Below are 63,935 nucleotides of genomic sequence, written 5' to 3'. Positions count from 1 at the left end.
TTGAATTCAAGAAGAAACTAGACATTACATTTCACAAGATCGTATGATTTGGAAGATACTACAATCAAAGAATTGTATAAGTTATAATGAAAATGTTTCATTAGATGATTGATATAGACCCAACCAAGAAGTAGTTCACTCGACTTCAGTGGAGGGTTGGATTTAAACCCAAAACAAGTAAAACAAGTAAAACAAGTATATATATATATATATATATATATATATATATATATATATATATATATATATATATATATATATATATATATATAAATTTACATGAAATTATACATATGCTGACCATACAGCTATTTTATCTCTGTTGGAGCCCTGCTTTTTCAACTAAGATTGTAGCTTAGCTAGTATTACCCATAACAATAATAATAATAATGATAATCATAATAATAATAATAACAAACCCGCTAGTAACATGATTTGACAGGGATGGTGACGTCACTATAATGTAACTGGCAAATCAGTTGTGGAAGCCTATGGGAAACGTCCCTGCCTGACGATCTTATAGACAAGGGTTCGAGACTCGTTCAAGTTTGATAGTTTCGTGTAGTGTGTGGAACCTCGACATCCTTGTGACCTAGGGATGGGAGTTTGGCGGAGCCTATAGGTCTACCAGCCGAGTCATCAGTAGTCATAGCCTGGCTCTCCGTGGCCCTAGCTTGATGGAGAGGAGGCTTGGGTGCTGATTATAAGTATATATGGCCAGTCTCAAGGGCACTGTCACTGTCCCTTACATCTGCTATTCATGAGAGACCTTTAGGCTGAAGGACTGCAGAGCCTATGTGATGGTCCTATGAAGTTGTCCAAGTAAATTTTTCTTCTTATAATTATTTTATTGTTTATTTTTTTCTGTTGTTGTATAGCTTACAAGCTAAAGTAAAAAAGTGAGACCTATGTCACTAGCATTAAGATTTACTTTTTGAGGATTTCAACTTGCTACCTTGAAGAAGAAACTGGATACTTTTTTTCTAAGTGCTTTGATAATGTGGATTTGATAACTAACACGATATATGCTATGTGATATTCTAAATACCTAAGTATGTATACGACAAACAGATCTTGTAGGTCATGTAGTGCACAGAGCTTCCCTGTGTGATAGGACCAGGAAAACAGCCCTTAAAGTAAGAGGGTCCCAATACGAGATACTACAGCGAGCTACTAGTTGTAAAACTGGCATATTGGATGGATTGTGAAAGGTGGCATAAAACTACCTTATAAACTTCAGCATTCTAGAAGTTCCATGTGTTATAAGAAAAAACGCATTTGATTTGTAAGAGAAGGAACAATTTACTTTTTCCCATTTATAGAATCTTTACGACCATTAAGAATCACCAATATGTTGCAGTCCGTTACTTTGCTGGCTGACTGGCCAATGCTATAATCATTTGTAGCTATCTCAGCTCAACCACTGGTGTCACAAACAAGACTTATATTTCAACCAATCCCCATTTCGGGATGCCCGGACAATAGCTAGTTAGCACTGAATCTTCTTTCCCACCATTATCCCTACATTAAGGGACCGGTTGCCAGATAAAAAAACGGATTTTGATGTAGGAAAAATCTATTTTTTGGGTGAGATAGCCATGTCGTCCTGATGGAAGTTCCCTTCGGCAGCTTCCTACTGTATAATATTTCTGCGAGGGATATTACAAGAGAATCACCACCAGGTATCACGGGGTTCTAACCCCTGGAACGACTATCCGAAGATATCGTGTATAATCAGGGACGTATCCGAAGATAACCATAGAACGGATTTTGACGTAGGAAAAAATCTATGATCATGAATGGCAGAGGCAAAGGACAGTGACAGTACCCTAGCTAGTTGGTCAATGCCCATGAGACTGATCATATCTCCATATGCTTAGTGACCAAGACCATCTCCAACTAAGCTAGGACCAGGGAGGGCCAGGCCATGGCTGCTGATGACTCAGCAGGTAGACCTATAGGTTCCCACAAACCGACACCCCCTCCTTAACTCACAACGATGGTGAGGTTGCAGACATTACAAAAAAACTATCAAGCTTGATCGGGACTCGAACCTCAGTCCAGCGGTCGCCACGGAGGGACGTTTCCAATAGGCCACATTAACCCTATGCGTCCTCTTCAATGCATTCTATCAAAGGCATCCTATTCTAGCTAGCACTGATTAAAGTGCTTTAAAGCTTGTATACGCTCTATGCCTCTTAATATTTATTTTACATTAAGTGGCCATTGAAATCTCTAGCTTGATTAAAGCCAAAACTTAAAAAGAAAATCATACTCTTCAAATGATAATATCCAAGATCAACTACCAACCTACTATAAACGATAAAGATACAAAAATTAAACTGAATATACTTACAAAATAATATTAATATATCTAGAAATATATCATCAAGGAATTATATAGTACATAAACATTCAAGGTCATAGCATTCAGTTGAAATTAGGAAAATGGAACGTATGAGAGAAATAGATAGGACTGTGAGCTAGAGGATCTAACAAACAAATTTAGAAAGATGACACAAACACACACCTAGGTTTGCACGGAAAAAACTAACGCCTCAATATATATATATATATATATATATATATATATATATATATATATATATATATATATATATATATATATATATACAGTATATGTATATATATATTTATATATATATATATAATATATATATATATATATATATATATATATATATATATATATATATATATATATATATATATATATATATATATATATATATATACACACATGTATATGTGTGTACATATGTGAGTATATATATATATATATATATATATATATATATATATATATATATATATATATATATATATATATATATATATATACATATATATATATATATATATATATATATATATATATATATATATATATATATATATATATATATATAATAGTCCCAAATAGTCGATGGGTGTGTATTAAATGCACAGAAACTTTAACAAAAGCAAGATATACCTAGGATAAGATACAAAATGTCCATTATATAATAAAGAAGAGCTGTCATTGGAATAAATAGATAAAATTTAACTGAACACCTTTGCCAAAAAGACAAAAATCTAATTGATTCTTCTATTCCTATTTTTCAAAAAGGAGACTAATGAAATATATAAAAACCATATCTCTAGTTACATAGACACGAGTAGAACATAAAGTGCACAGAACGAGGAATGATGTGGAGCCGTTGCAAAGGCAAGAGATTGCATTTACTACTATTACTACTGTTTTTGTTGTTCCAAGTTATGTCCGACACAAAAATACTTCTAAAATTATAGCCTGCCATTTCCAACTTGAACCAGGACTGGAATAGAGTAATTGAAATAACATTTACCTAAATATTAAGTGTTTCTAGAACAAATTTCATCTTCATTTAGGAGATACTGTAGTTGTTTGGGACGGACTGGGTTAGGAATCAAAACGTGAGGAAATACTTACTATAATACAATATTTCTGTTAAAGAAAATAAGAAATGTTTCTGGTGTATTCATAGTTACTTTGAACTGTTGTGATGCAAATAACTGGGGAACCCAATATTTTTTAAATGTTTAGGCATTATAGTATTCCAAAAGCTATGACTGAAAAAATAACTATAGAAGGGAAACAAACGAGAATACCACCTAACCTAACCTATCTGTATCCTTACCTACTCCTATGCCGGTACATGACCACACTTCCCCCTGCCCCAGGAGTGCCATATCCTCAGCTTACCTTATGACAAAGTTTCAACCCCGTGTTTACTTTCCAACTGGCTTCACTTCGGGCAAGATAACACTAAAATGACAATTTTTCCTGAATTGTTATTTTCATAGCTATACAAACCCATAATCATTTAATGTAGGAATTCGTTTCAGCTTCGCTGAAGCGAATTCCCATATTAAATGATTACGAGGTTTGTATATCGCATCGGAACAATCATATTTTGTAAGTAGTACAACTAGCTTCATAATATCATATTTCAGACAAAGCTAAACATTTTCCTCAAAAAGAAATTTGATTTGGCAAGTAAGAAAGCGGCTACCTGTATGTATTATTACGGCTAACTTAAAATACGGCAGTATAAGGGGGGTCCGTTAGGTAAGTAGATAAGGACACGGATTGTAAGTTAGGTTAGGGGGGAAAGTTTATGTTAGTGAATATCCATTTTTAATCCATGCGGTAGGAACTGATCGCTGATATATACAAAGGCTCCTAAGAAAGTTTGTGCCTTTCTCAACCATCTACATTTGTATTGGAAATGAGTAATTTTGAGAGATATGGGACCCGCTTGCAGAACATCTATTATGGGGTAAATGCAGTTCATTAGGACAGGGTAAGCTAAGAATACGGTAGTCTAAAAGGAGGAGTCTTAGGGGCAAAGCCCCCGGTAAGTAAGGATAAAGCTCCTAGGTTAGGAAGGGAACCTTAGGTTAGGTGGTATTCTTGTGTGTTTCCATTTTTAAAATGGGGTTTTTCAGTCTGTCCTAATGAACTACAAAGAATCTGGGGACACCAGTGGGTATTATCGTCAGTGCACCTCACATGCTGCACTGTACATATTAGTTAACAATCTTTGCAGCGTACCTGTACTTTTTATATATCATACTGGTACTTTATTTCAGTTCCTGTTCTCTCTCTTTCATTTTACTGTCCAACCACTTTCTTTCGTTACTAGTATGAAACCTAGAGTGAATAAAATACAGAAACATAACCTTACAGCCCCTAACCTTCAATAAACCACTTATTACCAAAATGCAATAAAAGAGAAGTCTGTTCACTTCCGGCCAAAATCTTGAGCAAGTGGTGCAATGATGTCATGCTGTCCACAAATGCTGGGTCCATCACATGTAACCGAGACACTCTTAATTATGCCAAATCATAATCAGTATGCTCGACATTCTTAATTCCTTGTACGACTGTACTCTTGTGTAATTGGAATATTTGCTAAAAAATTAAGCTTCCCTCTCTAAAACATGAGATAGGATGACTGTTAAACGACTCGGATTTGAATATTTGGAAAAAATGTAAATTACTTGAAAAATTTGTGATTTTGACTAAATTTTGCATAATATTAATTTGGTAACAGAGGTATAAGTTTTTATTTTATGTTTCTAGTCTTATGCAATTTCTGATTGTCATAAATTCCAAGGTATTTTTAGCTTTATTTTTTCTACTTTGAAATACAGTTTACTTGATGTCAATTAGTTTTGCTGTTTTGTAATGGCACGGATTTTTACTCTTGTCTTCTTGTTTCTCTTTTTTTTAAACTTTGAAGTCCACCAATTGTGAAGTAGGGTCTCATATATTCAAATCAACAATAAAAGCTTGTCTTTGATTAAGCAATAATTTATGTTTTTTATATTTATTAACAGGTATTTCTTTCAGCATCATGTCTTCTGATTCACAAATGATTTTAGAACTTACCAAAGAGTCACTTACACAACAAAACCTTAATTCGTTGGACGAATGCATCAGAAAACTGGAACTGGTCCGTGAGAAACTTGCAAATGTAGATAGGTAAGATATTTAACCTTTTATAATATGAAGGTATTGTACAATATACTACATTATTTTTTATTTGTTTATATGTGTATACACACCTTTTATCCTTTAAAATAGAGAACGTCTTCAGCGGAGCTGGAACTGTCACTAATTAATTAATGAGATACATTAGTTAACTACAGGTGGAGCAATTGGGCAATTATATATCCCTTTCCTGTTGAAGTCTTTTCAATCTTGTCTTCAGCACCAATACGTACATATGTACAACTGCGCCCTTTTCAAAGGCTGTTAATTATCTTTAATTTCAATAAATCTTATCTGGTAATCATCATACTAAAATCCTCAAAGCCATTGGCTTCCTGACCTCTATTCACAACAAGAAATTTTTCCTCCTTTTTGTGCCACTTACTTGTCTTAATAGATTTTGCCACAGAAGGAATATTAACCATATGCATAGTTATAACCAGTATTTCATATAATCCTTGTCAAGTGCTCAGTGCAGACCTGTCTACTCCATCTTGACTTAATTTAGTAATTTGTTTCGGGCCCTTACGATTCAGTCCTTGCTAGTTCTTTAGGTTATAGTTTCCAAGGAAATTTCCAACAGCACTGATTTCTTCTGTTCCTGCACCTTCAGCTGTGGCTGGACCTTCTGGTGCTCCAATGGTGTCTATTCTTTACGGTTCTAGGGTTTCAGCTGTTGACGAGCCTTCAGGTTCCCAGCTCCCACAGAAGAGTACTGGAGGAGTTTTTCCTTCCCTTCCAAGCGCTGAAGGCTTGAAAGATTCTTCTGGCATGGGTGTAGATGAAGGGGATTTAGTAAGTAACCCCTGGTAACTCTGTGATGGGTCTGCATTCTGGCCAGAGTCAAATGTTTTTTGGGACTAGTATAGAGATTTGCTGTTTGAGGACATTGAGTTTGAAAACCTGGCAGCATTTCTAGATTGGAGATAGAGATCCAAAGATCCCTCCCTGAGCGCATGCTCCCCGCTAACCCAAAAGGAGGTTGTTATTGTGCTTCTCAAGGTGGCTTTCAAAAATTTAGAAGCAGTATCCGACGCTGGGGGTTTTCTTGTTGACCACAGTTTACTTGATGCTTCGGTGGTTGGAATGGCAGAGCCTGGCCAGAAGACAACATTTTAGCAAAACAACAAAATTAGCATCCAAATCTATGAGGGAGGTACTACGTAAAAGTGATACCATGCCAAAAGAGTGTAGCCCCTTTTTTGGAGTACAGTCTACCCTAAAGAGTTTGAGGACTTCAGGGAACTACAATGATTTCATGAAGTCTTCTTGCCTAAGAATTGGGATGCTTAGGTTGGAACCAATCAATTGGGGGACTATTTCCCATCAGTCACAGATAATGGGTCACAGAGTTTAGTGCCCGCTGTTCAACTTAGGATATTGCTGTGGTGGATACAGGGGGTTTTCTTTGAATAAAATGAATTTTATTTCTAATTGTTCTTGATATGGAACTGGTTGAGTTCCAAAGAATACAAGTAATTTAACTTTTATCATATATAGAAAACTGTAGGGAGAATTTTGTTAATGCAAAAATAATAAAAGATTATTCAGTACACTTGTATAGATCATGAATTTCATGAAGGAATGTTTTGTCATATGCAGGAGTGAATTGGACTCAAATGTAATAAGGAATTTATGTACCATAATAAATAGCGAGATAAGTAAATGGACGGAAGAATGTATACCTTCTTCGGATAACCTGGAAGTATCTACACAAGCTTTGTTTTGTTTACGAAATGCATTCGTCAACTGTTCAACTACACAACTCTTGGTAGAGTAGAAAGTTTTATGCACTGTTTTTCACTATGAGAATACTGTATTCAATTATTTATGTAATGGCACACTGAAAGAATATTTATATACTTTAGCATTTAGTTTATTTGAATTAAATGTTAGATGTTGTAATATTTTAAATACTGTTCATTGATGTAAATGAAGACTTTTGTTGAAATCCCGATAGGTAGCCGAGACAGATGAACTACGAGATGTGATATTGGCGTCCATAAAGTGGGCGTTCCTTTCTAAGCATGGCAGTATCAAAGAAGTAAGTGACGTACAAGAGAGCCAGCAATCCGATTATGTTAATTGGGTTTCTCGGTTTGCCAAAGCCTCGATTACCTGTTTAGGCAATTTAGTTGCAGCTAACACTTCTACACGTAGGATCATGTGGCCTCATCTACTTCCATTATTACGGTTAGTGTTGTTTTGTATCATTTTATTATTATTATTATTCGCTAACCTACAACCCTATTTGCAAAAGCAAGATGCTATAAGACCAAGGGCTCCAACGGGGGAAAAATAGCCCAGCGAGGAAAAGAAATGAGGAATTAAAGAAACGATATGAGAAATAATGATCAATTGAAATAAAATGTTTTAAAAATACTAACAACATCAAAACAGATATTCCATATATAAACTATAAAAGACGTATGTTAGCCTATTCAACATAAAAACATTTGCTGAGAGTTTGAACTTTATTGTGTATGAAAACTTTTAAAAGTATTTGCTTCAGTATTCTAATTTTCTATTCTTGCAATATGGAAAGAGTAAAACTAAAAAAAAAAAAGGAATGTAAAATTAGAGATGCATTACGAGCAGACAATCCCAAGATTTACTTGGTCAACACTATACCTCCTCAGCCACAGATAATACTAGAGGGTTACTCAGTAGAGTACAGTATGTAGAGAGAAGGATACTACACATGGAGCTGCCAGATAGGATGATAGGAAGGTCTAAGAGGAGATTTATGTATTCACTAAGAGAAGGTATGAGGGCCGTTGGTGTGACGGAGTAGGATTCAATGGATAAAAGTAGATGGAGACAGATGATCTGCTGAATGGTACTAGAATCTGAAAGAAAAAGAATTATGATATTTGAGAGGTCCTTATTTTGAGTTTTGGGATAAGGTATCTTTTTAATCTTTTGACTGGGTGAATTACAGGTTATCTCTGTTCTAGTGGGTTTTAACTGTAAGTGTACTGTACACTGGTTTTACTTTTACTATGTTTTAGAGCTGTAAATTGTTTTAGAATGTAGAGGTTACCTCATACTTTTCTCATTCCTCCTTTCAATGAGGTTTTCAACAGTAATAGTAATTAGATTTATCTTTGTCCAGTTAGAGCATTGATATAATACTTGATAATAATTAAATATATCTGAGAGTTGGTGAAAAATTTGTGTTGCATGTAAACCATTAAGCCCTATTTAAAAAATGATAAGTCCTTTTAAAGAATCTTATTATGGATGCTCATAATGAGTTGAATGAAGCTTATCTACCAGGTTTGATAGGGATAAGGTGATCTAGATTTCTTTTTCAGACCATTATTGCAATATCATGAGGAGACCGTATCGTATTTGGCATGTATGGTGATTTTTAATTGCCTTTTAGAGGAAGATCTTAAGGAAAATTTATGCAGGTAAGGGGAATCTTTATTATGTAAATAATTGCTTGGTAAATGAACATTACAGAAGGTCCTCAACTTGCAAACACAAATCCAACTGAAATTACAAATCTCAGATACTGTATTAAAAGTTCATAATGAAATACTGTAATTAAACAGTATAATATAATTTAATGCAGTAAGCAAGACAACATTTGCAATACAAAACCGGGCTATTTGTTGACATTAACTGCTCAAAATTATAGTCATGAGAGTTAGGTGAAGCCAACCCTAGGCCAAAATTTAACAAATCTGAACTTACAAACAGCTTCTTGGAACCTATCAAGTTTGTAAGTTGAGGAATTTCTAGTAGTTTAAGAGACCCATCAAAAATGATGGCTAAATATTTAGATATGCACACACAGATTTAATACTTCCCACCCCTTCCCCTTTCCTAACTACCACACAGCAGTTTGGGGAATTTGTGGGAAATTGTTGTCTCAGAGTGGCTGCCATTCAGTGTGACAGGAAAGATATATTAATATACATAGCAAGAAACTTACTCTTTATTATATAGGGAAGATATTTGTTCTTGCATGTATATAAACCTTTTGTCCTTTCAAATAGGAAATGTATTCAGCACAGTTGGTATGGTGGTTGAAATTGTTAATACTGAACAGATGTTAACAACAGCTGGAGAGTGCAGACTACCAGCCCAGCCCTCTCTCCTGTCTAAAACTCTTCACTTTTATCTTCGGCTGCAAGGAGTACAGATGTACTGTTGCAACCTATCAAAGTCTGCTTAACATTTTTCTCATACTTTTTATTTTGAATGGTTGATTTGTGTTGAAAATCAAATGAAGCATGCATGTCAGAGGATGGATACTCATCGTTTTTGGCTAAACCGGCGATAAATTCACACTCATAAAGACAGGTATATTCTTTGAGGAGAAATAAGGCTAATTTGACGTCATTCTTGGAAATGCCCAAGACAATGCAAGAGAAACTGTTTTGTACTTTTCTCTGTGAAGGGAGTTTGCCTTTCGTTGAAGCTTCTGGGCATATGCCCCTGGCTTTGTCCCAGGGAATATGTTTCTAAAGCAGGGCAAACTTGGACCCAGCAAGGTTTTTCAGGGTTGGTGAGTGTGAGATGATCACTGCACTCAATCCAATATGTACAGGAAACTCTTCCTTGTATTTTGTACCAGTGATTGTAGCTTTAGTGAAGTTAACCTCCGTGCTTGACCATGGCTCCCACAGTCCCTGGATCAGTAACCCCAATCCCTAAGTTATGAGTACACATGCGAGTAGTTACCGATTCCCCAGTGCCCAGCGACTGTGACCCCTCAGCCTTGCGGTTCCTGTCAGAGCAACCCCTGTAGTTCTCCCCTTGGGGAAGCTCTGCTGTCGATGGTCACTCAAACCTTGACTTCTCTGCTTGTAAAACCTGAGAGGAAAGTTACTAAGAGAAAGATGAGAGGGGCTTGCTCCTGCTCCTATTCTTGGAAGCTTAGGAAGGATCAACAATTATCATTGTGCATCTAGGTTTAAATATTATGCTTGTTCATTTTATTCCTTCACTAGGGGAGAATTACACAACTTCCTTCCCTTCATAATTTCTTTTTTGTAAAGCCATATCCATTTATCATAACCTGAAAACCAACTATAAGGTACCACAACTACATTACTTATGTCTCTTTTTCTTGTACACTGTATTCTCTCTGACTAGGGAAATCCTTTCATTATTTTTAATGGATTTTCTTATCTAACTCTCTCATTGAACATTTCTAATTTTCATTATCTTTTTATCATTCATCTCCGTCAAATCTTTTATCAAAATTTTAGAATAATTAGTAAGAATTGCTGCTCACCGCATGGTCATCTGGATTTTTTAGTTACTATAATTACTTTCAACTTCTAGTTCAGTTTGAATCAGCAGTGTTGTAATCTTTTGCATTATATTCCTAGAAGCAAATTTTACAGTAAAATTAATTTTTAATTGGTAATTATAGATAAAGTAGTGTCAATTACGTGTGTACATTTGTGCTGATACAGGTAACAGACTGGTCTTTAGAACTTCAACAGAATACTTAATAGTAAACATCTAACATGACATCTGATAAAATGAAGACAAGAAATTTATCCTTATTTAGTTATTAATTACCAAGTAATAATAACTTGGCTTAAAAATAATTTTCTCTTTCCTTTCAATTCTCTTTTCAGCTGTGATGATGTAGACAATATTATTTGTGATATGTTACGCCTATATAAAGGCGGAGAATCTAGCAGCGAGAGCACACTGTGCTTCGTCTTGTACAATCTCGAATTGACGTTATGTTTTGACAATAGAGTGAGTGGTGTTTGGAATAGTTTATCTGTGAATGAGCAAATACTATTGCTGGATATTTTAAGCAATATTCTGGAGGGGAAGTCTGGCTCAAAGTGTGGATCTGTACCGCCTTCATCAGTTCAGTTTTTATTAACCACATTCAAGGTTAGTATTGTTTACTGTAACATTTGCTTTATCTTTTTGGTGAGCTTTTAATGTAGCTTAAGATCTAATTGACTTACCATAATAAAATCACTCTCACTTTTGAGGTGGAACTATCTACTGCTGAATGTTTTTCTGTTGTAATTTCTGTGTAAGTGTTGGAAAAAAAGGTACTGTACGTAATTTTATATTGACGACCTTTAATCCTATGTGCATCAAATATCTTTGTTCTTTTGATTTTTAAATTTTTTCCCTTAGTATTGATAAAAGTAATGAACATGGAATTTGAAGTCTTTGAATTTAAGTGTCACCAGTCTCTAGATAATTTAAAAACCTACCAGAACAATCAAAGCTTTTCCTCTTTTCCAGAACAGGGCAGATAAGATACTACGCACTCATACAAATGAGTCTGAGGATGATAGTGCCTTGGTAAGAACAATTATATAGAGCTTTCATTATGTATTTTGAAACCTCAAAGTAATGCATTTAATTCAAAGTTCCTGTAGTAGTCCATTACTCAAAAATATTTATGAAGTCGTATGATCTGAATAATTTTGTACTGTCCTATTTAATTATATATTACAATGACATTTGTCTCTATATTTTACTTTTTGGAAGAAGCTTGTGCAAGTATACAAGTTTTAAATAGGAAGAATATTTTTACTCATTTACACTAGCTTTTTTTGTCATTACAATTTATTATTGTGTTAAATAGTTTAATGACATGCCACCTATGAATATCTGGGTTTGGTGGTTCAAATAGAAGGACCAATTTTTTTATCTTTCTCTTTGAAATAGACAAGAAATCTTCTTTCTCATACTGTAGCTGTAAAGTACATGTAAATTAAGGTAACGCTTTTTTTTAATGGAATAATTTTTCTTTATAATTATAGTCCAAACTCTAGAAATACCGTGGTTCTTTTCAGGACAAAAGCTTAGCTGCTTATTTTGAGTGATATTGTTGTATCTCATTAGTACCTTACATGTCTGAAAAATTTATGTATCAGAACAAAGTGAATTTAACATTAGTTTGTTCCGTAACCGAAATACAAACCACGCTATTTACATTGGGTTTACCTTTTAGCGTAGCTGAAATGGCGAGCCATTAGAATTTAACGAGGGTGTAATACCCCCGCGCTAGTTAGCGGGGGGGGGGAGTGGTAGCTAGCTACCCCTCCCCCCCCTCACACACAGGTGAATGCTCCACTTTCACTTTCACTTTTGGCTCGGACATGGACAGACGTCTCTGTCTTTGTCCTCGCTTGGCAGCCATTGTTGTTTTGTCTTTACTTAATCACTTACTTTTCTTTTACTCAATATATATGTAAACATTTTCTCATGTTTATGTATATATTTGAGTATAGAAATCAATAAGTTTCCTTTTCAGAGTTTTGTGTGTGTAGTGTACGATATCTCCGTGGAGCCCTCGGCAGTTTAGGCCACCATGGTGTAATTTTATGGGTAGCGATCGAGTTTGACTTCGGTCTTTCTCTCTCTCTCTCTCTCTTGAGGTCGTTCACCCTTTTACTATGTTACTACGCCTTTTGTAGCTTCCTTCCCGTGTGGGGGGGTTGCTACGCCGTACGTTTTGTCTCAATTAGTTTATGAATCTAATTGTATTTGTTGATTTTTCAGCTTTGTAGAACGATTCCTTTTCGGGGTTTTCGTTCTTTCTTTAGTGTTCATTCATTTTTAAATTACATAATTACATAGTTACATAATTATAATTGTTATAATTCTGTGTTGGTTACAGCTCTCCTTCCGTGAGTGTAAGTGGTTGTGAGGGCACATGCCTGTTGTGTAATTCTTGTTTCCTTTCCCTCGGGATTCCTCTTCGAAGCCTTCCCGGGGGAATGAATGTGTACTAATGTTTTTTGTTTTATTTTTTTACAGTTACCGATCTAGTTTGTTTCTGTAATATGGCAACAGTGTGAGCTGTCTTGTTGAGGCCTGGGGTTTCAGCTGTTGCTGCCTCCCCTATGGATTTTCGTCAGGGGCGTGTCTCCTTCTTCTGGAAGTACTCCCGTGACGATTGACAGCTCTCCAGTTCATTTTAGAACTCTCAGGAGGCTCGCCTCCTTGGGTGGATAAATTTCCTTCCGAGGGAAGTTTTTCCTGTCCAGGCTTGAGTTTTTTTCCCTTTTGGGGGGTTCTTCTCTTGCCTTTTTTTCGTGCGACTATGCTCTTGGTGCTGAGCGGTCGCACCTGCAGTTTCGCTCAAGGGGCTGGGCAACTGCAGGAGCCCCTCTTCGGAGGATTGCTCCTTTTAGGTCACTGGCTGACCAGTCTCTTCTACGAAGTGTTTCTCTTTCGTTCGTGAGAGAGTACACTCATAGAGACTCCTCTTCGGAGGATTCTTCTGCTGTTGTTGCTGTTGGCCTCCTTTGCCGTAAGGCTCACCGTCCGCCTCGTCGTAAGGGCCTCCCATCTCCCTATAAGGGTGCTAAGAGGCGCCTTTTTGAATCTCCGTATGCAGCCTACAACTCCTTCTTCTTGATCTTCTGCCCCTGGTGCAGATGGACAGCAGTCTGACCTCGTATTCCGACGGGCAACGGTCTTCCCGACGGACAACGGTCTTCCGACGGACATCAGTCTCCCGGCGGACAGACAACGGTCTTCCGACGGACATCAGTCTCCCGACGGACAACGATCCCTTCGGGGCAAAGGGTTGCCTCCGACGGGGGTTCTTCCCTTGCGTGTCAGGGTTCCCCTGCGCGCCCTTCTGCTGTGTTCTCTCCTGCTCAGTGTTAGCGCACAGGCGCTCTCCTGCTCTTGCTCAGTGTTAGCGCACAGGCGCTCTCCTGCTCTTGCTCAGTGTTAGTGCACAGGCGCTCTCCTGCTCATCAGCGCTTTCCTGATCGCTAGCGCTCTCCTGTTCGCCAGCGCTCTCCTGTTCGTCAGCGCTCTCCTGTTCGTCAGCTCTCTCATGTTGATCATCTCTGCTGTTCCTGTTGGTTCCTGTTACGCGCCCTGTGCGCCCACATTCGCCCTCGCGATCTAGAACTTCGGTTCAGGTCTTGGACTCTTCTTCTACGCACAGGCTTCCACGCGTTGCCTTCTGCTCGCCAGCGACCACCAGCTCGCCAGCGACCACCAGCTCGCCAGCGACCACCAGCTCGCCAGCGACCACCAGCTCGCCAGCGACCATAGAAACGTCAACGTTCACCTGCTCGTCAGCGATCTCCTACGAGTCAACGATCGCCATCGATCTGCCACGCGTGTCAGTTCCCCTGGACACCATCAGTAGCGATCTAGCGCTCGCCTGCTGTGGACCACGATCTCCGGTAGCTGAGTCTTGTCGTAGATCTTCCTCCTGCTCGCCAGCGCTCACCTTTACTTCTGTCCTTCTGTGCGCCAGCTTTCTTCAATCGCCAGCGCACATCTGCGCGCCCTTTTTTGCCACGCACCAACGGTTTTCTGACTGTCTGGATCGCCTGATTAACAGCTTGCTTCAGCGCTCCACTTTCTGATGCACCTGCGCACCTTCTGTTAGCGCGATGCGCGCTAACCATCACTAGTCTCTCTCGCGTTGGCAATCGCCTATGCGCCCGCGCGATTCTTCGCCTGCACGTTAGCGTTTTGTTAACGCACCACCGCTCGCCAACGCGCCGTCGCTTGCTGACGCGCCATCGCTTGCCAACGCGCCTTCACTCTCCTACGGGCTATTGCTCGCCAGAACGCGCCATCGCTCGTCAACGCGCCATCGCCCGCCTACGCGTCATCGGTCTCCTGACCGCCTGCGCTCACCCGCGCGTCCACACACCCACATGCCCGCGCGACCGCACGCCCACGTGCCTGCACGCCTAAGCTCATGCGCGACCGCGCACATGCTCTCCAATGTTCGCCCACGCGCGAACCAACGGTATTCCATCGCGCAGACGGACGGTGTTCCGTCACGCGGACCGACGGTGTTCCGTCGCGCGGACCGACGGTGTTTCATCGCACGAACGTCGGCTTAATTCTTGCAGTATCCATTGCTCGCCTATGGGTTATCGCTCGCCGACCACCAGCTCTCGCCCTTCCTACCACGCTCGCCCTCCTTCTGCGCTCCTTCGCTCACCTTCGTTTGCGTTCCTGCGTGCCCGCGCATGGGCGCTTTCACGTTCGGCCACGCGCAAACCATTGATTTACCATCGCGCGAGCGCCAGGGCGATTGCGACCGCGATTCCCGTTGGGGTTTCGCAGCATGGCCAGCCTGGCGAGTCTTCTGGAGCGTATTTCCAGAACACGGCCTCACCCCGTAAACGCAGAGCATGGCACATGCAAGAGCAGGAAGAATCTTCAGGGAGGTCTGGGCAACCTTCTTCTTTCCAGAACCTGGGTTAGCCCTTCCCCGTCATTCCCTGGAAGGGTTTTGCCAGGGGGCTTTCCGTTCGAGATTTCTCCTTCGGCCAAGGGGTGACTGGTTTACCCCTTCCTCTTCTCCATCTCGTGAAAGGGGCTTACCAGGTCCTTTCCCTCCTTGGTTGCGACCCTAGGTTTTGTTCAAGGAAGCTACAGGAAGGTCATGGGTACTTTCCTCCTCTCGGGCTCAAGCACCTTGGCGTTTCGTCGTCAAGTTTCGAACTTGTGGGCAAGCTCGATGTTGGACCATCTGGACGCAATAACCGAGGGCTTCCTTTCGGGTGTCTCATCCGTGGATGTTGACAACCTCAGACACCCTTCCATCCTTGAGAAGAGTTTGTTTTTGCCCAAGGACAGAGATTTAATAAATTTATTACGCCCAAAGACGTCAAACAAGGTTACATATTGGCAATTACATACAGTACATCAAAAATCAACATAAAAAGAAAAATTACAGCATTGAATCATCAGTGTATCAGTTACAATAATAACATATATGAGTTTGTATTCCATTATCACAACAACTGCAACAGACAGTTTAGCAGCCACCAAAGTGTAGATGACGAGTCAAAATTACGTCTAGGTGGTCATCTTTGAGTAACTATTGACAGGTTTGAAATAAATTTTTGTCCTTGAGGTAACAGATTCCTGACAGTAGGGCAATGAAGGCAATAGTGTTTAAGGTTATTGGCATTAGCAAAGTTACAGAGTTTACATGAGGTGTAGTGTGGTATATCTGGTGTCTGTCCAACCTGCCACACAGGACGATATCCCACCCTTATCCTGGCACTTACGATTATTTAATAAATTCATTACGACCAACGACGTCAAACAAGGTTACATACAGTATATCAGAAATTACAAAAAAAAAAAAAAAAAAAAAAAAAAAAAAAAAAAAAAAAAATACGGCATTGAATCATCAGTAGGCCTATATCATTCACAAAAATAACATATATGAGTTCGTATTCCATTCTCACAACAACTGCAACAGACAGTTTAGCAGCCACCAAAGTGTGGATGACGAGTCAAAAAAAAAAATTACAGCATTGCATCATCAGTATATCATTCACAAAAATAACATATATGAGTTCGTATTCCATTATCACAACAACTGCAACAGACAGTTTAGCAGCCACCAAAGTGTGGATGACGAGTCAAAATTACATCTAGGTGGTCATCTTTGAGTAAATATTGACAGGTTTGAAGTAAATTTTGTCCTTGAGGTAACAGATTCCTGACAGTGGGGCAATGAAGACAGTAGTGTTCAAGGTTATTGGCATTAGCAAGGTTACACAGTTTACATGAGGTGTAGTGTGGTATATCTAGTGTCTGTCCAACCTGCCACACAGGACGATATCCCAACCTTATCCTGGCACTTACGACATTATGCCTACGCACCATGAGTCCAAGACGCCGGTACTTGTGACGGCTATGCAGAAAGTTATCATGATGTTGTATGGAAACACTAGTGCCCCTCTCTGCATCCCTGCGCTGTACTGTACAAGCAAAAGCTGCTGAAAATATTCTATGTTTAAGGCAGCGAAGTGAGGGCTCATCATTTCTGTCATCAAGGTCCAGTGTGCAGGCAGCTTTAGCAAGACTGTCCACCATGTCATTCCCAGCAAGCCCAATATGGGAGGGCATCCACATGAAAGACACGACAAGTGAGGCATTGTAAGCAGCAGCGAGTTGACACAGTATGTCTCGCACAACACGGCCACAGCTGGGCCTAGAAGATGTCAGTGCCTGGAGTGCAGATTTGGAGTCGCAGATCACCAATCCATTCACATTTCTTCTAACAAGTAGAGTTACTGCATCCCATATACCTTGAAGTTCGCAATAAGTGGAACTGGATGAGTTTGGCAGCCTGCGACCATGCCACCCACCCTCAGGAGGTTCTAAAGTTTGGGAGAATATAGCACATGCTGCACTTCCATCTGCCTGTACTGAGCCGTCAACGTAGATGTGGTGTCCTGCAGGAACTGAAATTGACACATTGGATATTGTTTCCAAAACCAGCTGTTTCTGTAGACTGGTATGGGCATCTTTAGAGGTTGGTGTGAAAGTGACAGCAGGAATAGGAACCCGCCATGGTGGCAAATCTTGGATGACAGCTTGCTCAGGTACACCAATATCAAGGTGTCGAAGATTTTCACATACTGTCCTAACTAGGTTATGGCCCCCTGGCCGGAGTTGAGGTCTTGGTGCATCTTCATCAAGTGATGCTCTGAGGACAGCAGAGAAGTTTGGAGTAAATTGTGGAGAGTGTAGACATTTAACAGAAAACAAAGTTACATTGGCATAAATTCTCTCTATTAATGGAGGTAACATGAGTTCGGTCTGCATGTTGACTATCCGAGTGGAAGGAGGGCAACCTAGGATAAACCTCATTACCCTATTTTGGAACAGTTCTAGTGGTTGTAATGCCTGTCTGGGTAATTGAATTAAAGCAGGAGATAAATAGTCAACAACTGACCTCAGGAAGAGGATATAGAGGGTTTTAGCCACGGGGATAGATATACCTGTGGCCCTGGTCGCAAGCCACTTGATGGGAGTGAAGCGAGGCTCCAGTCGATCAAGAAGGTTTTTCACCATGGGGTGGATTCGTTGTCGTGCGGGTATAGCAGGGGTGATCCTGACTGGTGCACCTAGATATGTATACTGTGTGCAGTGAGGTATAATATTCCCACCCGTAGTGAACACTGGCAGGTCTCGGAGATTCCGCGCAGAGAAGATTCTGCTTTTTTCTGGGGAGAGTATGAGGCCACAGGAGGTACAGGACCTGTAGAAGTCTTGAAGGACACGTTGAAGGTCTCGAGGGGTAGTGGAGTGGATGCAGACATCATCAGCATAGCAGGTTGCAGTGGTTCCAGGGATAGCAGGGAGGAGAGACAGTACACGGTGCATAAGTATATTAAAAAGAAATGGGCTCAATACACCGCCCTGAGGTGTGCCAAGCTCAAAATTTTCATAGGAGCTACATGCACCTTTGAAGAAAACACGCGATTTTCTGTTACTGAGATAACCGTTTATCCACTTCAGAAGGTTTCCTCTGACACCAAATTCGACAAGCTGATCAAGAATTATATCCCGGTTGGCTATATCAAAAGCACTTTTGAGGTCAAGGAAGGCAACTACACTGTTGGAGGACAATCGGGAGTAGAGTTCAGCTAAACAGTGATGAGTACTCCTCTGTGGAAGAAAGCCATACAAATGGGGAGAAAGTTTTTCTTGTAACCGGTACATTAGCCTGTTTAGTAATATACGCTCAAACACTTTACTAAAACATGAGGTGAGGGAGATAGGCCGGTATTTATCAGTTCCAGGCTTTGGGATAGGAATAATTGTGCTAATGATCCAGGCAGCAGGTACATATCCAAGTTGGTAGCAAAGATTATACAATTGTAGAAGAGGATTTCCAGGAACCTTCTGGAGAAGACGAAGCACTTGATAAGTAAGGCCATCATCTCCAGGAGCAGAATTTTTATTTCCCATAACAGCACGTCGCAGCTCATCCTCGGTGATCAGCTCTTTGTCCTCCTCGTCTGATTCCAACAATGCAGCCATCAGACGAAGGTTGCGTAAATTGCTCTGGGAAGAGAGTGCTTCTTGGATTTGTACAGGGAGATTACTGGACCGTGACTGGGTTGACCAAGTAGTGATGAGATCCTGGGCATATGCTTGTGGACTGTGATGAAGTGCACGTATGGTTTTTTTCTTGACAGTCCTTTTAATGAGATGCCACATGGTCCCAACGCTAGTCTGGTGGTTAATTAGGTCAGTGTATTTATACCACGACTCAGTGTAGACACACTTCTGGAGAGCAACTAAATCATCCCTCGCCTGCTGATATTGAAGTAGATGATTAGGTGTCGGTTGTGTCTGAAAGGCAAGGCCAGCATCGGCCGCAACTCTCTCTGCTTGCATAATGCGTTGATCCAAGGTCCAAGCATGGGCAACAAGATGACTTTTGATGTGAGGTCTGGCGATATATAGTTGATAGACGTCATGGGTAGCTTTTACCAAAGAATTATACAGGTGTTCTGGAGAGTGTTTATCAAAGGTAGGTAGGACAGAGGAGATGTATGAAACATATGTTGGGCAGTACTTGGGTGGAATGGTGATGCGGGTACGATGATAGGGGTCACTTGGATGAGTCTGTATTGCGTACTGTAGACATAAGGCAACATGGTCAGAAAAGAGCGAGGGAACAGAATGACAGGAGACATGTGATGCTACAAGCCCAGATGTAAGGATATGATCAAGAGTGCCCCCCCCCCCCCCCCCCCCCCCCCCCCGGATGTGTGGGGCACCACCCCTGTATCCCAACGGGTTAAATGGTAACGACGGATGTAGTTGAGCAGAGGAACTCCACTGCGGTTGGGAATCGGAGAGACATCACCTAGATCTGGGTGTCTGGCATTGAAATCCCCCATGTAGATCATGCCAAGGTTTGTAGGTGTAGGAAGTGCTGAGAGGTTAATTAGGCCAGGGGCAGAGTAAACATTGCATAATCGAATATGACCATCACCTATCTTAACCTGAAAAAGTTGGAAGGTCATGTTAATATCTGCTGATGAGCGAAGGCGTTGATGAGGGAGAGTAGAGTGGATGTAAGTAATAAGACCATTCCTGACATGATGTACATATGAAACATAGCCAGAGAGTTTTGGAGCTTCGTCACCTGGCTGAGCACCGCCAGGAAAGGCTTCTTGAATAAATATTACTTGTGGGTGATGGCGATAAACATATGTCCTGAGTGCAGTCAGTCTGGAGTATTGTCTAATTCCAAAGGCATTCCATGAAAGGACATGTAGTTGCATGAGTCTAGCGAAGTTTACCCTTAACACTGCGAGAGACAGGTCGAGCATGTACCGTAGAAGCAGCACTGTTAGATGGTGCACCAAGTGGAGGAGGCTGAGCTGGCAGGAGGCCACTGACCCTTTCAAGACAAGAGGCAACAGTGTCTAGCTTCTCAGTAAGTGAGGCAACAGAGGTTATAAGAACTTGTTGTGCCTTGACCAGTGTATCGAGGTTACTTGCAGTGGTAGCCTGTTGAACGATCAAGCTATCGAAGCGTGCATCAATAGCATCAAAACATGTCGTTAGTGCTGTACAGTGTGATTCCAAGGCAGCAACAGCCTTACGAAGTTTTGAAATTTCAGCTGATTCAGGAGAGTATGATGAGACGGTTGACACTGGTTGTGGTGGTGGTGGTGGTGGTGTCGTCAGTGGAAGTGACTGCGTGGCAGCGCGCGACCGTTTGGAACATCCATGCCAAACATTAACTCCTGCTTCACCACAACGAGGGCATTTCCAATGCACAGTCTCTGGAGTTGATGATGATTCTGACAATGAGGTGGAAGCATCAGTAACAGGTTTACGGTATGGACAGGTGCGTGTGGAATGGGCTGCAGCACACCAGGCACACTTAGGTGAGGCAGAGCAATATCGGGAGATATGGCCAGTACCCCAGCAGTTGAAACAGTTGGGCTGATCATCCTTCATCCTGCGTAATTCACAAGGAGGGAGGCAAGGGAGGAAGGAAAACTCATAGACAGATGGTGGTGGTTCTAGTAGACTCCATGTGATGACAATGCGATTAATAGGGTTCCCATTTTGAAGAAATCTTCGTGCACTGTATACACCAGGCAGTTCCTTAGCAAGGTTAGGGTAACGAGTAATAAGATATGTTAAATACTTACGGGGTCTGTCTATTGAATCTTGAATATCCAGGCTTATGGACAGAAATTCACCACCCTTCACCCTGCCAATGATGTCCTCACGACTCCTTGCGATATATACGAACTTAGATGTGATAGCAGACATCTTCACCTCTGCCAGCTCCTTATCAAGATTGAAGGTTTTGTTTACTTCAGTCAGCCATCGTAGTTTAGTGTCAGTGCTCAAATTTTCTTTGAAGACCAACCTAGCATACTCATCACGGGGAACAAAAGCTGGGGTAGCAGAGGAAGCATGTCGTGTAGGGGGGTGAGGCAGAGTGACATCACTCTTTTGTCTAGTGAAAGACTCATGACACTTGGATGTTTTAGCAGCAGGAGACTGTGGAGCACTGCTAGTATCTGACCCATAATCCACTGGGCGCTTCATGGGGGTATTAGCAACAGTACTGGAGGGCTTGTGAGGAAGAGAATGTGTGAGTATTGGCCAATGAGTCATATCTACATCCTCAGCATCAGACAGGTGAAGATCATTTTCAACCTCAGAAACAGAGGCTGGACCGGAGTAAGCCATTTTTGGTGAAGCAGCAGCCCTTCCACCTCACACATACACTGCGCATGCGCGAACTGAGGCGCCGCCGACCGAGTGGGTATGCCACGGGGTATGAGTTTTTATATCTTAACCACAGACTAGTATAAAAGTCCTATATACACACTGTTGTTACTAAAATGGTCACTGAGTCTTACTGTAACTTATATAGCACGGTGAAAGGTGTAGTATCGCTAGAACTTGCACAAAAACTCATTGTATAGAGAGCTCATACAATGCGTGTTTACAAACCGAGACAGTGTTACCAACCCCAAGGACAGAGACATAGACAGCGGTTGTGCGGAGGAAGTCGACTTCCGTTTTCACTCCTCCAAGGCGCTTTCTTCCAGACCCTGCAGGGCTCCAGCACCTCTTTCTTTCAGCCACGTCGGCCTAAGTTATCGGACCGGCTGCGACAACTGAGACAAGGTGTCCAATAGCAGTTCCCTCCTGTCAGGAACAGGTGGCACGGGAGGCTCTCCCGGGGGGGGGGCATAGTCCTAGAGGGACCGGCAGAGTTCACGAACTCTAGGATTACCCCCCCCCCCCCTTGCAGGTTTCACGCTGGGAGGATGCCTAAGGTTACTCATCCGGATGACAGCTTCCCGATGCCCATTCCTGCACGATCTCTGTGATCAGCCAAGGATATCGCGCCTCCCATCTCTGTCAGCGAATTCAGTGTCTCTGAACCTCTATGCCATAGGGTCGGCAAGAGTTTGCCCGTTTGGGCAGAATGATCCATGCCTTAGGAGAAGGTCCTCCATAGGATCGTCGACGGCTTCACCCCCCGGCTTCTTCAGTCGATCCTTTCTTGTAAGGAAGTATCTGAGACGGGAGTTCCGTAGTTGACCTCTCAGCTCTGATCAAGTTTGTCGAACAAACTTCGTCCAGCGTGGAACAGCAGAATCGATCAGACTGGTAATGAGGCGACAGGACTCCTTAGGCCCTGGATCGGAAGGACGGGTACTTTCAGTTTCCATTCCATCCATCTTCCAGGAAGCTCGTGGAATTCAGCCTAGACTACAGGAGACTGGTAACGAGGCGACAGGACTCCTTAGGCCCTGGATCGGAAGGACGGGTACTTTCAGTTTCCATTCCATCCATCTTCCAGGAAGCTCGTGGAATTCAGCCTAGACTACAGGTATTCTTGCTTATGGCGATCCCGCCGTGGCATCGCAGGTTTTTCCCCAGAGAACTCTCCCTGCTTTCCTCATGGCCGCTCAGGTGAAGGCTTCCGCCTCCTTCACCTTTTGGAGGTCTGGTCAACTCCGGTAGGCTCGGGTTCGACCTTCTTCAGCGTCGGGACAAGCTTCCGGATGCTTACCATGAGTGTGGGTTCATGGTATTTTGCTAGGAGCCTTCTCTTCTTCTGCCTCAACATCTGGAGTATCTAGCCATGATATTGAGTCAACGGCCTTACCACGTTGGAAACCCCGCTTCTCGTCCGTCCAGCGAGGTTAAGCAATGTCGGGTCTGGTCGGTACTTGGATGGGTGTCCGCCTGGGGACGCCAGATTCTGTTGCCGCCTCCTCCGAGCCTTCCCTTCAGTTGACTGTGGCAAGGCTGAGGAGAGTCGCAGTACCTGTTCTCAGTCAAGCAGAGCTTGCAGCCCTACCTTGGAACGTTTCCTAGTGCTCTTTTCCTCATTGTCCCGTCTAAGTTCCGAACGGTCGCCTCAGGATAAGTTCCCTGTGGGGCTGCCCAAGTTCCGGTGGTTTCAAAGCAACGATTAACCGGACTTTCTGGCCCTATGGGACCAGCGGAACGATTAGACCTGCAATGTGTGTTGACCTATGGAACCTCTTGATGGGAGTGGATATTCTCGTCCTTTCCCCACATTTTTGATGCTGTTCTCAGACTCGTCAAAGAAAAGGGGGGGGGGGGGGGCATGTTCTGGTCCAGGCCTATGGTCAGGACCTGAAGGATACCTCTCCATCATTCAGGCAGGCTTAGGGGCCGTAGTCTGGCCCCTCTACAGATCCTACAGCTCCTGCCGAGTCGCCCCGTGCGCGTCGACTTCATGGTACTGGCGTGTTCTAACCAACAGGGGACGCATTTTCTACCTTCGCATCTTGCAGTAGAGATACTGAGATGATTTGAGATCCTCTCAATACCATCATCGGCTCTCTCATTCCGGGCAGAGGAATGTTCTCTCTGACTATCCGAGCAGAGCCTCGTAGAGAGAGCGTACCTGGGGGTCTTTGGCCTTGAGTAACCAGCAAGTCCTGGCCTGGGGGACCTGATCGCGACAGCTTGGAACCTCAAGCTTCCGCTGTTCTTCCCCCCAGTCACAGACCCCGAGACTCTGGCAAGATGCATTCCGGTGATGGTGGGACAACATCGACGCCTGCGTCTTCCCTCCTTTGTTGTCTGTTGAGAATGGGTCTCAACAAGACCAGGTTGTCTGTCAACCTTTCAATGGCCCTGAGAGCTCCACTGGGACTATACGCAGAACGGTTTCCAGACCCTCTGCTTCCCCTGACGGAACTCCCGGGAGAGCTTCTCCCACAGCACAGGCTTCTCGAACAACCAAACTGCAACATCTTTCACGAGCCGGGGCGTCGCTTCGGTTTCATGTCTGGAGACACTACGCCTCCTCCTCAAGAAGAGACAACCCGCTACAGTCGAGGGACGGAGGTCGCGTCATCTGCGATAGTCATCCGCAGGGGTCTTCCAGACGAAGTGGAGAGTTTCGGTGGTTGGTGTCGTGGGAGATATACCTCTTCCCTTGAGGCCTCTTCTCCAGCAATAACGAACCTATTGCCTTTCGGCGGGGGGAAACTCCTTTCCGCTCTCGGCAATAAAGCCTGTCGCTCAGCCTTCAGGCTTAAAGGAATAACTTTTTCCTTCTCGCTGGACCTTTCCTTGCTCATGCGAAGCTGCGAACGTCCCTGCCCTAGTCGGAGTGAGACCTCCAACATGGAGCATGGCTCGGACTTTTTAGTCCCTTAAGAGATCTTCTCAAGACCCTTTACGTCAGGCCTCTGATCGTATTCCGTCTTGGGTCTCCTGCTCACTCTGGCCGCGGCCAGTGTGTAAGCAATCTTCTTGGTCTCCTATGACACCGCCCTTTCTAAGGAATGGGGGAAGGCAACATTCAGGTTCGCTCCTGAGTTGTTGGCTAGACTCAGAATCTTGGGGTCCCGGCCTTCGGTCCAATTCCTTCAAGATTTCGAGTCACCATTCTATATCTGATGACCCAAAACTTTCTCCTTCTTGCCAGTAAAGGAATCGAGAGGTTAGCTTTGGGAACAGCTGCAGTTTGTCCTCAGTTGCAGCCGGGTTGGGAGCACAAGAAGGACACGGGGGAGAGTTACCAGTATACCTCTTCAGCTCGGACTCAAGGACATTCATCTCTACCTGAATCCAGACCCTCCCCCGTCACGTCGCCCTACAACACGATGTCGGATACATCGCAACGTCCCTCGCCTTCGAGTAATACTACTCTGTGACGCAGGTGCTACAAGCTGGAGTCTGGAAGCGTCTAATGACCTTCGCAGCCCGCTTCCTGCAGGGCGTGACCCACAGGAGTTTCGATACATTTCTATCGCTCTGTGGTGGCTACACAACAGCTGGTCTAACCTCAGGCTCCTTTTTGGACAGGTAGCAGAAGGTTGAGGGCATTGTTATCAGGTTTTAGTCTGCATGAACGAAAGAAGTATGTCTGGCCCTTACTTCTTTCTTCATTTTCCCCTCTACTGGGAAGCAGCATCCTGGTCTCTGCATAGCTGACCTCGAACCTCTGCAGGTAAACCATGCTTCCTTGTGTTCCGAGTATTGAGTCAATACTGTTGCGTCCCCCATACCCTGACGAGGGGGTATTGGGAACGTCCTAACCCAGAGTTCCTTCTGGAACTCCAGGTCAACTGCCTAGGACGGGTCACACTTCTTCCTTCACACACAAGCTTATGTAGGCCACACGGTTCCTTGCGGAGCAAGGAACTTGTGAGGTGCAGGGACTCCTTTTCTCGAGTGCGACTCACTCGGATTCTGAGTCCCCGGGTAAAGCCAAAGCCAGTATGGCTGGGGACTTCCCACCCTTCCTAAGGGGTAAGTCACCCAATGTAAATAGCGTGGTTTGTATTTCGGTTACGGAACAAATGACAAATTCGAAGATAATTTGTATTTTTCCTAACCATACAAACCTTAGCTATTTACATATATTTGCCCGCCAGCCCTGTCCCCCAAGACAAGTCCTACCTCTAAGTGAAAGTGGAGCATTCACCTGTGTGTGAGGGGGGGGGGAGGGGTAGCTAGCTACCACTCCCCCCCCCCCCCCCCCCCCCGCTAGCTAGCACGGGGGTATTACACCCTCGTTAAATTCTAATGGCTCGCCATTTCAGCTACGCTAAAAGGTAAACCCAATGTAAATAGCTAAGGTTTGTATGGTTAGGAAAAATACAAATTATCTTCGAATTTGTCATTTTCAACTGTTCATATTAGTGCAAATAGCTTTGAATGTGATAAATATTTTTCAATTATTAATTTTTCTTTAATAAATGCGCATTCAGTTGTTTGATAAGCCTGGGATAGAACATGATTGTGAAGCTTTATATAAGCTTATTATTTGTATGAAACTCCCCTGATATTCATATCGTTTCAACCCGAAGCTGTTTTTCGATAAGCCTGGGATACATGATTGTGAGGCTTTATAAAGCTTGTTGTTTGTATGAAACTCCCCTGATGTTCATATTGTTTCAACCCGAAGCTGTGCCGATGTCTACCCTAAAATAAAAATATCCTGTTCTTCTTCTTACAAAATGTTTCCCCTCTGGGAACTACCATGCAATCTACAGTAGCTGTTGAGGGTTTGAGGGTAACTAACTAGTTGATGATAAAACATATCTCCTACAATATTTCAGTTTTCTTGTCAACTGGTGTCTAAATGTTTATTTTGCTGGTTATTAAAATGAAATTTCAGTAGTTTCGCGATGTTGTCGGGCCCTCAAGTGATCTCGCTCGAACTTGTGGGACACGTGGCAACGTGGCAGTTCGGGCTTCGCCTGTTGAGACTCCTCTGGTATCCTAGCCCTGATGAAATAAGTATGAAACAGCATAGCTTTCCATGTCTCAATTAATTCCGAAGTTTAGAAGATTTCCATCACCTTGGTTCAGGAGTTCATGGCTGGGATCTAGAACCTAGCCATCTGTAGTACAGTTTCAAGTCCTTCTTCATCTCTTAATCATATTACTTGAAGTGGCTAGTAGGGAGTAGGACCACGATGACTTGCCTTCCAGCTGTAGGAGGACGCTACGACTCTTCCTACTGCAACAGAAGGAGAGAAAAGACTTGTGAGGAGGAAACGTCATTTGATTCAGATTGTGCAAGCTCTATAAAGGAATGGCTTCAGTTGGAAGGAACAAGTTGATGGATCAAGAAAGAGAAGGAATAAGAGAAAAGATCCTAAAACACACTCTTTTTAGATTTGTGGAAATATTAGACATGCTTTTCCTATTGGCGAGGAGAAGAAATGACCATCTACGATTTGAACAAACAAGGTCAGACATATCGGATCTATCCTAGCTAAACTTTTTCCCAGATGAAAACGTCCAGCAATCAAAGGAAATTGTAGGCATGTAAATATAGTATTACATTAAAAAAACTGGCATTGAAGAATCTATCTACAAGTATTAAAAATCTCACAGCTGAAACTTTTCTATTGGGATTATCATCAACTAAACGCATTAGTGAGCTACAAGCTCTTTCCTGTAAGGTAGGTTTTGAAGAACATAGCAGAACCTTATTGCTTTTGTCTGCTTTCAGAGCTAAGAATAATTCTAAGATGAAAGGTTTAACAATATGAATAGTTTGCTTGGTCAGGTGGGGCTGTTAAGTATTATTTGGCCAACACTACATTAGGGTTAAAATTCCTAATTTGTGTTGTGGGGTTCAATTGTCAAACTATCCTTAGTCAAATGCTATACCGTATCTTTCTGATTTAAAGATTGGTCCTAGAGACTTGCAAGGAGTTGCATCTAAGTCGAGAAGAGGCTTGAAGGCTAAGAGTTGTTATTATCAAAATATTCAACCAAATAGCGCTTTCAACATCTTGCACGTCTGGTGTTTTGGTGGCTTTGTGTGTGGGAGTCAGAGGGGGAGAACTGAGAATGGTTGAAGATCGACACACCTACATCACACTTTTACAGAATGCTTTTTGTGTGATTTGAACAACATAGAAATACTTTGGACATCCTGGAAATAGACCCTAATGAGTGGATGGAGCTTTCGGAGGATAGGGTTCTCTGGAGGCAAACAGTCAAAGCGGCAATGGATCAGCCTGGTCCAAGGCCCTCAGAGTAAGAGTAAGAAATACTTTAAAATATCCCTTGCACAATCATGAATAAAGACGAGAATCACTAGTGTTTCTATTGGTGAGGTGTGAGATGTGAGGATCCCTACGTTCTCTAAGCTGGGTGGTGTCAGGGGGTTTGAGTGATGCCTCGGGTAGGGAATGTCCCCATTGGCTAGAGAGTGGTGTGATTCTACATGGTAACATAAAAACAGACTAAAATAGCACTTACACAATCAAGAATAAAAGCTAGAATCCCAAAGACTTCATTAGTTGGCTACAGATAGGAGGAAGAGGAAAAAAAAAAATAATATGATTTGATGTCTACCTCAAAGGATGCATTTCTTTACGTTACATTCCAACTTTACGTTACATTCCAAATGACCATCTTTGCGCTGATGACACGTTTGAATGGGTTGTATAAATTTTAGACACCCTGTACTAGGGTGGGGGTTGAGGCTATTAATGGGAGGGAAAACAGGAAATTTACTTTTTATCATAGATGTCAACACTAGCAACCTTCGAGTGAGTATAGAAATAAAATTGTCAAAATTCCATTATTTCTAATTCTATGTTTCCCTCTATTTTTGCCAGGTAGTGACAAGACTTCTGTCCTATATTTGTTTATTAGCAGCATCTGAAGACTGGGGTCCAAAGCTGAAGGAAGATAAGAGCCTCCTGATTACAACTGTTTGTATGTTTATTTGCTTAAGGTGTTATGTTGACAACTACACCTAAACTTGAGAAAATTCTTTTATCTAATAATCTATAATCTAAATGATTTAAAGTATAAGATTTTATCGGTTTTAAACAAAATTTCTTATATTAATACCAAAATTCATTTTGCATTAAGCTTTGAAATTGCACCGTTGGTTGATAAACTGAAAACTTAGAGGATTAGTAGTTTTTTTCTATGAATAACCCTCCCATTTCTTGATAACTAATACTTTTACTGTGAGTGGCTTTTTGTGACCTATATGCTGGAGATCTTATTGCTTTATCCCCACAAGATGGTTGAGTAATGAATACTGGATAAGTATTAAAATAAATTATATCTTTAGAAATCTGTTTACAGTTAGCCTCCTATCTTCATAGGGTTAGATAATAGAGACCACTGCGAAGATTGAAAAACTGTTTTATATGGCATGTCTTTTTTTTTTTTTTTCAGCACTTTTGCAATGCATGAATGAAATTGGAAACATTGAAGGCAATGAATTCTCTAGAATGAGCCTGGACCACATGGCTGGGGAACAGAGGATAAAAGTAGAGAACCATCCCGCCTATGGCTTTAAACGTGATCTCATAAGGCTTATTGCGAGCCTCGTATACAGACACAGGGAAAATCAAGATCAAGTAAGGTTTCTGGGTTAAACTTCTGAAAAATTTCAATAATGGCTCCTCCTCTTCTTTATCTGCAATCTTTACCCATCTCTAGATGGGGTCGCTGTTTTGTACAAGTTTTTTCCATTCTCTTCTTTCCTTGGCATCCTGTTCTCTTAATCCATTTTATCAAATGTGATTTGCTACTTCTCTCCATCTGAACTTTGACCTACCACCCCTCTGCCTCCCATCAACCTCCATCTCCATGACCCTTTGGCACGCATGATCTCCTTCTCTCCGCATGACATGCCCTAACTACTGTAGTCTTCTTTGCTGAATTGTTTTTAACACCTCTCCTACTTGGACTGTCCCTCTAATATAATAATTTTGATTAGAGCTATGGTAGATTTACTTAATGTATATAATCATAGCAGTTACTTTGCAGTTTAACTTGGGTTGACTAATAAATCTTGATAAATCACCCAAGCAACAAACTCAATTGCCTTAATCAATCACAGTCTTTAGATATGTATACAGCAACTTATGAATATACAGCAGTAAAGTTTCTCTCATTGTATAGTGCAATACTGTAATCAATCTTAGAGTTCAATCACTACTTAAATTCCCCCCATGAATTTGAAAATTGGTTTACATACAACACAATTCAGCATAGATCTTCAAGTCTTTTAAGTAACTTTCCATGGTCATTTTACCAGTATAAAATGAGACAAAATTTTTAAGTAAGAGTGAAAAATTTTGATAAGAGCCAAAATATTTAATAATTAGAACTTATGATTTATAAGAAATCATTTAAAAAAATAAAAATTGCCATCATAAAGAATTTTTACAAACGTAGTAGTGTGCAATTTTATTTCAGGATGGCATCAAGTGAAATAACTGTAGTGAATATATTTTTACTCATACCCTTCTATCCTTTACTAAGTCTTATTTTATCTTTACTGAATACATTTTTACCCATAACCTTCTACCCTTTACTAAGAGTCTTATTTTATTTCATGTTATCCTTTTTCATTTCATGCTTTGTATTTTCCCCAGGTTCGAGATCTGAACGGCATAATCTCAATACTAGAGAGTTCTCAGTTTGACGCCAGGAATCCAGGGATAAAAGAAGTGTCAATATATGCCATCAGAAACCTCTTGGAGGGGAATCTAGAAAATCAGGCGATAGTGAAAAATCTAGAATATAAAGGCACAGCAGAAAATCAGGAGATGCAGTTAACTCGTGTGGATGGCATGGTGGCTGTCCACAAGTCAAATTTTTCAAGTGATAAGTAGAACCTGATAATAAATTTGGTTTACCTTGAAGTGTTTTTATTCTACAAAATTTAACTGTTTATAAGGTACAGTAATGACTTGGCCTTAGCTAAGACTATCTTGTTATTCACAGTTCAGTACTTTTTTATATTAATGAACCATAATGAGGTTCATCTTCTATTTCTATGAAGGAAGAGATTCCAGCATCTATTATAAAAGTACATGAATTTTCCCTCTTAAGGTACTGTATGTTATTGCCCCAACACTCGCCTTTAGTCATGTGGGTGGGTATCACCTCTCCCCTGGCTAAACATAATGCTCTCATTGTTACTATTATTATTATTTTTAGCTAAGGTACAACCCTAGTTGGAAAAGCAGAATGCTATAAGACCAAGGGCTCCAACAGGGAAATATGTCCCTGTGAGGAAATAACTAAACTACTGTAAAAGAAACTTAATGAATGATTAAAATGAAATATTTTAAGAACAGTAACAACATTAAAATAGAATTTTCATATATAAACTATAAAAATTTAAAAAATACAAGAGGAAGAGAAATAGAATAGTTTGCCTTAGTGTACCCTCAAACAAGAGAACTCTAACCCAAGACAGTGGAAGATCATGGTACAGAGGCTATAGCACTACCCAAGAGTAGAGAACAATGATTTGATTTTGGAGTGTCCTTCTCCTAGAAGAGCAGCTTACCATAGCTAAAATCTCTCTTCTACCCTTACCAAGAGGAAAGTAGCCACTGAACAATTACAGTGCAGTAGTTAATCCCTTGAGAGAAGAATTACTTGGTAATCTCAGTGCTGTCAGGTGTATAAGGACAGAGGAAAATATGTAAAGAATAGGCCAGACTATTCACTGTATGTAGATGAAGGGAAAATGAACTGTAACCAGAGAGAGAGATCCAATGTAGTACTGTCTGGCCAGTCAAAGGACCCAATAACTCTCTAGCGGTAGTATCTCCACGGGTGGCTGGTGCCCTGGCCAATCTACTACCATGGCATCCAAAAGTTTTTGCTGCCGGTTGGTAAATGATTATCATCATGTACCCAAGGGGATTTTCACTGCCATATTTTACTGTATTTATATCTTTACTATAAGGAGCATACTGAAACAAGGGAATGTAATAGTGATGGATATTGTGCATTAGTGACATTCATTGTGATGATGAGGTGAATGGCAATGATATTTTTGGGCTCAAGCCATGTCGTCCTGATGGAAGTTCCTTAAAGGCAGTTTCCTAGGGTATATTACAACTACGGCGATATTCCCAGAGAATTTACCTTAAGGTACCCAGAATTCTAACTCCTGGAGCGAGTATCCCTAAAAAGACCTTAGGGATATCGTAAATATCAGCGGACGTATTCTTGACACGCCACATAGCAATCTATACCCCGAATAGAGTTAACACTTCGTAGGGGTCAAATGGCAAGAAAACGAAAACGATAAGAAAGGGGGGAGCCGTTCGTAAGGCATCTCTCCTCCCCGTTTCGTAAGCGTGCCCTGCGCCGCTCGCGGCGCCATCTGTATTCCTTTTTGCGTAGCTATACAACTCGGTGTTTTTCCCTGTGTTTCTACCAAAATCTTGGATTTACTCTCGTATTATGCTTTCTCCAACTTCTTCTGCTTCGGATAAGTTGAGTACTATTTCTTTTATGTATAAATGTAGGCTCTTGTTTAAAATTAAAGTAATTAAAAGAGTTATCTTTGATACAAGAGCTGTTGCCTGCTGGAGGCGTCATGGACGCTGTCGCTCGCTAGAATAGGATTTATTTGTTAGCAAGAGCGACGTTCCCAGCCCCCTGCGCTTTAATAATTAGCTGCTTAGCTTAATTAGGAATTCTGTTATGATGCGATAGTAGTGCGCCTGGCGAAAGTTTTGCCTAGGCTGACCAACACTAGTCTTCGTAGCCTAGTTGTTGGCCCTTGTACTTCCTGCATGATAATTAGTCTTCCAAGTGTGATTTTATATTGCTTAAAGCGTTAAGCAACGTTATACATATAAGCCCTTTTTCGAGTATTTTCCAAGATAGTATTGGAGTGAGTTTCGGTGATTTAGGTAATAGATTCTCTTAGTGCCTAGGCTAGGTTGTCTTAGGTCATTATAATATTATCTGTTTCCCCGTTTGCTCCCTTCTCTTCGGGGAAGGGGCAAACCCTTTCCCTCTGTTTAAGCCTTAGGCTTAACTCTAGTGGTTTGTTTGAATTAATTTTCAAATATAACTATGCTGGAGTAGTACTGTACCTTCCTGCTCCAACTGAATTGGTTCAGAGGGGGACAGTACAGCAGTGTATTAGTCTGAGTCCGTGTTGGTCTAGCGTGGGGCAGAGTCTCCCTTGCTGCCTGACACGGGCATAGGAGGTTTATCCTCCTTGGATCACCTTGGAGGGTTCCTGTAGTTGATCCCTTCGCTCGGTGACCCCTCAGACTTGTCCTCTTTGCTGTTCCGGGTTCGGGATATGTTCCCTTTCCGGAATAGCAATTCCTTCCTTGCCTTGGTTTTAGGGAGGCAGCCAGTAGTGCCGGCCTCCCTCCCTGGATTTCTCTGGCTGAGATGAGCTTTCTTAGTTGGGAATGATCCTTAACCAAGGCAAGGTTGGACAGGACCCTCTGTCCTTCCCTTCTATTTTTCCGTTTTCTTTTGTGTCAGTCGTCTCACATCCGTACCTAGCCTAGGTTAGGATGGGGAACTGACGTGGTCCCCTGTCGGCCGGCAGAGTGTGCCGACCGGCAGAGACCCTATCTTTTGAGTGCTGCCCGGTCCTTTCTTGGTCCCTCAACCGCTGCCGTCTGTAGATTCAGTAAGCAGTGGTTAGGAAGCCTGACTTAGTGTCTCCCCTTCCTCTCGGCACTCTTTCGGGTGCCGGGCGCAGAGGTTCATAGCCTCTTAGCCCGGCACTCATTCTGTTGTCTTCTTATGTGTTGTCCTAGCCGTCTGCCGGCCGTCGGTAGGGGGTGTTCTCTAGTTCTCTTGCTGTCGGTCGGCGGTGGTTATATGCCTTTGCCGGCCGGTCTCTTTGCTCATCTGCCGGCCGCTATGAGTGGCGGCCGGCAGCCGAGCGCTACCTGGTGTGGATGCCAGCCGGCAGGGTTTGCTTACCGCTGCCGGCCGGCCTGCTACATTGCTCGGTTAGCCGGCCACTAAGAGTGATGGCCGGCAACACGGTGCTACCCGGGTGGCTACGGACCGGCAACCACTGCCGGCCGGTTCAGGCATGGGAACTGGAGTTCTCCCCAATAGGGGTGATCTGAAGTTGTATACTTGAGACCTACCTTTGGAAAAAAGGGGGGGGGGGTACTGACCGGCAAGAGCCGGCCGGCACACCACCCTCATGTACTGTATCAGTTCTTTCTTGGGTGGTGTATTCTACCAAGGGAGACCATGATATAGTAGGTTACAACACTGTTTTTTCTAACTTACTTGTGTTGCCTTGTGCAATCACTTGGTGTCGCCTTACAAGGATAAAAAGAGAATTCTTTTCATCTCTAGCCAGAATGGTAAAATCTTACCTTAGGTGTGAGCTACACCTAATTTCCCTCGGGAAATATGATCTCTGGTTATTCTAGTAAAGACTAACTACGTGATTTTATGGCTGGTGGGCTTCTACAGGTGATTGTGTGGGTTTCACAAGTAGGTGTCTTTCCCTTATTCTTTGTGAATGCTCATATATACATGTGAATTGAAATTCACTTGATATTCATGGAAATTTTCTTCTTTTACAGGAGGAGCATCCGAAATGTGATAGTGTTTTCTGCAATGTCCGCAGCAAGAACTTTTGCGGACATGTCTCGTGTAGGAGGCACGCGGCTTGCGCAGCCTCCAATGATGATCATCGCTACTGGGATCCACAGGTATGTGCAGTGTGTACTAACCTGCTATCAGAGGCTTTTGAATCCCCTAGGTCGGCGGAGTCAAGGGATGCAGCGAGGGAGAAGCTCCGTTTATGGGTAAGGGGTTTCCAGAAGAACACCACTGGACCTTATCTTCCTAATGAGAAGATGAGGGCATACCTTTTTCCCAAGGCTTCTACTGACGCTGTTGTTCCCCAGCCTCGGCCGGAGATCCCTCTCGTCCAGATCCCAGTGGAGGAGGATGTTGCGGATGCCATGCAGGACATCCAGCTGGATGACAAGATGTCTGACTTGTCCGACCGTGCGGAACAGGACCTCCTCGCAGAGGGTGAGGAGGAGGATCAAGATCCGATTGCCGTGGAGGAAGAGGTTCCCATACCTTCAGACGTTCCGGTTCAGGCCCCTGAACCTATCCCCTCTACTTCGTCCGCTCTTCCAGCAGAGCTGGGACAGGCTCTCTCTTCCATCGTTGGTATGATACAACAGATGCAGAGGGAGAATAATCAGAAGGCCGCTGCAATGGAGCTCCAGATGCAGAAGATCACAGCATCACGTGGACCTCCAAAGAAGCTCAACGTGAAGGACCTTCCTCTGTGCTCGGATGCCAACCCGTGGAGATATGCCGAGCACATGCCGATGACGGTCGGGAAGATCGTCATGTCGGAGAGACTGGGCTCAGTTCCCCTTGAGGAGGTGGAATTCTGGCCCAGCAGAGGGGCCTACCCGGACTGTTATGTCCGTCTGAAGAAGGAGCCGGCCTCGAAGGAGGAGACGGAACCGAAGGAGGTGATCATCCTGGATCACTCCAAGGCTCAAGCTGCCTTAACATCTGCATTGAAGGAGAGGGGGTTCTCAAACTCTAAAGTTGCTGCTTTGAGTAAGAAGCACCCCTCCTTCGTATCCTCCCCGGCTAGGGCCTTCCCCTTTATGCAGAAAGGGTTCGCGGCCGTTTTGAAGGCGGTTGAAGCTGGCAAACCATGTCCATCTCTGGAGGAATGCAAGCCACTGTCGTTGGCCTTGCCGTTGGATAACAAGGACTGGAAGGAGGTACACCTCACCTTCTCGGTTGGGAAGTTGGACGCCGATATTGCAGGTCAACAGTTCGGCGAAAACCTTCCCAAGTTGTCGGAATTCCTCCTACGGAGGGAATTGGATACAAAGGAGCGTCTGGCAGCCTCGATGTCTCTCCAGACAAACATGGAGACAATGGCTAGCGACCCCAAGATGCCTGAGATGTTCATGGTAATGGCCAAGATCCATCTGGCCACGGTGACTAAGGACCTCTATTGCTTTGTCAAAGCGAGGAGGGCCTGCAGGGAGTTTGTGTTTGCCTCGGCCACAGTGAGGCATGAACCCAAGAGACTCATCTCATCTAGCATCTGGGGTAAAGATCTCTTTCCCAATGAGGTGGTGGACAAGGCAGCCACTGAGAACCGAAATCTTCTCCTTAAGTGGGGCCTGTCCCTTAAGAGGAAGTCTTCCCCTGATGAGGGCCCTCAGCCGAAAGGAAAGGCGAAGAAATCGAGGTTTTCTTCCCGTCCAGCCAAGCCTTTCAGACCACAACGACAGCAGCAGCAACAGCCAGCTTTGCCTCCGGTACCACAACTGGTAGCCCAGACCCCGACCACCTTCCAATGGGTACCCCAAGCCGTGTCATCAGCATCCCCGGCATTCAATCCAGTGTTCGAAGGGCAATCGACCACGTTTCGAGCAAAGCCCAGAGGTGCAGCCAGAGGTTCGGCGAGACGCCCCTCTAGGGGAAGAGGATTCAGAGGTGGTCGCGGCCAGGGAGGCAAGACTGCAGGGCAGTCAAAGTGAAGTGTCGCCGGTAGGAGGGAGACTACAGTATTTCCGGGATCGCTGGACCTTCGATCCCTGGGCCCACAGCCTACTCAAAAATGGACTGGGTTGGAGTTGGTACAGTACTCCGCCCCTGTGCCCTCAATTTTTCCAACACTCCACCCCCGTTTTGGAGGAGTACATTCAAGAACTGTTGGAGAAAAAGGTGATCCGGAGGGTAAAGTCCATCAAGTTCCAAGGGAGGCTGTTTTGTGTTCCCAAGAAAGACTCGGGGAAACTCAGAGTCATTCTGGACTTGTCACCACTCAACAAGTTCATAATGAACCACAAGTTCAAGATGTTAACATTACAACACATAAGGGCCTTACTGCCCAAGAGGGCATATACCGTCTCCATCGATTTGTCAGACGCCTATTGGCACGTTCCAATAAGTCGCCGTCTCTCCCCCTACCTAGGATTCAAGCTACAACAAAAACTTTATGCTTTCAGAGCGATGCCTTTCGGGCTAAACATAGCTCCAAGGATCTTTACGAAGCTTGCGAGCGCAGCGCTCAAACAGTTACGCCTAAAAGGGTTCCAGGTAGTAGCCTACCTGGACGATTGGTTGGTGTGGGCAGCATCCAGAGCGGAATGCTTGCAGGCTTCCCTACAGGTGATTCAGTTCCTGGAATATCTAGGTTTCATGATCAACAGAAAGAAGTCTCGTCTTTCTCCAGCTCAGAGGTTCCAGTGGTTGGGAATTCACTGGGATCTAGTGTCACACCGTTTTTCCATTCCAATGTCGAAAAGGAAGGAAATAGCAGGGTCTGTCAAGAGACTTCTAGGTTCCGAGAGGATATCAAGACGCGAACAAGAGAGGGTTTTGGGCTCTCTTCAGTTTGCATCAGTAACAGACCCAGTGCTAAGAGCACAGCTAAAAGATGCAGCGGGAGTTTGGAGAACCTTTGCATCAAGAGAGCGAAGGGACTTGAAGAGACCGGTCCCACTTTGGCTACGTTCTCTTCTCAGACCGTGGTCTCAAGCCAGTCGTCTAAAGAGGTCAGTACCTCTTCAGCCACCCCCCCCCGTCAGTGACAATCCACACAGACGCCTCAAAGGTAGGGTGGGGAGGTCACTCCCATCGGAAAAAAGTGCAAGGGACCTGGTCCAAGCTATTTGGGACTTTTCACATAAACTTTCTAGAAGCTATGGCAGTGCTTCTTACCCTGAAGAAAGTATCCCCATGTCACTCGATCCATGTAAGGTTGGTACTGGACAGCGAGGTGGTAGTGAAATGTCTGAATCGGCGGGGATCGAGATCTCCACCTCTCAACCAGGTAATGTTAGCTATATTCCGACTGGCGCAGAAGAAGAAGTGGCACCTGTCAGCAGTTCACCTTCAAGGAGTCCGGAATGTGACCGCGGACGCTCTATCCAGGGTTACACCGATAGAGTCGGAATGGTCCCTAGACGCAGGATCATTCTCCTTCATCTCGAGTCAAGTCCCAGAACTGCAGATAGACCTCTTCGCGACGAAGGACAACAAGAAGCTGCCGAGATATGTGTCCCCGTACGAGGACCCCTTGGCGGAAGCAGTAGATGCGATGTCCCTCGATTGGAACAGATGGTCCAGGATCTACCTGTTTCCCCCTCACAATCTGATGTTGAGGGTCCTCAACAAACTGAGATCCTTCAAGGGAGTAGCAGCGATAGTGGCCCACAAGTGGCCGAACAGTGTATGGTTCCCTCTAGCTCTGGAACTACGACTAGAGTTTCTACCACTCCCGGACCCAGTTCTGTCCCAGCAAGTCCAGAAGTCGACTGTCTACGCTTCATTACAGAAAACCCGGACCCTGCAGCTCATGATTTTCTCTCCCTAGCGGTGAAGAAACGGTTCGGAATCTCGAAAGATAGCATCGACTTCCTGGAAGAATATAAGTGCAAGTCTACTAGAAGGCAGTACGAATCAGCATGGAAGAAATGGGTAGCCTTTGTCAAAGACAAGAATCCGCACGAGATCTCTACGGAGTTCTGCCTATCCTTCTTCATCCACCTCCACGGACAGGGGCTGGCGGCTAACACGATTTCTACATGTAAGTCAGCTCTGACAAGACCCATTCTATATGCCTTCCAGGTAGACCTCGCTAACGAGATTTTTAACAAGATCCCGAAGGCCTGTGCTAGGCTTAGCCCTTCAGCTCCTCCAAAGCCTATTTCATGGTCTTTAGACAAAGTCCTTCATTTTGCCTCATTACTGGATAATGAGGAGTGTGCACTGAAGGACCTGACTCAAAAAGTGATCTTCCTTTTTGCCCTAGCTTCTGGGGCCAGAGTTAGTGAGATTGTAGCCCTCTCGAGAGAGGAGGGCCGGGTTCAGTTCCTGGATGGGGGAGAACTGAACCTGTTTCCGGACCCTACGTTTCTCGCTAAGAACGAGTTGCCCACCAACAGGTGGGGTCCCTGGAGAATCTGCCCTCTGAAAGAAGATGCATCTCTATGTCCCGTAGAATGCCTAAAGGTCTATCTTCGTAGAACTTCAGACTTCCATGGGGGCCAACTATTCAGAGGAGAAACATCGGGCTCGAATTTATCTTTAAATCAACTTAGGGCGAAAATTACATATTTTATTCGCAGAGCGGATCCTGATAGTTCACCCGCAGGTCATGATCCGAGGAAAGTTGCTTCATCCTTAAACTTCTTTAACTTTATGGATTTTGAACACCTTCGTTCATACACTGGCTGGAAGTCTTCCAGGGTATTCTTTCGCCACTATGCTAAGCAAGTGGAGCAGCTAAAGAGGTCTGTGGTAGCAGTTGGTTGCGTCGTTAACCCTGCTGTTTAACTCTGCGAGGAACAGTGGATTTAATTGGGACTTTGATTCTTGGGTGAGTGTATAGTTATATGCGTTGCTATAACTAGTAGTGAAGGCTCTGGGAGCCCACAATGACTGTTCCAGCGTTATGGTGATTGTAGCACAAGTACAGACAGGTGTGCCGAGCGTTTCTGACGCTAATGTCAGTGGATAGTAACATGGACGTTTAACTTTGATACCTTGGTATGTGACAAGTGACCTGATTGTTTTCTTTCAGATAACCATACATCCATGCACTACGGTACTTGTGTAAATTGTTGGTCATCCACCTATCATATGTATATAATTGTGGTAACCATGTCTATTTATTGTTAATCAATAAACTTGTTCTCGGGAACCTTGCGTCTCCTTCACCTACAGTGAACCCTCGCTACTTCACGGTTCGACAATCGCGGATTCACCACTTCGCGGGGTTTTCCCATAACCCATATATATATACATATCGCGGATTTTCCGGAAAATTCGAAAATACCGCGAAATCTGAAGACAACCAAATACGATATTTTGTTACCTGTAATTCCATTAATACTGTAATTAGTAATATCTGCTCTTACTGATTGTTCATTGCATTACTGTACATATGATATATAATTCAGCACAGAAAGAAATAAAACACGAAAAGAGAATGTGATCATACGATAATTCAGTACGTAGTAAAATTAAATCGAACATGAAACGCAAATCAGATGCAGTCATACCATATTAGAATGATGTGTACTGTAATGGATGTGCTTCTTTTCCATGAATCTTTTGTATGTATACGTACGTAGTACAGTACTGCATCCAATAATATTCTTTGTTGCAAAAATCACATTTCGAATACTGTAAGCGTACGAGAGAGAGAGAGAGAGAGAGAGAGAGAGAGAGAGAGAGAGAGAGAGAGAGAGAGAGAGAGAGAGAGAGAGGCGTAAAATAGCGTACGTAAATTTTTATTATTATTGTTATTATTATTATTATTGTTGTTGTTGTTAATAAAATTATTATTGTTATTATTAATCATTATTATTATTATTATTACTGTACAGTATTATTATCATTATTTATTATTATTACGGTATTGTACTTAATCTACGTACGTTCAGTATGCGCGGGGGCATCTTCTATGAGTAACCAACGCGCCATAGTACTGTAAGACGGGTTGTGATTGGTTCAAGCGCTGATAGATGACGAATCAAAACTCAAGTTTTGTTATCTAGCCTGTGATTGGTGTTTTGCCCGCATCTTCTACCCGCAGCATCAAAGTTCTCGCGGGGCTGCATCGTTCACTTTCTCTTTCCGCGTATTGCTGAGTAGACGTTCTTAAGTTTGTGAAGTTTAATCTGTGCTGTGTGCGACTGTTTTAAGTTGAACTTTTTGTTGAACTTTCTGTTACAATGCCTCCCAAGCGTTCTGCTTCTAGTAAGGCTGGTAGTGAGCCTAAACGCCACCGAAGGATGATGACGATAGCTGAGAAGGTTACGCTTCTCGACATGTTAAAAGATGGTAGAAGTTACGCGGCCGCCGGCCGCTATTTTGGCATCAACGAATCCACCGTTCGCTACATCAAGAAGGACGAGGCGAACATTAGAAAGACTGCTGCAATCACCTTTAGCAGATCAGCGAAGCGAGTCGTTACAACGCGTAATAAAACGATCGTACGCATGGAAGGTGCTTTAGCTGTGTGGATTGCCGACTGCCGGAAGAAGAACATAGCGTTGGATACGAACACCATCCAAACAAAGGCTTTGAGCTTATATGAGAATTTTGCTGCAAAGGAACCTAAAGACGACGACGGCAACCATGCTGAAGATGATGATGATGCAGATGATCCTCAACCAGGGACATCCACTGATTTCCCAGCCTCAGAAACGTTTTTCCGCAAGCAAAGGATGGTTCGCGAAGTTTCAGAAACGCTTCGCCCTGAAAAGCGTTTCCCTGCATGGGGAGTCTGCTTCCGCTGACACTGCCGCTGCTGAAACTTACGTGAACCAGACTTTCAAGAACATTATCGCTGAAGGTGGATACAAGCCGGAACAAGTCTTTAATATGGATGAAACCGGCTTGTTTTGGAAGAGAATGCCGTCGCGAACTTTCCTGTTCAAAGAGGAAGCTAAAGCCTCTGGCTTTAAGGCATTCAAGGATCGCGTTACCCTCGTGATGTGTGGCAATGCTGCTGGATTTTTGTTAAAGCCGGGGCTTATTTACAAGTCGAAAAATCCTCGCGCTTTGAAAAATAAAAATAAGAATCTCCTTCCCGTGTACTGGATGCATAATCAAAAAGCATGGATTACGAAGATGCTGACCTCCAACTGGTTCCACCAGTGTTTCATCCCGCAAGTCCATGAATATCTCTTAGAGAAGGGCTTGCCATTCAAGATCCTTCTCCTTATGGATAACGCTGGTAGACACGCAACTGACCTGTCGCGTGAGGGCGTTCAGGTTGAGTTCCTGCCACCCAACACCACGTCATTAATTCAACCAATGGACCAGGGGGTTATCAGGGCGTTCAAGGCCCTCTACACGAAGAATACCTTGGCGGACCTCGTTGCCTGTGTGGATGCTGCCCAAGATGACGAGGATGAAGACTTCAACTTGAAGGCGTACTGGCGGCAGTACACCATAGCCACGTGCCTGCAGAATATTCAAAAGGCACTTCAAGAGATGAAACCTGCAACCGTAAATGCGAGCTGGAAGAAGCTGTGGCCCGATATTGTTTACGACGACAAGGGATTTACTCCGTCGGAAATCCAACACTCTGCAATACGGAAATCTGTGCAGTTGGCTGCCATAATTGGAGGTGACGGGTTTGGTGACATGACGACTGAAGACGTCGACGAGTTGTTGGACTGCCATTCCCAGCCCCTAACTGACGCAGACCTCGAAGACCTGACGAAATCGGCAAGTGAGGAAGAGAGTGAGGGTACCCAGGAAGAGACCCAAGAAAATGTCGAAGAAACGGGCTTAACATTAGAACGGCTTGCCAAGTTCTGCAACCATATGAAGGAGGCGAAAGAAATGTTACAAGAGTGGGACGAGGATATGGTTCGCTCGATGCAATTCTCAAATAAGGTCGATGACATCATGACTCCCTACAGGATGCTCTTGGATCGAAAAAAGAAGCAGCGGCAACAACTTCCGATCACAATGTTCTTCCAGCCTCGCAAAAAAGAGCCAGTTCCTCCTGCTAGTACGCCTTCGGAAGAAATTGAAGAAGTTGAAGAGGTGTCCCAGGAAAAGACACCTCCGTCTGAAGAGACGTAAAATACTATCATTGACTGCACAGTAGAACACATCATCAGCTTCATCATCATCATTTTACTGTGCAGCAAATTCATCGCCATCGTCATTCAAGTTTTTCTTGAACTTCTTTCGTGGTGAGTACAGTAACAATCTTTATTTTTTACTTTAACCTGTTTTATAGTTTAGTAATGTACGTACTGTATGCATTAAGTTAAAGGGAAGGTTTTAAAAGTCTACATGTTGTAACCTATCATATTATTTTTGTTTAAAATTTACATTTACGTACGTAAAACAATCTCTCTCTCTCTCTCTCTCTCTCTCTCTCTCTCTCTCTCTCTCTCTCTCTCTCTCTCTCTCTCAAATTGTTTTCCTGCTTTGCTACGTACAAGTACTGTATAATTTATATTTGTAAGGTAACATATTTTGTAAATGCTTTTACTGTAAATACTGTATGTACTGTATCATTATTTATCACTATCATCATGCGCGTTAAATGCCTTGTTTGTTCTGAGCGTGGTTGTTTACTGAGCGTACACGCCGTCGTTTCAGGCGGCGTCATAAAGAAAAAGATTTCATTTGGAAGTCCTAAGAAAAATACGTAAACTAAAACATTGGTAATAAAAAAATCAACATACAGTACTGTATAATCAATATAATCGATGCAAAAACTAACCTATACGTACATATATGTGTACACTAAATGAGTTTGTTTCTTCATTATGATCAGAGATGAACGTAAACAAAACATTGGTTGCCATTTTTTATCGTGCTTTTTAGGTGTTTAGGAAACACATGATATAAAATCGCCTTTAATATTTGTGCCTGTTTTAGTTTAGGGTGCTGTAGTACATGCATTAAGTGTTCTGTACATTAAAGGGTGGTTTGTTAACAGTACTACGTACAAGGGAAGGTTTTAAAAGTCCGAATATACATGTTAAATAAATAGGTAAATATGCTGTCACTACTTCGCGGATTTTCACCTATCGCGCCCGCGTCTGGAACCTATCTACCGCGATAAACGAGGGTTCACTGTATATTGATTTCATTTTAATTATTGAGCATTCAGCCTATGTATATTAATCGGGGATATCTATAATAGCCTGTTCCTTAATGCAAGCCTTGTTGCACTGGTTTATACTTTCCTTAGCATAAAGGGCTCCACCCTTCTCTGAGGACGGTGGCGGCAGCAAGTTTAATCCTACGCAGATATAACCTTTTTGTCTATTTCTACTTCGACCAGGGTGCTGGTCGGGGTTTTTCCCTTGGATGCTGTAGTTCCGTAAGGACTATGCTTTACTTCATATAGAGTGAGACCACTATATTGTATTGGCTTGCGAGTGATTCATACATAGGTATATGTACTCTTCGTTCGTTTCTAGAGTCTAGTAGGACTCCTCCCTGTAGGGGGCAGGAAGCGCTTTCATGGCTTATGATTAGTGAAAAGATGTATAACGGTAACATCTTAGGTCTTTCAGTCGAGTTGACTAAGAAACATTCCTGAGGAGTACGGCACGTATTGAGAATCCACAGATACAGTAATGCTCTGGTATACTTCCATCAGGATGACATGGCTTGAGCCCAAAAAACGGATTTTGAGCGAAGCGAAAAATCTATTTTTGGGTAAGATGGCCATGTCGTCCTGATGGACCCGCCCTGTCCCTTTTCAAAAAAAAAAAAAGAAAAGAAAAGGGCTGTAGGACCCCTCCCTACATACAGTATCTGTAGCACCTCGTGTATCGCTACAAGGAATACAGATGGCGCCGCGAGCGGCGCAGGGCACGCTTACGAAACGGGGAGGAGAGATGCCTTACGAACGGCTCCCCCCTTTCTTATCGTTTTCGTTTTCTTGCCATTTGACCCCTACGAAGTGTTAACTCTATTCGGGGTATAGATTGCTATGTGGCGTGTCAAGAATACGTCCGCTGATATTTACGATATCCCTAAGGTCTTTTTAGGGATACTCGCTCCAAGAGTTAGAATTCTGGGTACCTTAAGGTAAATTCTCTGGGAATAACGCCGTAGTTGTAATATACCCTAGGAAGCTGCCTTTAAGGAACTTCCATCAGGACGACATGGCCATCTTACCCAAAAATAGATTTTTCGCTTCGCTCAAAATCCGTTTAATGCTCTATAGTCGCATTTTCATCCACATGATGGTATAGCTTTTCACTAAAAAGTATTCTAGAAGTTTTATTCCAGCTGTGCCCAAGTTGTGGAGTGATCTTCTTGATCGGGTAGGTTGAACTTCAAAAGTTCAAACTTGCAGCAAATGTTTCTATGTTGAACAGGCTGACGTAAGGCTTTTTATAGTTTATCTATGAAGTATCTGTTTTTATGTTGTTACTGGTTTTAAAATATTTTATTATAATTGCTCATTATTTCTCTTATCGTTTATTCATTTCATTATTTCCGGTCCTTACAGGGCTATTTTTCCCTGTTGGAGTCCTTGGGCTTATAGCATCTTGATTTTCCAACAATGGTTATAGCTTGGCTTGTAATAATAATAATAATAACAATAATTCATTACAGTACATTCGTATTGGAAACATTCCGGCCTAGCGATCTGCTGGACTGGGGTTCGAGACCCGCTCATGCTCGATAGTTTTAAGTAACCTCTGAGTACTGATCGCAGGTATAATATATGGTCAGTCTCTAGGGCATTGTCACTGTCCCTTTCCTCTGCTATTCATGATCAACCTTTAAACAAAGGTAAACAAAATTTCCTACAAAGTACATCCAAGTGAGTATCTAGAATTTTTATGATCGCTAAATTCGTGGGAGCGACAATCATACAGACATTCGTACAAACACAAATTCAACTGAAAAAAACAGATAAGATAAAGAAATACTGTAATAAATCAATATTATATCATTTAATACAGTAAACAAAATGACATTTGTAATAACCTGATATCTATTAAATATGAAACCCGACTATTTGGAAACCATATTATTATTATTATTATTATTATTATCATTATCATTATTATTATTACTACCTAAGCTACAACCCTAGTTCGAAAAGCAGGATGCTATAAGCCCAGAGGCTACAACAGGGAAAATAGTCCAGTGAGGAAAGGAAAATAGAGTATTTTAAGAAGAGTAACAACATAGAATTCAGGTTAGACTTACCCTAGGCCAAGATTTTGAAAAAAATTCAACTTGCAAACAATTCGACTAACAAACAATTCTTAGAACCTATTAAGTTTGTAAGTTGAGAACCTTTGTAAACATAAAAAGTTTTCCTCGAGAAGCTCAAGTAGATAAAACCTACCCTCACTGTTGATATGAGATGCCAGAAAAAAAAGCAATAAACGGATTTTGAGCGAAGCGAAAAATCTATTTTTGGGTGAGATAGCCATGGCGTCCTGATGGAAGGTTCCTTTTTGGTAGCTTCCTTGGGTATAAGACTACTAAGATATTCCCAGAGAATTTAACCACAGGTTATCACAGAATTCTAACTTCTGGAGCGAGTATCTCAAAGGTTTCCCCTTAAGACATCGTAATACAACAGGGGACGCGCATGTCTGAACGCGCCACATAGCTATCTTCACCCCGAACAGAGTTAATGCTTCGGTGTGTAAGGACTGAGAATAGCTGGGAGCCGTTCCACAGCTAATCTCACTCGTGGCTACTACTGATACTCGAGACGTAAACAAACGGACGCCATTGCTCTAATGACGTCACGCCCGTCTTCATCCTGAAGCCAGTTGCTGCCCATCACCATGATACAGTAGCACAGGGTGGGAACAAAACTGGACGAAGTAGTAGGGAGGGTCCATCAGGACGCCATGGCTATCTCACCCAAAAATAGATTTTTCGCTTCGCTCAAAATCCGTTTTTTGGGCTCAAGCCATGGCGTCCTGATGGAAGAGTACCAGAGAATCAATGTATCGTGGTAGATTTTCCCCCAGTATTAAGTGCCTAGGCATTGACAAAACAGCAAAGTAATCTTAGATAAAGAACCATAGGAACAAAGTATCCTGCCCCCCTTGGCAGTGAAGTTCCCATGGGCTATGCCGACGTCAAAGTGGTATTGAAGGGCTATTCATCCTGAGAGAAGAACTTGAAGAACTTAGAGATGAAGCGGAATGTTTGGTATTTGTATAGGAACATTCTGAAATTAGACCAGTGGTGGTTGGGCACTGTGTATAGAGTTCATCTCTTGGTTATCAGAAGTAAGTATTCGTGTAGGAACCTTACTTAGTCAGGGTGAATATAATTTAGGATTAAACATCTTAAATTCTTCATAACCATAAGAAAGGAGGAATAAATAAAACTATGACAGGTATGTATTTCATAGTAAGTAGGAGCTGAAAGAGACGCATAAGTAATAAAATAGAAATTTTATTTCACAATGCAGAAATTAAATAATTTACAGCAAAAGTAAAGTTCATTTACAGTAATAATAATGTACATAGAAATAAAGGCTTGCTCTTGAATCTGAAAAGGAATTTCAGGATATTAGTAGGTACTCGTTCTCGAGGAACGCAAGTCTTTAAATAACACATCATGCTCAAGGCATGCGGCACTTGTGTGACACTATGACATTTCACCTGGGATAAGAACAGTTATAAAAGCACTAAGTGTTTTTAGACATCACTATGAATCGCTCGAGGGTCAACATAGGCACCCGAAGAGTTAGAGTCCCAAGTAACTCACTGTTCTACGCAGAGTTAGGTGCAGGTTTCATAACACTACCTGCGGCTACCACAAAATGTTTGACTTCGTGCACTTGTTTCGCATAATGTTTAAAGAAAACTCGCGAGGACTTCCAGCCCGTGAAGTTTTTAAGGCTTTCAAAGTCCATGCTCTGAAAGAAATTCAGAGAAGATGCCACTTTTCTAGGATCATGACCAGCGGGTGTACTGTTCGGATCCGCTCTGCGAATGAAGTAGGTGATTTTCGCTCTTAATTGTTTCAGTGACAGGTCGCTGCCCGATGTTTCTCCTTTGAAGAGTTGGCCTCCACCAAAGTTCGAAGTTCTGCGAAGATAGACCTTGAGGCTCTCTACTGGACATAGAGAGACATCCTCCTTCAGGGGGCATATTCTCCAAGGGCCCTATCTTTTGGTGGGTAATTCATTTTTAGCGAGAAACGTCGGATCAGGGGAGAGGGTCACTTCTCCTGAATCGGTAAACAGGATGTGTCCCTCTTCTCTTGATAATGCCACTATTTCGCTGACTCGAGCTCCCGAAGCGAGAGCAAATAAAAATATAACTTTCTGAGTCAGATCCTTGAGGGGGCATGAATCATTGTCCAAGTTGGAGGCGAAATGGAGTACCTTGTCTAGTGACCAGGAGATCGGTTTCGGAGGGGGTGCTGGACGTAGGCGAGCACATGCTTTTGGTAGTTTGTTGAAGATGTCGTTGGACAGATCAATTTGGAAAGCATATAGAATTGGTCTAGCCAAGGCCGATTTGCAGGTTGAAATCGTATTGGCTGCTAATCCTTGTCCATGAAGGTGAATGAAGAAGGACATACAGAAATCAATTGTGATTTCTTTAGGATTTTTTGCCTTGACAAAGGAGACCCATTTCCTCCAGGATGATTCATATTGCCGTCTCGTGGATTCGGTCTTGTATTCCTCTAGGAAGTCTAGACTTTTCTTCGAGATCCCAAACCTCTTCTTTGCGGCAAGGGAGAGAAAATCATGAGATGAAGGTCCTTGATTTTCGATGATGAAGCGAAGACAGTCGACTTCTGTACTTGTTGAGAGAGAACTGGGCCCGGGAGAGGGATCAGCTTGGGCTGCAGCTCCAGGACCAGGGGGTACCAGTTGCTCCGGGGCCACTTGGGAGCCACTAGGGCCGCTGTCCCTTTGAAGGTTCTCAGTTTGGAGAGGACTTTCAACAGAAGGTTGGTGGGAGGGAACAGGTAGATCTTGGACCACCTGTTCCAGTCCAGTGACATGGCGTCCACTGCTTCTGCTTTGGGGTCCTCGTACGGGGCTACGTACAGAGGAAGTTGATTGTTGTCGCTCGTTGCAAAGAGATCTATCTGAAGTTCTGGGACTTGGTGAGAGATGAAGGAGAACGATCTTGCGTCTAGAGACCATTCCGACTCTATCGGGTTTGTCCGAGATAGAGCATCCGCTGTCACATTGCGGAATCCTTGTAGGTGAACTGCAGACAGGTGCCACTTCTTCTTCTCCGCCAGACGGAAGATTGGGAGAAGCACCTGATTTATCTGGGGTGATCTTGAGCCTTGGCGATTGAGACAACGAACTACCACCGAGTTGTCTAGGGTTAGACGGATGTGGATCGAGGGCGGCGGGGATAACTTCCTCAGAGTTAGAAGGACCGCCATGGCCTCCAAGATGTTTATGTGGAACGTCTTGAATAGTGGAGACCAGGTACCTTGAACCTGTTTCTGGTGGGAGTGACCTCCCCAACCTTCCAGTGAGGCATCCGTGTGGATGTTGAGTGATGGAGGAGGGTGTTGGAGAGGAATGGACCTTTTCAGGGCCTTTTCTTCCGACCACGGCTTTAGGAGGCGTCGTAGTCTGTTTGGAAGCCGTCTCTTGAGGTCTCTTCGAGCGATGGATGCCGAGCGTCTCCAGACTCCCGCGGCATCCTTTAGCTGTGCACGAAGCACTGGGTTTGTCACTGAGGCGAATTGTAGAGAGCCTAGAACTCGTTCCTGCTGTCGTCTTGAAATGCGTTTGGATTTCAGTAGTCGCTTGACAGACCCTGCTATTTCCTTCCTTTTCTTCTGGGGGATGGAAAGGCGGTGTGACTGAAGATTCCAGTGGATTCCCAACCACTGAAACTTCTGAGCTGGAGAGAGGCGAGATTTTTTCTCGTTGATCTTGAATCCCAGGTGTTCTAGGTACTGGGTAACTTCGTTGCAAGACTTTGCACACTCTTCGGGCGATGGAGCCCAGACTAGCCAGTCGTCGAGGTAGGCCATCACCTGGACGTTTCTTAGGCGGAGCTGTTGTACTATGGCATCCGCCAGTTTTGTGAAGATCCGAGGGGCCACATTGAGGCCGAAGGGCATGGCCCGGAAGGCGTAGCTTTTCCTTTGGAGTCGAAATCCTAGGTAGGAGGAAGCGTGATGGTTCATTGGAATGTGCCAGTAGGCATCCGCCAGGTCTATAGAGACCGTGCAGGAACCTTGAGGCAGAAGGGTCCTTATTTGTTGAAGCGTCAGCATCTTGAATTTGTTGTTCTCTATGAACTTGTTGAGGGGGGATAAGTCCAGAATGACTCTGAGTTTGTCTGAGTCCTTCTTGGGAACACAAAACAGTCTCCCTTGGAACCTGGTGGACTTTACCTTCCTTATCACCTTCTTGTTCAAGAGGTCTAGAACATATTCTTCCAGAAGGGGGGTTGATTGCTGGAAGAACTGCTGGAAGATTGGGGGTGGTTGCGTCCAACTCCAGCCTAGACCGTTCTTGATGATGCTGTGTGCCCAGGGATCGAAGGTCCAACGATCCTGGAATTGGCGGAGTCTTCCTCCCACCGGAAGCACTTCATTGCTTCTGGTGTCCCGAGGACTTGCTGCCTCGGCCGCTAGCTCCCTTTCCTCCTCTACCTCTGGAGGGACGGCGAGATGCGTCTTTGCTTGCACCCCTGAATGAGCCTCTACCTTTGGCATGAAAGGTAGTTGATGGTTGCTCAAAGGCAGGGGTGAAGACCGGTGACTGTGACAACACCGGTTGGGGGACCAATTGAAAGGTCTGTTGTGGTTGGGCAACCACTTGGGAGGTAGCGGGTCCCGGAAACTGACGTCTTTGCTGACGTTGCTGGGGTTTTGACTTTTGGGGTTTCCTCTTAGGCTGAGGTCCGTCGTCCTGAGAGGGTTTCCTTTTCCTGGACATGCCCCACTTATGGAGAAGGTTCCTATTCTTCGTGGCGGCTCTGTCAGTTATTTCCTTCACAAGGTCAGAAGGAAACAGGTGCTTTCCCCAGATGTTGGAGGAAATCAGCCTCCGGGGTTCGTGTTTCACGGTGGCACCGGCAAACACGAATTCACGACAGGCTCTTCGAGCCTTTATGAAGTGGTACAAGTCCTTCATTACCGTCAGTAAGTGGGATTTGGAGAGTACCATGTAGTGATCTGGTACTCTAGTGTCACAGGCCATAACTTCCAGTTGGACTTGATGAGACAGAGATGCCGCAAGCCTCTCCTTCGTGTCTTGTTCCCGGCGAAGGAGGTGATCGTTGAGGTTAGGGAGGTCTTCATTAAACTGACGTCCGGCGACGTCAGGATCGAGCCTTCCCACGACGAAAGTATGCTGAACATCTTTCCAGTGTCGAGCGTCAGGGGGGGTCACGATGGAGAAGGGTCTGCACTCCTCCAGTGCAGGGCAGGGTTTCCCTTCTTCCGCCGCTTTAAGGCATGCAGCTAAGGCCTTTTCCAAGAATGGAAGAACCGCAGTATCAGGTGCAACGTAAGTAGGGTGCTTCTTGCTCAATGCCGGAAGCTTAGAGCAGGTAAAGCCTCTACTCTTGAATGCGGAGGCTAGCATAGCCTGGGCCTTTGCGAGATCGAACACTATCTCTTCCTTAGGTTCGGTCTCTTCCTTCGAGGCAGGTTCGGAACGAAGCCGGACGTAACAGTCCGGGTAGGCCTCAAAGCTTGGGAAGAACTCCACATCTTCCAAAGGGACCGTGCCGATCTTATCACTGACAAAGATCCTGCCGGTCGCAATAACCATATGCTCTGCATACCTCCACGGGTTGGCATGAGAGCAAGCGGGGAGATCCTTGACCGAAATCTTCTTCGGCTCTCTGGATCCTATCATCGACCTGATGGACTCCTGGTTCTCCTTCAGCCTGTCGTCCATGACGGCTCTAATCAGCCGGATCAGTTCTTGAGTAGAAGAAGAAGGATCCGGAGTCGAGGAGGTAGACGGAATAGACATTTCCGTCGGTGTAGGAGTAGGAGGGGGGATGGACGAGGGAGCAGCTTCTAGCTCCGACTCGGTGTACTCCACCTTGTCTTCGTCATCTTCGGCTCCTTGAGCCATAAGCGTCTTCTCCGTGTCTTCCGAGACGTCCGAAATCTGTTCGTCATCTTCGGAATCCAGACGACACTCGTGCATGGACTGAGCCATGACCACATCAGGTTCCACCGTAATTTGGACAGTGGGGATCACATCTTTGGGTACCACTGAGTCAGGGGAGGCCTTAGGGAACAATAGTGACCTCAGTTCTTCGGTGGCCAGGTACGGTCCGGTAGCATTTTTCTGGAAGCCACGCACCCACTTGCGCAGCTTTTCACGAGAAATGTCTCTAACCTCCGCTGAAGGAGGATTATGGAAGGCCTCAACTAGGTGAGCCTGGCAGACCGTACAATCCAGTGGATTCCAAAACTTCAAATCCCCTTTCTTGTCTGCACAAGGGGCGTGAGTCCTGCAAGCCGTATGCCCGTAAAACTGCGGGCGTTTCACAGCGCAGAAGGCGAAATCACACTTCATCTGCTCCTCCTGTGGAAGAAAGAGAAAATGAGTATGGGGGAGTCATAAGAATGGCTCTTAAACTAAGTTAATATTAATCATTAATTTTAACTTAAAGAAGGTGTGATGCATAGAGAATGAAAATAGTAAAGGAGAACATGCTCCATGCATCTCGCCCGGTTGGTTACCATAAGCTTGGTCCCTGGATAATCCGAGTGACCGAGGGCACTGGATATAGTTTCCTAGAATTCCAAGTATTTTGGAATTCCATGGAAAAAACCAAGGACAAGATTGGGACCGAATTCATTCGGTTCCCAGTTAAGGGCCAGAAGGCCTCATTTAAAAGGTAACTGCTTCTGGCAACCAGCCGTGCTAAGATGCACATAGCATGCTGGAATTAGAAGAATGCAAAGAGACAGCATGATCACTAATAGAGCAGTACTAGGTACTGATCTTAATAGCAGAAGCAGCTTATCTGTTTGCGATATAGGGCTATCATAGTCTTATGACAGCTACAGTAAGGGGGTGCAAGTATTCTTGACGCCTCCGGGGCATCCGGCAAGCCGCCGGCATGCCGGAGCTCGCTCCAGCATAGATTCTGGCATTAGGACAGACAATGTTCAAAGTCAGTCAAATACCAGGATGGCGGCCGCCGGCACAACGGCGGCACGCCGGCAGGGAGCGGCGGCTCCGGCAGTCGGAGGATGACAGGTTGGTGACTGGGATAAGGATGGTAAAGGCTGTATCGGGTTGCCGGCAGTATATGCCGGCACTCCGGCGGTCGACCGGCAAGCGGACGACTAGTTAGGAGGAGGAGAGCCGCCGGTAGTAGCCGGCAGTCCCTCGGTACACGGGGGCTGGCGGCAAGGTTAGGGAGAGTCACCAAATAGGAGGCAGGTATTGCCGACAGTAGAGGCGGCAAGAGACCGGCACCCGGATAGGGAGAGAGACAGGGGGGAGGGGGGAAGGGATGTAGGAAGTACCATCAGGATTCCAAACATCCCTCCCCCTCCCTGAGGGGGTGTACCCATGATAGAGGCAGGCTCTAACATCCATGAGCAGGGGTCACTAGGGACCGGGAGCAAGGTAGCCCAAGGGAGGGCTAGGGTACACCCAAGGAGGGGGGGAGACTCCCATATGCAGAACTATACTAGTAACTAACCTTATAGGACACTATGAAGGTATGTGTACCAGAGCGGACTGCACAAGGAAGCTCGGGTAGCCCTACTATTCCACCCTAAGGAGGAGTTGTAGGACAGGGGACAGATGGGTATAAACTAACCTAAGCATAGGCTAGGCTATACAAGAGATAGGTGGGGAGGGAGAAGAGAGAAGTCTTCCCAGGAAGGGTTTCTGTACCAGAGCGGCCACTAAGGAAAGGGAGGACACTCCCTAACCTAAGATCAGGCAGATCAGCTAAAACGGTGCAAGAGTACAGTTTTAGCATGGAACAGAGAAACCTTCCTAACCTAACCTAGAGCAGGGCTAAAAGTCCTGAACTAGGAAAGGAAGAAGACATATCGCTATCGCAGGAAAGTCATAGACTATCCTAGCCATAGAGGTAGGCTAGCCTAACCTCACTCTCAGACGCAACCCTAAAGGGGGTTCATTCCTTTAGGGAGGACAGAGAGGCGATAAATACTCTATTAGACAATTAATCCCTTTACTCAGAAAAGGAATCAAGGCTATATAGAGGGAATGCCAAGGCAGGGGATGAAGGAAGCATATAGGGGTCCTAACATTAGGTTAGGCTAGAAAGAGTCACTGACTAGCCTATCCCCTATATGGTCCCTGAAGGCGAAAACATTTGCATCACTGTCAAAAGTATTGTAAAATAATGCCACTATCTTCATAACTTAGTCTAGGATCACTAATAAATCATGCATGAACACTTGTATGTAGGCTCCTGGCCTGGGGGCTATAGTAGCCGACTGGTATGAGGTCAATCGATGACCGATAAAAAGCGTCTAAACACGATATAAAAGTTCCTAGCTATGAAGACTAAATAAACTAATGTATTCGATTAGTATATAATGCCGGAAACGTTGTTGTGGCTAACTAAATAAGACATGCATAACAACAACGACGCCATAAAATGGCGGGTCCGGTAGAGGCACAGCTCTGCCACAAAACAGCAATTATCTCGAAAAGTAATATTTACTTTACGGCCAGAGCTTAATTAAACAATACTGGAACCTTGTACTCAACTTTCCAGAAGAAGGCGAGGCTGAAGGTAACGACATAGCGAAGATGCAAAACGATAAAGTTAACACAGGGAAAATCCGTCTAAGTAGGGCAGCTACTAAACAAAGGATGAAGACGGGCGTGACGTCATTAGAGCAATGGCGTCCGTTTGTTTACGTCTCGAGTATCAGTAGTAGCCACGAGTGAGATTAGCTGTGGAATGGCTCCCAGCTATTCTCAGTCCTTACACACCGAAGCATTAACTCTGTTCGGGGTGAAGATAGCTATGTGGCGCGTTCAGACATGCGCGTCCCCTGTTGTATTACGATGTCTTAAGGGGAAACCTTTGAGATACTCGCTCCAGAAGTTAGAATTCTGTGATAACCTGTGGTTAAATTCTCTGGGAATATCTTAGTAGTCTTATACCCAAGGAAGCTACCAAAAAGGAACCTTCCATCAGGACGCCATGGCTTGAGCCCAAAAATTTACTTTAAAATATTTCATTAGAATTGTAATATTTGTTAGGCCATGAAGAAGCAATGACTTCCTTTACATAGGTTGTTTTTCTCATATAAATGACACTGATTTAGGGAGACCTATGTTTTGATTCATTAGATTTTAGAACAAATTATTATTATTATTGCCATCCAAGCCCCAACCCTAGCTGGAAAAGCAAGATGCTACAAGCCCAAGGGCTCGAACAGGGAAAAATCGCCCAGGGAGGAAAGGAAACAAGGAAATAAATAGGATAAATGATGAAAACAAATTAGCAATAAATATTTCTAAAAACAGTAACAACGTCAAAACAGATATGTCATATATAAACTATAAAAAGACTTATGTCAGCCTGTTCAACATAAGAATATTGCTGCAAAAAGCCCTCAGAAGAATATTGGGAGTTAAATGGTAGGACAGGATTAGAAATGAAACTATAATAGAGATTACTCGAGTGCCATATGTGCATGGGATCATGGTGGCGGGTAGATGGAGATGGTTTGGGCATGCTCTTCGCACTCCTAAAGAGAGATTAGTTCACCTAAAACATTTAACTGGGCTCCACCAGGTACAAGAGTTGGAAGACCCAGGCCCACATAGCTTAGGACTATGAAGCGTGAAGATGATGATGAATGGAGAAGTATTGAATTAAAAGCTCAAGATGGAGATGACTGGGGAAATCTAATAGAGGCCCTTTGCATCAATACCAGTAGGAGGAAATGATGATGATGTTTTGATCCCCAGATTTTTAGTGTCTTGCATGATATCTTTAAAGCATAATTTTAATCCAAAACAGACAGCCTAAAGGGAAGAGGGGCGTCCTAGCTTGTGAGGAGAGGGTTCTTGGGCACTGATCATTTGTATATATGGTCAGTTTCTAGGGCATTGACCTGCTAGCTACGGCATTGTCATTGTCCCTTGCCTCTGCCATTCATGAGCAGTCTTTTAGCCTTTACTCCAAAATAAACGGATTTTGAGCGAAGCGAAAAATCTATTTTTGGGTGAGATAGCCATGGCGTCCTGAAGGAAGGTTCCTTTTTGGTAGCTTCCTTGGGTAAATAACTACTAAGATATTCCCAGAGAATTTAACCACAGGTTATCACAGAATTCTAACTTCTGGAGCGAGTATCCTAAAGGTTTCCCTTTTAAGACATCGTATATCAACAGGGGACGCATGTATTAACGCGCCACATAGCTATCTACACGCCGAACAGAGTTAACACTTCGGTGTGTAAGGGCGGAGAATAGCTGGGAGCCGTTCCACAGCTAATTTCGTCCGTGGCTACTTTTGATACTCGAGACGTAAACAAACGGGCGCCATTGCTAAATGACGTCACGTCTGTCCTCATCCTGAAGCCAGTTGCTTGCCGATCACCATGATACAGCAGAGCAGGGTGGGACCTAAAAAACTGGACGAAGTAGCAGGGAGGGTCCATCATGACGCCATGGCTATCTCACCCAAAAATAGATTTTTCGCTTCGCTCAAAATACGTTTTTTGGGCTCAAGCCATGACGTCCTGATGGAAGAATACCAGAGAATCAATGTATCGTGGTAGATTTTCCCCTATTAGGTAAGTGCCAAGGGCTTTGAACAATGTAGCATAGTAATCTTAATAAAAGAACCGTAGGGAAGAATCTTCCTGCCCCCCTTGGCAGTGAAGTTCCCACGGGCCATGCCGAGATTAAAGTGGTTATTGAAGGGCTATTCACCTTGCTAGAAGAACCTGAAGAACTTGGAGACGAGACTGAATGGTTGGCATTCGTATCGGAACATTCTCGAAGGCAGACAAGTGGTGGTTGGACACTGTGTGTCGAGAAGGAGAGTTTCGTCTCTAGGGTATGAAGAGTAAGTATTCGTATTGGAATATTACATTGCGAAGGTGAATATATAATAAGGGTTAGGACCTTAGTATCTCCATGAACCATAGGGAAGGGATAATAAAACTATGACAGGCATGTATTTCATAGTATAAGTAGGAGCGGATTGAGACGCACTAGTAATAAAATAAGAATTTTATTTCACAATTGCAGAAAAATAAATGAATTGCAGTAATAAGTAAATTTAATTTACAGTAAATTATAATGTACATAGTAATAAAGACTTGCTCTTGAATCTGAAAGGGAATTTCAAATTTATTAGTAGGCACTCGTTCTCGAGGAACGTCAGTCTTTAATTAAAACACATCATGCTCTAGGCATGCGGCACTCGTGTGATGACTATGACATTTCACCTGGGATAAGAACAGTTATAAGAAAGCACTAAGTGTTTTCGACATCACTACGTATCGCTCGAGGGTCAACATAGGCACCCGAAGAGTTAGAGTCCCAAATAACTCGCTGTTCTATGCAGAGTTAGGTGCAGGTTTCATAACACTACCTGCGGCTACCACAAAATGTTTGACTTCGTGCACTTGTTTCGCATAATGTTTGAAAAAAACACGCGAGGACTTCCAGCCTGTGAACCTTTTAAGGCTTTCAAAGTCCATACTCTGAAAGAAATTCAGAGACGATGCAACTTTTCTAGGATCGTGACCGGCGGGTGTACTGTCAGGATCCGCTCTGCGAATGAAGTAGGTGATTTTCGCTCTTAGTTGTTTCAGTGACAGGTCGCTGCCCGATGTTTCTCCTTTGAAGAGTTGGCCTCCACCAAAGTTCGAAGTTCTGCGAAGATAGCCCTTGAGGCTCTCTACTGGGCATAGAGAGGCATCTTCCTTCAGGGGGCATATTCTCCAGGGGCCCCATCTTTTGGTGGGTAATTCGTTTTTGGCGAGAAACGTCGGATCCGGGGAGAGGGTAATGTCTCCTGAATCAGTAAACAGGATGTGACCCTCTTCTCTTGACAATGCCACTATTTCGCTGACTCGGGCTCCTGAAGCAAGAGCAAAGAGAAATATAACTTTCTGAGTCAGATCCTTGAGAGGGCATGAATCATTATCCAAGTTGGAGGCGAAATGGAGCACCTTGTCCAATGACCAGGAGATCGGTTTCGGTGGGGGTGCTGGGCGTAGACGAGCGCATGCTTTCGGCAGTTTATTGAAGATGTCGCTGGACAGATCAATTTGGAAGGCATACAACAGTGGTCTAGTCAAGGCCGATTTGCAAGTCGAAATCGTATTGGCTGCTAATCCCTGTCCATGAAGGTGAATGAAGAAGGACATGCAGAAATCAATGATGATTTCCTTAGGATTTTTTGCCTTGACGAAAGAGACCCATTTTCTCCAAGATGATTCGTATTGCCGTCTTGTGGATTCGGTCTTGTATTCCTCGAGGAAGTCTAGACTTTTCTTCGAGATCCCAAACCTCTTCTTTGCGGCTAGGGAGAGAAAATCATGAGATGAAGGTCCTTGATTTTCGATGATGAAGCGAAGACAGTCGACTTCTGTACTGGTTGGGAGAGAACTGGGCCCGGGAGAGGGATCAGCTTGGGCTGCAGCTCCAGGACCAGGGGGTACCAGTTGCTCCGGGGCCACTTGGGAGCCACTAGGGCTGCTGTCCCTTTGAAGGTTCTCAGCTTGGAGAGGACTTTCAGCAGAAGGTTGGTGGGAGGGAAAAGGTAGATCTTGGACCATCTGTTCCAGTCCAGTGACATAGCATCCACTGCTTCTGCCTTGGGGTCCTCGTACGGGGCCACATACCGAGGAAGTTGATTGTTGTCGCTCGTTGCGAAGAGATCGATCTGAAGTTCTGGGACTTGGTGAGAGATGAAGGAGAATGATCTTGCGTCTAGAGACCATTCCGACTCTATCGGGCTTGTCCGAGATAGAGCGTCCGCTGTCACGTTGCGGAATCCTTGTAGGTGAACTGCAGACAGGTGCCATTTCTTCTTCTCTGCCAGACGGAAGATTGTCAGAAGCACCTGATTTATCTGGGGCGATCTTGAGCCTTGGCGATTGAGACATCGAACTACCACCGAGTTGTCTAGGGTTAGACGAATATGGATCGAGGGAGGCGGGGAGAGTTTCTTCAGAGTTAGAAGGACCGCCATGGCCTCCAAGATGTTGATGTGAAACGTCTTGAACAGGGGAGACCATGTGCCTTGAGCCTGTTTTTGGTGGGAGTGACCTCCCCAACCCTCCAGCGAAGCGTCCGTGTGGATGTTGAGTGATGGAGGTGGGTGTTGAAGAGGAAGGGACCTTTTCAGGGGCTTTGCTTCCGACCACGGCTTGAAGAGAAGTCGAAGTCTGTTTGGGAGCCGTCTCTTGAGGTCTCTTCGAGCGATGGATGCAGAACGTCTCCAGACTCCCGCGGCATCCTTTAGCTGTGCACGAAGCACCGGGTTTGTTACTGAGGCGAACTGTAGAGAGCCTAGAACTCGTTCCTGCTGGCATCTTGAGATCCGCTTGGATTTCAGTAGTCGCTTGACAGACCCTGCTATTTCCTTCCTTTTCTTCTGGGGGATGGAAAGGCGGTGTGACTGAAGGTTCCACTGGATTCCTAACCATTGGAACTTCTGAGCTGGAGAGAGGCGAGATTTCTTCACGTTTATCTTGAATCCCAGGTGTTCTAGGTACTGGGTGACTTTGCTGCAGGATTTTAAACAATCCTCGGGCGATGGAGCCCAGACTAGCCAATCGTCGAGGTAGGCCATCACCTGGACGTCTCGGAGGCGGAGCTGTTGTACTATGGCGTCCGCCAGCTTTGTGAAGATCCAAGGGGCCACATTGAGGCCGAAGGGCATAGCCCTGAAGGCGTAGCTTTTCCTTTGGAGTCGAAATCCTAGGTAGGAGGAAGCGTGATGGTTCATTGGAACGTGCCAGTAGGCATCCGCCAGGTCTATGGAGACCGTGTTAGAACCTCGAGGCAGAAGGGTCCTTATCTGTTGAAGAGTCAGCATCTTGAACTTGTCGTTCGCTATGAACTTGTTGAGGGGGGATAAGTCCAGAATGACTCTGAGTTTGTCGGAGTCTTTCTTGGGGACACAAAACAGTCTCCCTTGGAACCTGGTGGACTTTACCTTCCTTATCACCTTCTTGTTCAAGAGATCTAGGACATATTCTTCCAGAAGGGGGGTTGATTGTTGGAAGAATTGCTGGAAGGTTGGGGTGGTTGAGTCCAACTCCAGCCAAGACCCTTCTTGACGATGCTGTGTGCCCAGGGATCGAAGGTCCAACGATCCTGGAATTGGCGGAGTCTTCCTCCCACCGGAAGCACTTCATTGCTTCTGGTGTCCCGAGGGCTTACTGCCTCGGCCGCTAGCTCCCCTTCCTCCTCTGCCTCTGGAGGGACGGCGAGACGCGTCTCTGCCTGCACCTCTGCTTGACCCTCTACCTTTGGGACGAAAGGTAGTCGTCTGTTGCTCGAAAGCAGGGGTGAAAACCGGTGACTGTGACAAGACCGGTTGGGTGACCAGCTGGAAGGTCTGCTGTGGCTGAGCTGCCACTTGGGGAGTAGCGGGTCCCGGAAACTGTCGTCTTTGTTGACGTTGCTGGGGTTTCTGTTTGGAGGATTTCCTCTTAGGTTGAGGTCCGTCGTCCTGGGAGGATTTCCTCTTCTTTGACATGCCCCACTTGTGGAGAAGGTTCCTGTTCTCCGTGGCGGCTTTGTCAGTAATCTCTTTCACGAGGTCAGAGGGAAAGAAGTGTTTACCCCAGATGTTGGAGGAAATCAGCCTCCGGGGTTCGTGTTTCACAGTGGCACCCGAGAACACGAATTCACGACAGGCTCTCCGAGCCTTCATGAAGTGGTACAAATCCTTCACCAGGGTTGCCATGTGGGATTTGGCGAGTACCATGTAGTGGTCTGGGACTCTGGTGTCACAAGCCATGACGTCAAGTTGGACCTGGTGGGACATGGATGCTGCGAGCCTCTCCTTCGTATCTTGTTCCCGACGAAGGAGGTGGTCGTTGAGTTTCGGGAGGTCTTCGTTGAACTGACGTCCGGTTACGTCAGGATCTAGCTTTCCCACCACGAAAGTATGCTGGATATCTTTCCAGTGTCGAACGTCGGGGGGAGTCACCTTGTCCAATGATCAGGAGATCGGTGCAGGGCAGGGTTTCCCTTCCACAGCCTTGAGGCACGCAGTGAAGGCCTTTTCCATGAAAGGAAGGACTGCATCGTCGGGAGCGACGTAGGTAGGGTGCTTCTTGCTCAGGGCCGGAAGCTTAGAGCAGGTAAAACCCCTACTTTTAAATGCAGTGGCTAGCATAGCCTGGGCCTTCGAGAGATCGAACACTATCTCCTCCTTGGGTTTGGTCTCTTCTTTAGAGGCAGGTTCAGAACGGAGCTGGACGTAACAGTCCGGGTAAGCCTCAAAGTTTGGGAAGAACTCCACATCTTCCAGGGGGACCGTGCCGATCTTATCGCTGACAAAGATCCTGCCGGTCGCGATAACCATATGCTCGGCATATCTCCAGGGGTTGGCATGTGAGCATGCAGGGAGATCCTTAACCGAGATCTTCTTCGGTTCTTTGGACCCCTTCATGGACCTGATGAACTCATGAGTTTCTTTCAGCCTGTCGTACATAATGGCTTTGATCATCCGGAACATCTCTTGGGCGGATGGAATGGGTTCCGGGGTAACGGAGGTAGACGGGAGAGACACTTCCGTCGGTGTAGGAGTAGGGGCGGTGATGGAAGGAGGAGCGACCTCTTGCTCCGACTCGGTGTATTCCACCTGGTCCTCTTCATCTTCCGCACCTTGGGCCATAAGGGTCTTCTCCGTGCCCTCCGAAATATCCGACATATGTTCGTCGTTCTCGGAATCCAGGTGGCACTCGTGCATGGACTGGGCCATGACTACGTCTGGTTCCACCGTAATCTGGACAGTGGGGATCAATTCTTTGGGCACTACAGAATCGGGGGAGGCCTTTGAGAACAGAAGGGACCTCAGTTCTTCAGTGGCCAGGTATGGTCCAGTGGCATTCTTCTGGAAGCCACGCACCCACTTGCGTAGCTTATCCCGAGAAGTGTCCCTGACCTCCGCTGAGGGAGGATTATGAAAGGCATCGACTAGGCGATCCTGGCAGACCATACAGTTCTGCGGGTCCCAGAACTTCAAATCCCCTTTCTTGTTGGCACAAGGGGCGTGAGTCCTACACGCCGTATGCCCGTAGAAGTGCGGGCGTTTCACAGCGCAGAAGTCGTAATCACACTTCATCTGCTCCTCCTGTAAAAGAAAGAGAAAATGAGTATGGGGGGGGGTCATAAGAATGACTCTTAAACTAAGTTAATATTAATCATTAATTTTAACTTGATAAAGGGTGTGATGCACAGAGGAAGGGTTGAGATAGGATAGGAACATACTCCGTGCATCTCGCCCGGCTGGTTACCGTAACATTCATCCTTGGACAATCCGAAGTGACCAAAGGCACAGGATATAATTCAAGTAGAAGTCCGTAGGACAGATAGAATTCTATGGGAATTGTCAAGGATATAAGGTTGGGACTGAGGCCACTCAGTTCCAAATTAGGGGACTACAAGATCCCATAGGGTAACGGCTTCCGGCAACCAGCCACGCTAAGATACACGCAGCATGCTGGAAATCTGTGATATGCAAGAAGACAGCATGATTACCAATAGAACAGTAATAAGATACTGATCCATTTACGTAAACAAGCCATCTGGTTGCAGTGTAGGGCTATCAATATCAGATGATAGCTAGTAGAAGGGGGTGCAAGTCGCCTTGACGCCTCCGGAAGGTTCCGGCAGACCGCCGGCACGCCGGCACTCCAGCAGAGTTTCTGGCATTAGGACAGACAATATAGAAGTCAAGAGTAATACCAGGGTGGCGGCCGCCGGCACAGCGGCGGCACGCCGGCGGAGGGAGCGGCGGCTCCGGCAGCCGGAGGTTGCCGGCTTGGTGACAAGAACAAGGATGGTTATAGCAGAACTGGACTGCCGGCAGTGGATGCCGGCACTCCGGGGGCCGGCCGGCGGGCGGACGACCAAGCTATGAGGAAGGAGGGAGAGCCATCGGCTAGAAGCCGGCGGCAGGCGGCAGTCCCCCGGCACACGGAGGACTGGCGGCCGAGAGGATAAGGGATGAGTCACCAAGGTAGGAGGTGGGTATCACCGACAGTGGAGGCGGCAAGGGACCGGCACCCGGATAGTGAAAGAGACAGAAGGAGGGATGTAGGGGTCCGGCCACGGACCCCCAGACATCCCGCCTGAGTGGGTGTACCCATGATAGAGGCTGACTCTATCACCCAGAAGCAGGGGCCACAGAGGACCGGGAGCTAAGGTAGCCCAAGGGAGGGCTAGGGGACACCCAAGAGCAGGGGGGGGGGGAAAACCCCTGCATACAGAACACATCCAGTGGCTAACCCCATAGGACACTATGAAGGGTATATGTACCAGAGCGGACTGCACACAGAAGCTCAAGGTTGCCCTATCACTCCACCCTAAGGAGGAGTTGTAGGACAGGGGACAGATGGGTATAGACTAACCTAAGTATAGGCTAGGCCATACAAGAGATAGGTGGGGAGGGGAGAAGAGAAGGGTCTTCCATGGAGGGGGTTCTGTACCAGAGCGGCCACTGAGGAAGGGAGGACACTCCCTAGCCTAAGGTAAGGCAGCTTGACTGAAAACGGTGCATGGGTATAGTTTCAGCAAGGAACAGAACTAACCCCTCCAAAACCTAGCCTAGAGCAGGGATGTACGTCCTGAACTAGGAAGGATGGAAGACATATCGCTATTGCAGGAAAAGTCGGAGACCTAGCCCTAGCAATAGAGGAAGGACTAGCCGTTCCTCACTCTCGGACACCACCTTAAGGGGGGATCATTCCCTTAGGGAGGACAGAGAGGCGAAAATATACTCTGATATGAGCTTGATCCCCTTACGTGGTAGGGGGAGCAAGGCTACACAGAGGGGATGCCCTAAGGCAGGGGATGAAGGAAGCATATAGGGGTCCTACATGTAGGTTAGGTTAGAAAGACACACTATCTAACCTGTCCCCTATATGGTCCCTGAAGGCGAAAACACTTGCATCACAGTCAATAGTATTGTAAAATAATGCCACTATCTTCATAAATAAGCCTAGGATCACTGATAAATATCATGCATGAACACTGATATAGGCGCTCTGGCCTGGGGGCTATAGTAGCCAACTGGTATGGGGTCAATCGATGACCGATAAAAAAGCGTCAAAACACGATATAAAAGTTCCTAGCTATGAAGACTAAATAAACTAATAGTATCGATTAGTTAATAAGGCCGGAAGCGTTGTTGAGGCTAACTAAATAAGGCATGCAGAACAACAACGACGCCATAAA

General features: G+C 44.5%; 1 protein-coding gene and 1 pseudogene across 2 annotated transcripts; both read left to right on the top strand.

Annotated features, from left to right (window-relative positions):
• Window positions 1–3,238: 3,238 nt before the first annotated feature.
• LOC137650999 (ataxin-10) lies at window positions 3,239–30,956 on the top strand. Of its 2 annotated transcripts, none has more exons than XM_068384140.1 (10): window positions 3,239–3,348; window positions 5,386–5,530; window positions 7,142–7,310; window positions 7,500–7,732; window positions 8,857–8,955; window positions 11,143–11,413; window positions 11,780–11,839; window positions 28,909–29,008; window positions 29,483–29,667; window positions 30,691–30,956. In XM_068384140.1, exons 2-10 carry the CDS (start codon window positions 5,403–5,405, stop codon window positions 30,928–30,930), a joined length of 1,485 nt encoding a protein of 494 aa, XP_068240241.1. In that variant the 5' UTR covers window positions 3,239–3,348; window positions 5,386–5,402; the 3' UTR covers window positions 30,931–30,956. The 2 variants fall into 2 exon arrangements, with proteins under 2 accessions (XP_068240241.1, XP_068240247.1); XM_068384146.1 differs by having other exon boundaries at window positions 3,327–3,456.
• LOC137659335 (5S ribosomal RNA) lies at window positions 23,431–23,549 on the top strand (annotated as a pseudogene).
• Window positions 30,957–63,935: the final 32,979 nt, after the last annotated feature.

Source organism: Palaemon carinicauda, chromosome 1, assembly GCF_036898095.1.
Source record: "Palaemon carinicauda isolate YSFRI2023 chromosome 1, ASM3689809v2, whole genome shotgun sequence".
NCBI lineage: Eukaryota > Metazoa > Arthropoda > Malacostraca > Decapoda > Palaemonidae > Palaemon > Palaemon carinicauda.
This window is presented reverse-complemented; position numbering and strand designations above follow the sequence as displayed.

Excerpts from the sequence above, each read along its gene's own strand:
- LOC137650999 (XM_068384140.1), top strand. The coding sequence starts at position 5,403 with ATGTCTTCTGATTCACAAATGATTTTAGAACTTACCAAAGAGTCACTT. Across the intron at positions 7,311-7,499 it reads GTTCAACTACACAACTCTTG|GTAGCCGAGACAGATGAACT; the intron begins GTAGAGTAGAAA and ends AAATCCCGATAG. Across the intron at positions 11,840-28,908 it reads CTGAGGATGATAGTGCCTTG|GTAGTGACAAGACTTCTGTC; the intron begins GTAAGAACAATT and ends TATTTTTGCCAG.